The sequence below is a fragment of the Ranitomeya variabilis genome, chromosome 2 (genome assembly GCF_051348905.1).
Source record: "Ranitomeya variabilis isolate aRanVar5 chromosome 2, aRanVar5.hap1, whole genome shotgun sequence".
NCBI lineage: Eukaryota > Metazoa > Chordata > Amphibia > Anura > Dendrobatidae > Ranitomeya > Ranitomeya variabilis.
In genome coordinates this window covers 1,056,224,643-1,056,296,731 of record NC_135233.1, presented here as the reverse complement: position 1 = coordinate 1,056,296,731, position 72,089 = coordinate 1,056,224,643, and the positions used below count along the sequence as shown (strand labels likewise).

The 72,089-nt window shown below is 44.6% G+C and overlaps 1 protein-coding gene and 1 long non-coding RNA gene across 4 annotated transcripts; one reads left to right on the top strand and one right to left on the bottom strand.

Moving 5' to 3' along the window:
* Positions 1 to 39,362: 39,362 nt before the first annotated feature.
* On the bottom strand, positions 39,363 to 49,861 carry LOC143810181 (microtubule-associated serine/threonine-protein kinase 3-like). Of its 3 annotated transcripts, XM_077293058.1 has the most exons (17): positions 49,636 to 49,858; positions 49,085 to 49,178; positions 48,207 to 48,277; positions 45,823 to 45,908; positions 45,284 to 45,492; positions 44,677 to 44,815; positions 44,452 to 44,584; positions 44,147 to 44,312; positions 43,911 to 44,012; positions 43,535 to 43,657; positions 43,272 to 43,381; positions 43,087 to 43,178; positions 42,720 to 42,818; positions 42,304 to 42,402; positions 41,877 to 41,965; positions 41,190 to 41,279; positions 39,363 to 39,687 (listed from the first exon to the last, which is right to left on the bottom strand). In XM_077293058.1, the coding sequence occupies exons 5-17, from the start codon at positions 45,405 to 45,407 to the stop codon at positions 39,548 to 39,550; spliced, it is 1,506 nt and encodes a 501-aa protein (XP_077149173.1). In that variant the 5' UTR covers positions 45,408 to 45,492; positions 45,823 to 45,908; positions 48,207 to 48,277; positions 49,085 to 49,178; positions 49,636 to 49,858; the 3' UTR covers positions 39,363 to 39,547. The 3 variants fall into 3 exon arrangements, with proteins under 3 accessions (XP_077149173.1, XP_077149172.1, XP_077149174.1); XM_077293057.1 differs by lacking the exon at positions 45,823 to 45,908 and having other exon boundaries at positions 49,636 to 49,861; XM_077293059.1 differs by lacking the exons at positions 45,823 to 45,908; positions 48,207 to 48,277; positions 49,085 to 49,178; positions 49,636 to 49,858 and adding an exon at positions 45,683 to 45,812.
* Positions 49,862 to 50,734: 873 nt separating this feature from the next.
* LOC143810180 (uncharacterized) lies at positions 50,735 to 64,419 on the top strand. The gene is made up of 3 exons (XR_013222689.1): positions 50,735 to 50,815; positions 64,121 to 64,227; positions 64,312 to 64,419. It is a non-coding gene; the product is annotated as an uncharacterized LOC143810180 (long non-coding RNA).
* Positions 64,420 to 72,089: the final 7,670 nt, after the last annotated feature.

The window sequence follows — 72,089 nt, the reverse complement described above, 5'->3', positions numbered from 1 at the left end:
GTAAGAGCAAACAGCGTGCTAACGAGACTACAGAGGACAGACACAAGCGCCTGGACACTGTTAATGCTGCTTGCAATAAACGCATTACTAATGAGTCTTTTGAGGACAAAACTAATCGATTAAGTAATAAAGCTGCTGCTGCACGCTCTCAACGTTGCAAACATAATATTTCCACGTCCTCAGTTATAGATTCTGCCCACAATACAGCTTCTTTGTCTCCATTCATAGAATGTGTGCAACCTGAAGCTCCTTTAACCGTTGGTAAATCTGCACGTAAGCGTAAACACTGTCCTACTTACACTCCAAATGATAAACCGTCGCCTGCACACCGTTAAGTCTGCTTATAAGACATACTTCACACCTGACTCTTCTAAGGCAACAAACAAACCATTACCAAATGCAGCTGGTGCACGCCGTGAACGGCGCAAAAAAACCGCTTGCACCTCCATATTAATAAACCCTGACCACGATACACCTTCCAACTCCTCAGTGATTGAATCTGTGGACAGTGAAGATCCTCTACCAGGTCCACGTTTTATATATGTTGGCTTACAGAAACATTCCAATGCTCCGTTACCACAACCTGTACCTCAACATCCTACAGGTTTTACTAATGATGACAGTACCATAGTAGAATACTCCTGTGGTCCTATGAACTATTTATGTGAACATTGTCAAGCATTACATTTTAATGCTGAGATACCAGCAGATAAAAATTTTACTCTGTGTTGTCACAAGAGTAAAGTGCATATACCTATACCCCAATATCCCGAGGTCTTTAAACGATTGCTGACAGGGGAGAGTGAGTTCAGTAAGAATCTCATGGAAAATATTCGTAGTATTAACAGCTCATTTGCTTTCGCCTCCATGGGTGCCAATATATCCCCTCCACCTGGACATGGCCCTTACTGTTTCCGTATACATGGACAAATATATCATCGTACTGGAACCCTACATCCCAGTGATGATCAAGTTCCAGCTTATGCCCAACTGTATATTTTGGATACCGCTACCGCGAATGAACAACGTTTAAACTGTGAACAAAATCAAAAATGTCATCCCACTTTGATGAGTATAATTGCTCTTCAGTTAGACAATGTGAATCCCTTTGTTGCTGCCTACAAAATGTTACGAGATGTGGAACATGAAGAACATCTTAAGCTGAAGCTAATGGCACTCTTATGCCAAATATCATCATGGCCCTTAAACAAGATCGGAATCAAGACCCTCGCCGATATAATAATCCAACTGTCAATGAAGTTGCTGTCGTATTTAAAAATGACAATGGAGAGCCACCATTTAATCGTGATATTTTAATACATTTACAACCGGACCCCAAAAATCCTTTGGCGCCAAGAACACAACAGGTCAGCATTCTACACAGTAATTTAGATGCTTTACTCTATCCTTTATTTTTCCCTTACGGAGACCAGGGCTGGCATGATGGCCTCAAGCAACAAGGGCAAAGTCCACGCAGAGTTACACAACTGCAATATTACTGCTATGTGATGTGTGTCCGTAATCAGTTTAATCCACTCCTGAATGGTGGCAAACTCACTCAGCAGTACTTAGTGGATGCTTATGTGAAAATTGAGGCAAATCGCCTAAATTATATCCGTCAACACCAAAAGGATTTGAAAGTAGAGGATTATTGTGTACTCCAGGAACATCTCCAGAAAAAATCCATTGAGAAGGGCATCCCCATTGGAAAAACGGTCATTTTACCATCTTCGTTTGAAGGCAGTCCCAGGAATATGCAGCAGCGGTACCAGGATGCCATGGCTATTGTGACTAAATATGGTCGTCCTGATCTATTCATCACCATGATCTGTAATCCGAAATGGAATGAGATTACTGAGAATTTGGAACCTTGGCAGCGTGTGGAACATAGACCTGATTTGGTGGCACGTGTTTTCAAAATAAAACTGGAAGCACTCTTAAAAGACATTAACAACGGATTATTTGGGAAAGTTTGCGCTATGGTTCATGTAATTGAATTTCAAAAACGTGGCCTTCCACACGCTCACATTTTGATTATTCAAAATTACTCCAAATTAAGGACTGAGGAGGACATAGACCAGACAGTGTGGGCTGAAATTCCCAATCCTACCCACTACCCTCACCTCCATAAAATTGTTCTCCAACATATGATTCATGGTCCGTGTGGAGAACACAACCCAAATTCTCCCTGTATGGATCTGGGGAAGTGTACAAAAGGTTTCCCTAAAGATTTGCAACCAAGAACCGTCATAGCTAAGGACGCCTATCCTACTTATCGCAGACACTTTGGCCCATCTTTTCAACACCATTCTAACATGATTGACAATTCGTGGCTGGTTCCATATAATCCGTTCCTGCTATTAAAATACAAGTGCCATATAAATGTCGAAGTTTGTGGTTCCATTCAGGCTGTGAAATATTTATTTAAATACGTCTACAAAGGACATGATAAAGCCAATCTTGAAATCTGCCAGACTAACATCCAACATGATGAAACACACCAATTCATGGATTCAAGATATGTCAGTGCACCAGAGGCAGCTTGGCGAATATTCTCATATCCAATGCATAAACAATCTCATAGCATCATTCGCCTTGCTGTACATCTACCGCATTCTCAGCCACTCTATTTTCATGAGGATGACTCTATTGGAAACATCAAACAAAAGCTCCATCAAAATTCTACACTTATGGCCTACTTCAAGCTTAATCAGAACGACCATCATGCTCATATTTATTTATACCGTGAAATTCCCGAAAACTATGTTTGGAAAGAAGGTTCTTGGGAAGTTAGAAAGCGAGCAGGTGGTTCTGTGATTGGACGAATGTATACTGTCAGTGTGAAAGACCAAGAACGCTACTATTTAAGATTGTTATTGTTACATGTCAAAGGTGCAACCAGTTTTGACAGCATAAAAACTGTACACGGAGTCACACATGAAACCTTTAAAGATGCGGCATTAGCTCTTGGCTTACTATTTGATGATCGGCTGTGGAGAAATACATTACTTGATGCCAGTATTCTCAACATGCCAGCACAGCTACGTGACATGTTTGCCTACATTTGTATTTTTGGTCCTCCAGCTAAACCTCGGGACTTATGGGATGAATTTAAGGAACACTTTGTAGAAGACTACTGCCATGCATACCACTCCGACACTCTGGAGTGTGTCAATTGTGAAGGCTATGCTATGACAGATGTCCAACATGTTCTTAAAGCTCATGGCAAAACTTATACTGATTTTAATTTGCCACGTCCAGTCAAGAAACAACACCTCCTCCCACAGTATGATAAAGATTATGAGTTATCAGCAGCTGCTGAAATGAAAGCTACTCTAAATGAGGACCAACTTTTTGCTTTTGATGCTATCACTCAAGCTTTAGAAGACACTAATTCTACAGCAAAGTGTTTTTTCCTTGATGGTCCTGGTTGCAGCGGAAAAACGTACCTATATCATCTACTCCTACATCAGCTAAGAGGACAAGGAGACATTGTGTCACCTGCTGCCACTACTGGAATTGCCGCCAACTTGCTACAAGGTGGACGAACCATTCATTCTCTTTATGGGATTCCAATTCCTGTGAATGAAACATCTGTTTCCAGGATTAAGAATGATACCGATGCAGCAAAAGATTTGCACAGCACTAAACTTTTTATTATTGATGAGTGCACAATGCTATCCAAATATGCATTGCATGTCATTGATAGAGTTTTACGTGATGTCATGACAACAAATGTAGCTCACAAAGAAAAAACACCGTTTGGAGGTAAAGTGATTGTTTTTGGAGGCAACTTTAGACAATGTCTTCCTGTCATCCCTCATGGGACAAGAACTGATGTTGTAGAGAGCTGTATAAAATATTCACAACACTGGCAACATTTTACTCGCCTGCCACTTATTAACAACATGCGCTCCATTGATCCTCACTACAGCAGTTGGTTGCTTCAACTGGGAAATGGTGAACTATCTAATGAACATAACCTTGGAGATGATGTAATTGAAATTCCTCCAGACATGGTATGCGCTGGCTGTTTAATAATTGAAATTTTTGGAGATAATCTTTGTATTGATGTGAATGACACCGAAAGCATAAATACAGCTGCATCTTGTCATGTTATTACGTAATCTGAACACGAACAAAGGTCTCTGCAATGGTACGCGGCTCATTGTCACTGCCTTATATGCCAATATCATACTGGCTAAAGTAATTAGTGGGTCAGCAGCAGGAAATGTGGTATTCATTCCACGAATTGATTTGTGTCCATCAGAGACTGGATTACCTTTTAAATTAAGACGGAGACAATTTCCCATCAAGCCCGCATTTGCAATGACCATAAATAAATCTCAAGGCCAGACCCTCCATCGAGTTGGCATTTATCTACCAGAACCTGCTTTTGCCCATGGTCAATTGTATGTTGCATTTTCCAGGGTGAAGCAATGTTGCAATGTGAGGGTTAAAGTGGTTAATACACCACTTCAAGGACAATTATTGGCTGATAGTACTAAAGTCTTCACACATAATATTGTCTACAAAAATATTTTAGTTTAAAGTTACTTTTCTTTTTTTTCATTATTCAGTTTTTCTAATAACATAGACAGCAATAGGCAAATTCTATGTATAGAGATAAGGAAAAAAAACAAAAACAAAAAAAAATTAGTGTAGCCATAGACATATAGATTTTAAGTACTTATGTAGGAAATACGTATATAACATACGTACTCATTAGCATATAGGGTTAATAACTCTATATCATATCTACATAAATTTAGAAATATGATATATCAATACATATTTTTATAGGTAAGTAGAACACATATTAAGTACAAGATGTAAGATGTGTATCATCCAAATGCCTGTATTTGGTGATAGGAACCTGTATTTGAAGCTCCAGCAGTATAGCTGCTGAGAGATTTCATTTTGTTTTTAAAAAGGGTGAGGTTTTTGTGAACAGGTAAGAGACGGGTGGGATGGCTGTTCACACACATCTCTATCTCCAGGTGTGTTCTGTACATAGAAATAGATATATAGATAGGTACATATTTAGATAGATAGGGAAAGAATAGAGATTTTGCTTTCACATCAACATTTTTCTGCTATTTGGAGAATTTATGGTGGAAAAAAGGCTATTTCTGCACTTCCTGCCTAAGGGCTGAGCCACGCCACTCTTGCTGTAAGTTGCATGCAATGTATATGGAATTTGTACTTCACTTGCGGCAGGTGCGGCACATGTGGTTTCTGCAGTTTTCGCCACAAAATCTCCACTTACCAGTGTTTTTGTTGTGGCTGCATTTAATGCAATTGCCGAAGCCGCGTTTGCCGCATTTACTGCAAGTTAACTCCAAGCTTCATCTACATTGCATGGCACTTGCTGAAAGTGTGTTGTAGGTCAGTTCTTTGGTGCCAAGTGTGGAAGTTGTATTGTTTTTAACATTACTTCTGCAAATATCAGAAACATGCAGATGTGAAAGAGGTCTGAGTATTAAGAAATAGGAATCAGTTAGTTAGGACCCATCAGTTCAAAGGCTACCGTGACGTGGTTGATGGGCATGCTTATATTAGCCCATCGGTGTACTATGAACGTTGATTTCTTAAATTTTACACTTCTGTAAAAATAAACACAAAAAATTTGGGTACACAAAAAGGCTTTTATTTCTGTTGTACCTATTAGAATTATTTAAAATGAAGGCTTAGCTAAGCCCAAGAGATGATTAAAAACGTTTCATACCAACCCATCAGATGTAAAATTACTGTGAAAATACCTCATGGGCACACAAGTGTGCGCCAGTATGGGTACTAAGAGCCCTTCCACATAATAATGAAATATTTTAAAATGTCATAGAACATACCAATATACATAGTTATTGATACATATTATTTATTATTTACATTATTGTTCTTAAGCAAAGAACCGTTGTTGTGGCATTTGCCACAACACACAAAGTTGTCGTCTGATGTCTTTCATCCCTCTCCTCATAAGCATGTTCATGGATCCTGTGTAACTGTACCTTAAATAACAAGAATTGTCAAGAGCTGGTGAGTGCAGCCATTTTTTGTTCTTTCTTACTATTATTTATTAATTGTATTATTCTTACATTTGAATAAATAAAGTATATATGGATTCTAGACTCCCGATTCTTTAGAATCGGGCTGCCATCTAGTTACCACATAAATTGACAGTGGTCTGATTTAAAAAATTTATCCGACAGTGGATCGCATCGATCCGCAACACTGTTAACTGTTAATAACTGTGATGAAGCAGAGAACCATCATCTTTAATATTCTTATAAGGAAGTCCGTTATTATCAGAATTGTTATTTTATTATAATTTTAAGGAGGCCAAAGGGAAAGCAGGGAACAGGGCACAGTGAGGGCATTATTACTGTCTAAGTCAGATGTGGGCAATTAATTTTCCCGAGGTGCGACAGGAGACTGTGACTGTTGCGGAGGCTGAATGAATAGGCTGAAATTAATTCTGCTCACTATTACCATACTAATTATATTACTTTATATTAATATTATAACTTAATATTGAGTAGAATTAAAAATGCTGACATACCGGTATATACTGTATGAGCCCTCACACAGTACCTACATACAGTATGAGCCCCCACTTAGCACCTCTATATACAGTATGAGCCCTCAGATAGCCCCCTTTATACATTATGAGCACTCACATAGCCTCCTTTATACATTATGAGCCCTCACATAGCCGTCTTTATAGATTATGAGCCCTCACATAGCCCCCTTTATACATTATGAACCCTCACATAGTCCCTTTTATAGAGTATGAACCCTCACATAGCCCCATTTATACAGTATGAGCCCTCACATAGTCCGCTTTATACATTATGGGCCCTCACATAGCCCCCTAAAAAACAGTATGATCCCTCACATAGCCCCCTTTATACAGTATGAGCCCTCACATAGCCTTCTTTTTACATTATGAGCCCTCACATAGCCCCCTTTATAGAGTATCAGCCCTCACATAGCCCCCTTTATAGAGTATGAGCCCTCACATAGTCCCCTTTATACATTATGAGCCCTCACATAGTCCTCTTTATACATTATGAGCCCTCACATGTGGCGCCCCAGGGTCCTGGTCGTCACAGTAGCATTGCTTTCCTCACGGGAAGAGTGATGTTACGTTTCGAGGCAAGAAGGGATAACTGTCACCAGGTAAACACAAGCATGCAACACATTCACACTCCAGGCCACCAAGGGGAGCTTTTGATCCTATTTACTACGTGACTCCCCATATATATGGTATTCTGTAAGGAAAGTTGGTCAGTTCTTGCCAGGAAACAGACTAGAGCAGTTTGAGGCAGAAGGGGGTTTACAGAGCTGTGTAGCCACAGTGCTGCAGTTCCTGGAAAGAGATATACAGAACGCCGAATATATTGCAGTGAGTGTGTAGGAGAGCGAAGCACAGGAGAAGATGCCAGTGGGCGACCAGCCACGAGCAGGCTGCCTCCTGCTGAGGCACAGAGACCGGTAGCCAGAACACCGAGGTTGTAAGGGCATCTACGACTTACATCAGAGACGGGCAGGACAGCTGAACTCCAAGTTACCTGTCCGCCTTAATACCCAGGAGACTCGGTGACACCTATAGAGCCCGGGGCGTGCTAGAGTCCCTATAAACAGACTCAAGTCACTAGTCATATGGGTTATGTCCTATCCTATACGGGGGACAGAGAGAGAACATCTGTGAGGACCTTATATGAAGCCATAGGCAGTAAGGGACTACAACACCACGGCGCTAGAGGAAGGCTTTGATCTCCACCTGGATAAGGGGACTCCTAACTTGCCTCCAAGCCGGCCAGACCCTGCCTGCCCTGTGATCTGGTACCCTGGACTGTGGCTGCCTGAAGTCTTCAATAAACAAGGTAAAGAGACTGCAAACCTGCATCCTCGTTCTCTACTGCACCATTCACCATCTTTCATCTACACACGGGAGCTCTGGGGACATACTTCACCTGTGGAAAGGTATACCATCTAGCTTCTGGAGCGCCCCCACTGCCGCAGGGTCAAGGGGTACCCGGTACCGGGCCTCAGGGTCTCTGGTCTGGAGGTTGTCACGGTGGCTAGACCCGGTCCGTAGCCCTGCCGGTCAGTATGGGACGTCCAGTGCAATGAGTAGTGGTGGTGGTGCAGTTGTGGGGTGCAGGTCGCGGTAAATAACGAGGACACCAGGTTGCAGTCTCTTTACCTCTTTACTGAAGATCTCTGGGTCCTCAGTCCGGAATACAGATCCCCAGGCTGCGCAAGTCCGGCCGGTCCAATGGCACCTCCAGAGTTCACTTTCCAGGTGGAAATCAGTGCCTTCCTTCTTAGCGCTATGTGTTGTAGTCCTTCCCTGCTGTGCTTACGGAAAGTACCCCACAACTGTTGTGTCTGTTTCTTAAGTTCCCTCACAACTCGATTAGTTGATGTTCTGCTAATCTTCCGTCCCTCCCGATTTCTGGTTGGAACGGCACCCGTATGACGGGTAGGCTCGGAGCTCTTCCGGGACCCTAGAGTCGCCCCTCTCCACAAGTTGCCCCCCAAGACTGCATAGGTGATTTAGGTGAGACAGCCCGCCTAGAACTGACTGTCCTGCCGCTGTTTAGAGTATTGCTTGAAGCTCAATGATGTAATACTCCCTCGACGTTCCGGCCACCGGTTGTGCGCCTCAGTAGGATGTTGCCTGGCTCTCACAGCACGACTCCTACTGGTATTCTCCTAATGCTTCGATCTCGTTTCTCACTCAGCACAATATATCTCTCTTCTAGTCCTTCCTTAGGGCACCGCCGCTTCTCAGTGCAGGCACGGTCCCGTTACTTTCTTTCCTGTAGCCAGGTCTCCATCAGGGTCCCAAACCTGACAGAGGCCCTACCGAATCCTCTCCCGCAACACCCTCTGCCACAGGGTGTTGCCTGGTTCATATCCAGTCAGCTTTCTCTCTAACTTCCTGCCTGACCCCCAGTTTTACCAGTATGTGAGGAGTGGCCTAATGAATAGCACCCTTAGCTCCCCCTGGTGGCCCAGGTGTGAGATGTATTGGTGACTGTGATACCTGGTCAGATGAACTCCTTCAGTGCCATCAGACGTACCATGGCTCCTGTTGTGATTTTGCTTTTTGCTCCCTCTAGTGGTCATTAGTGATTTGACTCTGGAGCGTCTGTCTTTTCTTATTTCCTCACCTGGGCCGTTAGTTCAGGGGCGGTGCTATTTAAGCTCCGTGGACCTTCAGTTCAATGCCTGGCATCGTTGAAATCAGAGCTAATCTGTTGTGCTCTTGTCCTTTGATCCTGGTTCCTGTATTTCAAGCTAAGTCTGCTTCTTTGCTTTTTGCTTTGGTTTTGTTTTGTATTTTTGTCCAGCTTGTTCCTATCTGTATCCTGACCTTTGCTGGAAGCTCTAGGGGGCTGGTGTTCTCCCCCCGGACCGTTAGACGGTTCGGGGGTTCTTGAATCTCCAGCGTGGATTTTTATAGGGTTTTTGTTGACCAGATAAGTTATCTTGCTTTATTCTGCTATTAGTAAGCTGGCCTCTCTTTGCTGAACCTGGTTCATTTCTGTGTTTGTCATTTCCTCTTACCTCACCGTTATTATTTGTGGGGGGCTTGTATCTTGCTTTGGGGTCCCTTTCTCTGGAGGCAAGAGAGGTCTTTGTTTTCTTCTCCTAGGGGTAGTTAGATTCTCCGGCTGGCGCGAGTCATCTAGCGATCACCGTAGGCATGATCCCCGGCTACTTCTAGTGTTGGCGTTAGGAGTAGCTATTTGGTCAACCCAGTTACCACAGCCCTATGAGCTGGATTTTTGTATCTCGCAGACTTACACGTTCCTCTGAGACCCTGTCCACTGGGGTCATAACAGTATGCCAGGCCAGTATTAAATGTTTAATGCATTGCAGAAGTGGGATTATAAGAAAGAAAATTTTGAGTTTTTTTTTTTTCCCTCTCTCATTTTTTTTTTTTTTTTTTCTTTTCCCTTTTACCTCAGAGTGGCTTAAGCTTGCTGCAGACATGAATGTCCAGACCTTGATTACAAGTGTGGACCAGCTTGCCGCTCGTGTGCAGGGTATACAAGATTATGTTACCAGAAATCCTAGGTCTGAACCCAAGATTCCGATTCCTGAACTGTTTTCAGGAGACCGATTTAAGTTTAGGAATTTCAGGAATAATTGTAAATTGTTTTTGTCCCTGAAACCTTGTTCGTCTGGAGACTCTGCTCAACAAGTAAAAATTGTTATTTCATTCTTACGGGGTGACCCTCAAGATTGGGCCTTTTCGTTGGCGCCAGGAGATCCGGCATTGGCCGATATTGATGCGTTTTTTCTGGCGCTCGGTTTACTTTATGAGGAACCCAATCTTGAGATTCAGGCAGAGAAAGCCTTGCTGGCTATGTCTCAGGGCCAGGACGAGGCAGAGGTGTATTGCCAAAAATTTCGGAAATGGTCCGTGCTGACACATTGGAACGAGTGTGCACTGGCCGCTAATTTTAGAAATGGCCATTCTGAGGCCATTAAGAATGTTATGGTGGGTTTTCCCATTCCCACAGGTCTGAATGATACCATGTCCCTGGCTATTCAAATTGACCGGCGGTTGCGGGAGCGCAAAACCGCAAATTCCCTCATGTTGTTGTCTGAACAGACACCTGATGTGATGCAATGTGATAGAAAAACCGCAAATTCCCTCATGGTGTTGTCTGAACGGACACCTGATTTGATGCAATGTGATAGAATCCTGACTAGAAATGAGAGGAAAATTCATAGACGCCGGAATGGCTTGTGCTACTACTGTGGTGATTCTACACATGTTATCTCAGCATGCTCTAAACGTATATCTAAGGTTGTTAGTCCTGTCACCGTTGGTAATTTGCATCCTAAGTTTTTTCTGTCTGTAACTTTGATTTGCTCATTGTCATCTTATCCTGTCATGGCGTTTGTAGATTCAGGTGCTGCCCTGAGTCTTATGGATCTCTCATTTGCTAAGCGCTGTGGTTTTATTCTTGAACCATTAGAAAATCCTATCCCTCTTAGGGGTATTGATGCTACGCCATTGGCAGAAAATAAGCCACAGTATTGGACACAGGTTACCATGTGCATGACTCCTGAACACCGCGAGGTGATACGTTTTCTCGTTCTACATAAAATGCATGATTTGGTTGTTTTGGGGCTGCCATGGTTACAGACCCATAATCCAGTCCTTGACTGGAAGGCTATGTCAGTGTCTAGTTGGGGCTGTCTTGGTATTCATGAGGATTCCCTGCCTGTGTCTATTGCTTCTTCTACGCCTTCGGAAGTTCCGGAGTATTTGTCTGATTATCAGGATGTCTTCAGCGAGTCTAAGTCCAGTGCACTTCCTCCTCATAGGGAATGTGACTGTGCAATAGATTTGATTCCAGGCAGTAAGTTTCCTAAGGGAAGACTGTTTAATCTGTCGATACCTGAACATACCGCTATGCGCTCATATATCAAGGAGTCTCTGGAGAAAGGACACATCCGTCCGTCTTCTTCCCCTCTTGGTGCGGGATTCTTTTTTGTGGCTAAAAAGGACGGATCTTTGAGGCCTTGTATTGACTATCGGCTTTTAAATAAGATCACTGTCAAATTTCAGTATCCTTTGCCGCTGTTGTCTGACTTGTTTGCCCGGATTAAGGGTGCCAAGTGGTTTACCAAGATAGACCTTCGTGGTGCGTACAACCTTGTGCGCATTAAGCAAGGGGATGAATGGAAAACCGCATTCAATACGCCCGAAGGTCATTTTGAGTACTTGGTGATGCCTTTTGGGCTCTCTAATGCCCCTTCAGTTTTTCAGTCCTTTTTGCATGACATTTTCCGGAACTATCTGGATAAATTTTTGATCGTTTATCTGGATGATATTCTGTTTTTTTCTGATAATTGGGACTCGCATGTGGAGCAGGTCAGGATGGTCTTTAAAATTTTGCGTGAAAATTCTTTGTTTGTCAAGGGCTCAAAGTGTCTTTTTGGTGTACAGAAGGTTCCCTTTTTGGGGTTCATTTTTTCCCCTTCTGCTGTGGAGATGGACCCAGTCAAGGTCCGAGCTATTCTTGATTGGACTCAGCCCTCGTCAGTTAAGAGTCTTCAGAAGTTCTTGGGTTTCGCTAACTTCTACCGTCGTTTTATCGCTAACTTTTCTAGCATTGTGAAACCTTTGACGGATATGACCAAGAAGGGCTCCGATGTGGTTAATTGGGCTCCTGCTGCCGTGGAGGCTTTCCAGGAGTTGAAACGTCGGTTTACTTCGGCGCCTGTTTTGTGCCAGCCTGATGTCTCACTTCCCTTTCAAGTTGAGGTGGATGCTTCAGAGATTGGAGCAGGGGCCGTTTTGTCGCAGAGAGGCCCTGGTTGCTCTGTTATGAGACCTTGCGCCTTTTTCTCTAGGAAGTTTTCGCCTGCGGAGCGAAATTATGATGTGGGCAATCGGGAGTTGTTGGCCATGAAATGGGCATTTGAGGAGTGGCGTCATTGGCTCGAGGGTGCTAAGCATCGTGCGGTGGTCTTGACTGATCACAAAAATCTGATGTATCTCGAGTCTGCTAAACGCCTGAATCCCAGACAGGCCCGCTGGTCATTGTTTTTCTCCCGTTTTGACTTTGTTGTCTCGTATTTACCAGGTTCAAAGAATGTGAAGGCCGATGCTCTTTCCAGGAGCTTTGTGCCTGATGCTCCTGGAGTCGCTGAACCTGTTGGTATTCTTAAGGATGGTATTATCTTGTCAGCTATTTCTCCAGATCTGCGACGTGTGTTGCAGAGATTTCAGACTGATAGGCCTGATTCTTGTCCACCTGACAGACTGTTTGTGCCTGATAAGTGGACCAGCAGAGTCATTTCCGAGGTTCATTCCTCGGTGTTGGCAGGTCACCCAGGAATTTTTGGCACCAGAGATCTGGTGGCCAGATCCTTTTGGTGGCCTTCCTTGTCTAGGGATGTGCGGTCATTTGTACAGTCCTGTGGGACTTGTGCTCGAGCTAAGCCTTGCTGTTCTCGTGCCAGCGGGTTGCTCTTGCCCTTGCCTGTCCCTAAGAGACCTTGGACACATATCTCCATGGATTTCATTTCTGATCTTCCGGTGTCTCAAGGCATGTCTGTTATCTGGGTTATATGTGATCGCTTCTCCAAGATGGTCCATTTGGTTCCTTTGCCTAAGCTGCCTTCCTCTTCCGATCTGGTTCCTGTGTTTTTCCAGAACGTGGTTCGTTTGCACGGCATCCCTGAGAATATTGTGTCAGACAGAGGTTCCCAGTTCGTTTCCAGATTCTGGCGATCCTTTTGTGGTAGGATGGGCATTGACTTGTCGTTTTCGTCTGCTTTCCATCCTCAGACTAATGGACAGACGGAGCGAACTAATCAGACTTTGGAGGCTTATTTGAGGTGTTTTGTCTCTGCTGATCAGGACGATTGGGTGACCTTCTTGCCGTTAGCTGAGTTTGCCCTTAATAATCGGGCTAGTTCTGCCACCTTGGTTTCGCCGTTTTTCTGCAACTCTGGTTTCCACCCTCGTTTTTCTTCGGGTCATGTGGAACCTTCTGACTGCCCTGGGGTGGATTCTGTGGTGGATAGGTTGCAGCGGATCTGGAATCTTGTGGTGGACAACTTGAAGTTGTCACAGGAAAGGGCTCAGCGCTTTGCCAACCGCCGCCGCGGTGTGGGTCCCCGACTACGTGTTGGGGATTTGGTGTGGCTTTCTTCCCGCTTTGTTCCTATGAAGGTTTCCTCTCCCAAATTTAAACCTCGTTTTATTGGTCCTTACAGGATATTGGAAATTCTTAATCCTGTATCCTTTCGCCTGGATCTTCCTGTGTCGTTTGCTATCCACAACGTGTTTCATAGGTCCTTGTTGCGGCGGTACGTTGTGCCTGTGGTTCCTTCTGCTGAGCCTCCTGCTCCGGTGTTGGTTGAGGGCGAGTTGGAGTACGTGGTGGAGAAGATCTTGGATTCTCGTCTCTCCAGGCGGAGGCTTCAGTACCTGGTCAAGTGGAAGGGCTATGGTCAGGAAGATAATTCCTGGGTGGTCGCCTCTGATGTTCATGCGGCCGATTTAGTTCGTGCCTTTCACGCCGCTCATCCTGATCGCCCTGGTGGTCGTGGTGAGGGTTCGGTGACCCCTCACTAAGGGGGGGGTACTGTTGTGATTTTGCTTTTTGCTCCCTCTAGTGGTCATTAGTGATTTGACTCTGGAGCGTCTGTCTTTTCTTATTTCCTCACCTGGGCCGTTAGTTCAGGGGCGTTGCTATTTAAGCTCCGTGGACCTTCAGTTCAATGCCTGGCATCGTTGAAATCAGAGCTAATCTGTTGTGCTCTTGTCCTTTGATCCTGGTTCCTGTATTTCAAGCTAAGTCTGCTTCTTTGCTTTTTGCTTTGGTTTTGTTTTGTATTTTTTTCCAGCTTGTTCCTATCTGTATCCTGACCTTTGCTGGAAGCTCTAGGGGGCTGGTGTTCTCCCCCCGGACCGTTAGACGGTTCGGGGGTTCTTGAATCTCCAGCGTGGATTTTTATAGGGTTTTTGTTGACCAGATAAGTTATCTTGCTTTATTCTGCTATTAGTAAGCTGGCCTCTCTTTGCTGAACCTGGTTCATTTCTGTGTTTGTCATTTCCTCTTACCTCACCGTTATTATTTGTGGGGGGCTTGTATCTTGCTTTGGGGTCCCTTTCTCTGGAGGCAAGAGAGGTCTTTGTTTTCTTCTCCTAGGGGTAGTTAGATTCTCCGGCTGGCGCGAGTCATCTAGCGATCACCGTAGGCATGATCCCCGGCTACTTCTAGTGTTGGCGTTAGGAGTAGCTATTTGGTCAACCCAGTTACCACAGCCCTATGAGCTGGATTTTTGTATCTCGCAGACTTACACGTTCCTCTGAGACCCTGTCCACTGGGGTCATAACAGGCTCCCCTTAGTGGCGGGGCCACAGTACTGCAACGACCAGGACTCTGGGGCGCTGCACTTCCATAACATCACTCCAGAGGACCCCTTAAAGCAGCGTCAGTCCCCACTGACCGAATACCACAGGTGGCATCACGAACATAAACTTTATTACCTTTAAAGACCTTTCCCTTTTACATGGGCGCCAAGGGCCACAGACCGGTATGAGTATGAGCCCTCACATAGTCCCCTTTATACAGTATGAGCCCACACATAGCCTCCTTTTTACATTATGAGCCCTCACATAGTCCCTTTTATACAGTATGAGCCCTCACATAGTCCCCTTTATACAGTATGAGCCCTCACATGGTCCCCTTTATACAGTATGAGCCCTCACATAGCCCCCTTTATACAGTATTATTATTATTTATTATTATTTATTTATATAGCACCATTAATTCCATGGTGCTGTACATGAGAAAGGGGTTACATACAGAGTTATAGATATCATTTACAGTAAACAGGTTTACAGTGACACACTGGTACAGAGCGGAGAGGACCCTGTCCTTGCGGACTTACATTCTATGGGATAGTGGGGAAGAGACAGAAGATAGGGGTGAGGCTGCGGCGGCTCTGGCGGTGGTGAGGCGGCGGCTCGGTTATTGTAGGCTGTAGGCTTTCCTGAAGAGATGGGTTTTCAGGTTCCGTCTGAAGGATCCGAGGGTGGTGGATAATCGGACGTGTTGAGGCATGGAATTCCAGAGGATGGGGGATATTCTGGAGAAATCTTGGAGGTGATTGTGTGAGGAACGAATAAGTGTGGAGGAGAGTAGGAGGTCTTGGGATGAACGAAGATTACGTGAGGGAAGATAGTGGGAGATTAGTTCAGAGATATAGGGAGGGGACAGGTTGTGGATGGCTTTGTAGATCAGTGTTAGTAGTTTGAACTGGATTCGTTGGGGGATTGGGAGCCAGTGGAGGGATTTGCAGAGGGGAGAAGCAGGGGAGTAGCGAGGAGAGAGGTGGATTAGCCGAGCAGCAGAGTTGAGGACAGACTGGAGTGGTGCGAGAGAGTTAGCGGGGAGGCCACAGAGGAGGGTGTTGCAGTAATCGAGGCGGGAGATGATGAGAGAATGCACAAGAGTTTTGGTAGATTGTGGACTGAGGAAGGAACGGATTCTGGCAATATTTTTGAGTTGGAGGCGACAGGAGGTGGCAAGAGCTTGGACGTGAGGTTTGAAGGACAGGGCAGAGTCAAGAGTTACCCCGAGGCAGCGGATTTCAGGAGCGGGAGAGAGCGTGATGCCATTCACCATAATAGATAGATTGGGTAGGGGGAATACGTGAGGTAGGGGAAAGATGATGAATTCGGTTTTGTCTACATTGAGCTTTAGGAAGCGAGAGGTGAAGAAGGAGGATATGGCTGACAGACACTTTTGGATTGTATAAATAACTCAAGGCAAGGGATATGCAAAGCTACACGTGTACATGAATGGTCAGTATTTATATGTGCACATATACCCAAAACAATGGACGTAATACCAGACAACTCGGAAAATTCATATATAAACATAAAGAACAAAAACCGAACTGATGTCCATATGATAATTAATTTTATTAAGAAAAAATAATAAGAAATGACACTACATAAATTGGTAGGGGGCGAGAAAGAAACCAAAAAGAGTATGGCACAAAAAGGAGATACAGCAGCATGAAATACACAGTCTCAAAATATAGCAATACTATATGAATAAATAAATAAATAAATAAATAAATACATATGTATCATATAGTAAGAGACTGGAAAATGTTAATGTTAGTCTGTTTTTTCCAAGCATAAAATACCCCAAAATTATAATAAATATATATGTATGTGGGCAAAGTGCAAAGACTAGTGCAAAAATAAAGTGCACAGGTGCAAAAATTAATTAGGTGAGCTGCTCGGGTAACAACTAACTGCAGGCAACTGCCATCTAGTGTCTAGGCACTGATCCAGGATTAGCTTCAATTACTCCCCATGAATGATTTGAATGTTTACAAGTGTAACAATCATAATAAGAGGAAGAAGAAAGTGAAGCAAAGAAAAAGCGCCCTGGGCAAGTTTATACCTGAAATGCTGCTGTCTCCAGGATGTGCCAGTCCCCGACGCGCGTTTCGGCGCTAGCCTTCGTCAGGGGGTGGCAACATCCAGCAGGGAAGGAGACTATAAAGGAGGAACGTCCAATGGGCGGCGGACACGCATGTGAAGCGACGCACAACACTACTGGATGATATCCAGGCACACACACCGCCGCCGGACCACGTGATCCCCAGGGCCGCGTGCAAAGGACGCAGCGCTGGGGGACATGAGACCGGAAAGCGGGGATGCCGGGAATCCAGCAGAGATGCGCGTACCATACGGTCCGCCGTCATTGGATAGCATGGACCATGTGATCTAAGGTCCTGGAAGGGTAAAGTGAAAAAAAGGAAACATATGACCGAAGGTCCTGGAAGGGTAAAACAAAGGGGAAAAAAAGGATAAAACGATACAACAATAGAGTCCTAGTAATGATATATATAGAAACAAGGAGGAGTTATAATGGACTAGTGGATATAAAGATCTGGCTGAAAAAATATATATATATACAGGTTTAATATATGTATACATATGCGCCAGAAATCTGGACATGGAACAGGAAAAGATTAAAATAAAAGAAAAATATATTTAATATAAAAAATGTATAGAGAAAAAATGTATATTCATAAATACAGATGTATAGATGTGAAAATATATATATATATATCTAAATATATAAAAAAAATATTATAAAATAAAATAAAATAGAATGAAATGCTGCGTGAGAGTAGTAAGTGACATGAAATGTATAAAAACAACGTGAAAGATTAATACTGTGAATGTAAAACCCTAATAGGGGACTGATGATAATGGTACAAACATATGTGCACAAATATAGAGTGAAAAATTACAAACGTATACATGCACCTATATAAACATTAAAAGAAAAAACAAAAAATAAAAAATAAATAAAAAATAACAAATAATAATAGAACAAAAATTAATAAATAATAAATAATGAAAAATAAATAATAAATAAATAAAAATTAAATAAATGGGCAGTAATGAATAGATGTGATAAAAATTGTGCAAATATGCAAATACGTGCAAGAATATATCTAAGGAAGTGAAAAAATATTATTGCACCAGCACACAAAAAATAATAATAAATAAATAATAAATATATATATGAAAAAAATATATATCTATATATAATACATAAACAATTATATATATATATATATATATATATACAAAGAAATATTCAAACATGAATGAAAATAATAAATAAGAAGATAATAATCCATGCAATATGGTAATGTACTAATAAATAATTTCCAAATGTCCATTATTTTTTATTTTTTATGACTCTCTCTCCATATCTCTTCATCACAGGAATCTTCAGCCGGATGTCCATCAATCTGATGCAGTGACCGGGATCAAAGAAATGAATAAATAAACAAATAATAATGTGCCGTCAGTGGCGAAGACACCAGACAAAACGAAACCCTCATCCATGGAACACCAGGTAAGTAACGACTAGAAAAGGAAACTGAAAAAACAAATGAGTGAAAAAAATGCAATAAAAACATGACAATAACAATAACAATAGGACCCAAGGATACACATTACATATAACTATATATATCTCTAGGAACAATCCGGTATGTATACATGTGTAAAAGTGTACACCCTCATACACACCACAAAGAGTCCCCACAACACAATTAAAAACGATTTTTTTAATGAAAAATAATAGCTAAAACCATTAATAAAAACATATACCAGAATTCATTATACAAAACCTCACTACTGGATAACAAGGTGGAACAGGATGCTTAAAAATACTAATAAAAATATATATCTATAAAAATGGAACAAAGCTGATGTTTTCGTTTAGACCACGGGGTTGTATTGTATTAAGTGACCAGATCCATCTAGATTCCATTTGTGCCAATTTCTGGCTGATGTTACCTCCGCGGATCGATGGATTAATTTTATCAATACCTCTGATCTTAAGATATGAGGGGTCACAATTATGGAACAGTCTAAAGTGCTTCGGAATCGTTTTCAGGGTACTCACATCAATTTCATCATTCTGTGCGGCAACTATGCCATTGACATGTTCACGCACACGCACCTTAAACTGGCGGGTAGTGAGGCCAACATAGATTTTAGGGCAAGGGCATGTGGCGTAATAAATAACCGCCTTAGTCTCACAATTAATAAAATGTTTAATAGTGAATTGTTTTGACCCGTTGGAATCACAAAATGTATTAGTACGTTCAATATTAGGGCATGCCTTGCAATGGCCACACTGAAAGGATCCTTTCTTCTGTTGAGTCTGAGACAAAAAAGTTTTAGGACAATTGTCATAATAACTTTTTACCAGCATATCACGAATATTCCTCGATCTACGGAATGTAATGCTAGGTTGTTCATTCAGGTATTTAGAAAGTGTCTCATCTGCAAGTAAAATAGGCCACGCCTTCTCAAGCACATGTCTCATTTTCTGATTTTGGGAATGATAGTCAGTAATGAACCGCACATTCATTGTATTAGATGGTGTAGGAGCTGAGTACAGTAGATCATTCCTTGAGGAATGTCTAGCTCTGTTATATGCCCGTTTCAAACAGCGATGGCTGTATCCACTATTTAGAAATCTAGATTTCAATTCCTGTGCGCGTATTTCAAAATCTTTATCGGTGGAACACAGACGCCTAAGTCTTAAAAATTGGCCCACTGGAATAGATTTGATTAAAGATTTGGGATGCGCAGATGAGGCATGCAACACTGAATTAGTTGCGGTCTTTTTCCGGAATATATCGGTTTGTAAAATGTTGTTACTTTCACGTTTGACAGTGACGTCCAAAAATTCTATTTGAGACTTGTGATGGTGGTGTGTCAGTCGAATATTCAAATTATTATCATTGAGATGGGAAATGAATGAATCCAACAATTCAGTACTGCCTTGCCAAATGAAAAAAATGTCATCAATGTACCGTGTCCAAAATAGGACACGGTACATGTATTGATGACTATCTGACATAAATAGGTCCCTCTCCCACAGCCCCAGCAAAAGGTTAGCATGCGCGGGTGCATATGATGCGCCCATTGCGGTGCCCTGGAGCTGTAGGTAGAGGGCCTCCAAGCCGGCCAGACCCTGCCTGCCCTGTGATCTGGTACCCTGGACTGTGGCTGCCTGAAGTCTTCAATAAACAAGGTAAAGAGACTGCAAACCTGCATCCTCGTTCTCTACTGCACCATTCACCATCTTTCATCTACACACGGGAGCTCTGGGGACATACTTCACCTGTGGAAAGGTATACCATCTAGCTTCTGGAGCGCCCCCACTGCCACAGGGTCAAGGGGTACCCGGTACCGGGCCTCAGGGTCTCTGGTCTGGAGGTTGTCACGGTGGCTAGACCCGGTCCGTAGCCCTGCCGGTCAGTATGGGACGTCCAGTGCAATGAGTAGTGGTGGTGGTGCAGTTGTGGGGTGCAGGTCGCGGTAAATAACGAGGACACCAGGTTGCAGTCTCTTTACCTCTTTACTGAAGATCTCTGGGTCCTCAGTCCGGAATACAGATCCCCAGGCTGCGCAAGTCTGGCCGGTCCAATGGCACCTCCAGAGTTCACTTTCCAGGTGGAAATCAGTGCCTTCCTTCTTAGCGCTATGTGTTGTAGTCCTTCCCTGCTGTGCTTACGGAAAGTACCCCACAACTGTTGTGTCTGTTTCTTAAGTTCCCTCACAACTCGATTAGTTGATGTTCTGCTAATCTTCCGTCCCTCCCGATTTCTGGTTGGAACGGCACCCGTATGACGGGTAGGCTCGGAGCTCTTCCGGGACCCTAGAGTCGCCCCTCTCCACAAGTTGCCCCCCAAGACTGCATAGGTGATTTAGGTGAGACAGCCTGCCTAGAACTGACTGTCCTGCCGCTGTTTAGAGTATTGCTTGAAGCTCAATGATGTAATACTCCCTCGGCGTTCCGGCCACCGGTTGTGCGCCTCAGTAGGATGTTGCCTGGCTCTCACAGCACGACTCCTACTGGTATTCTCCTAATGCTTCGATCTCGTTTCTCACTCAGCACAATATATCTCTCTTCTAGTCCTTCCTTAGGGCACCGCCGCTTCTCAGTGCAGGCACGGTCCCGTTACTTTCTTTCCTGTAGCCAGGTCTCCATCAGGGTCCCAAACCTGACAGAGACCCTACCGAATCCTCTCCCGCAACACCCTCTGCCACAGGGTGTTGCCTGGTTCATATCCAGTCAGCTTTCTCTCTAACTTCCTGCCTGACCCCCAGTTTTACCAGTATGTGAGGAGTGGCCTAATGAATAGCACCCTTAGCTCCCCCTGGTGGCCCGGCTGTGAGATGTATTGGTGACTGTGATACCTGGTCAGATGAACTCCTTCAGTGCCATCAGACGTACCATGGCTCCCCATAGTGGCGGGGCCACAGTACTGCAACGACCAGGACTCTGGGGCGCTGCACTCCCCCCCGGTTAAATCCAGTACTCCGGGACTGGGAAGAAAAACAACAATACAGTTAGCAAAAAGACATACAATTTTTGTGAGCGCAAATGATAATAAGTATACTTGAACAGGCTTCCCTTTATGGGAGGTGAGGACACTTGAACGTTACAAAACAAGGTTAAACAGTATAAATTACAGGTTACAAATAACTCCTGTTACCCAACCGGGTATTCTACTTAGTGCAATTCTTTAAACAATACTTTAACATCGCCCTTAAGAACGTACACTCGGCATCCATTAAAGGCCTTCTTATAATCACATTATAAGGCTCGTTTAACTTTACATTCTCCTTCTTTAATCTGCAGGACCGCCTGTCCTAACGGCGCCAGACCTACTGCCTCTCCTTTCTTACAGGACCGCTCCTTTCAGCCCGAGCCTTCTGTCTTTTCCTCTGCTATACACAGTATAGAACATAACATACTTTCAATTTTAGGAACACTGAACCATCTGCATATGACTCTTAAGAGGACTCACCACCTAACCCCTACGGGTTCACTTTCTATCCTCTGTAACACATCATTAACTCTTCCTTTTACAATGAACTGGCTTTCTACGAAGGACTCAGGGTTTACCTTCTATCCCTATTTTCTATCAACATTATCAACTATTTTCTTAAAGCTTTAACTTCCATCTTAACTTTCTTGCTACCCACTATGCAGGACACTCTGTCTACCCCCACGGGCCTACTGCACCTTTCTTCTAGTTTTCACACCTTCTCTCAATAAACATTATCAGGATTTCCTTCACAATTAACTTAGTTAAATACATATAACTTTACCTGTAAACACCATCATCATTTTTCACTTTCTTAGGACATTATTGCTTTCTTTTTGGTCTTAAAGCAATACAACTCTCTCAAGTACAACACATGAACATCCCCTTTAAGAGGGGACCAAGGCTCTATGAGGTAGCATATCTTCTCAAGCTACCAGTCTTTACTCAACAAAAGTTCCAGTGTGGTATCTTCACAAAGAGTCCTTTTTGAAGTAAAACCAGTAGGAAACACCCTTAAAAAGGTGTAACTATATACAAGAGTTTGTATCATGCACTGTTCATGATTACGGCAGTTCTGTAAACTTTGTGCAAACTTGAGGAAAAATAAACAAAACAATAGGGATCCCGGGTCAACAAAGGGATCCCTGAAGAATTACCCTGGACGGGTTTAGCAGCAGACAGTAAAAGGTGAACAGTTAAAAGAAACTATGTACATTAATAAAGCATTCATGCTTACTCATTTGACGCAGCCGGTGGTTTCCTCCCGGGCCTCACCAGGCCAACGGGCCGTGCTGCCGATCCAGGAAGTGGCTCTGGTCCCAGCAACGACAGGATCCCTCGCCGTGATGCTCTCCTCACCGAGGATCCTGCACGCCCCCAAGGCACATGATGGGTCTGGGGTCTCTGCTGTTCTGCCGGGTCAGGTTCCTTTGCCTTTTCGGCGGGCGGCTCATCTTCAGATGTTTCAGCGGTGGCCTGGAGCGCAACGCATCGCTGGACGCCCCGCGCCATCCAGCCAGCTTCGCCCGTTGCTCTCCTCCACCTGGTATAGGTTACGGCATCACCGGACTCCAGGTCGCAAGCAAACCTTCCTCCGCAGTGCTCGACCTCCTTCCTTTCCACGTGTACTTGTAGCGGCTCCCCGATCTCCTGTATAACCCCTCTCCCATATCGGGGGTTGAAGGAGACCACTACACCCCAGTGGGACGATGGGACTTCCGCGACGGTGGTCAAATCAACCTGGGCTGCCGGTTGTGGTGGGTTTCGCCATGCAGTCATCAAGCGCCGCAGGTGCTCAGCCTCCGGCAGGATCTTCATGCCCTGCGCCCGCAGCGGACCTTCAGTTGCGGCCGGGTGGCAAGGAACAGGAGACACCGGAGATAGGTGGACTTCAGTGGGCTGACCTAGCCGAGCAAGCACGCAGGCATCAGCCTCCAATCGGCGTGCTATCTGGCGGGCCTCAGCTGCGGCTACACACTCCTCCGACGGTGGCAAGGGGGGTCGGCCCATCGGTAGCTCCGCGAGGGTCAGTCCCCACAACGCTGGCGCATCTGGGGCTGTGTTGGGCGGTGCAGCCTCAGGCTGGATCGGGTCAGTCCCACGCGGTGTTCTCGATGTCGCCATCTTTTCTCCTTCTTCGGTGTCCTCTTCCCACGGTCTCTTTCGTGGGCGGCCCCGTCTCCATGGTCTCCACCCTCCAAACAGGATCAGGAGGCGGACCTCGGCTGCTGACGGACACGTCCTCAGGACACAGAAATACTTAGACTGGGCGACCATTGTCCTTCGCGCTCTCCAGCTTGTCTACGCCTACTCCACGCCCCTCTTCTTCTCCTGCGCCTCTCCTCAGCGCTGCAATGGCGGCGGTTTTGGCGGTTAATGGCACAGCACAGTCCTTTCAATAAAGTACAGTCCAAGCGCAATAATTCACAGTTCCAAGGCACACATGACCTGATTCTTCAGGCTTAAGTAGATCCTGTTCGTGACGCCAAGTTGGAGCGCCCCCACTGCCGCAGGGTCAAGGGGTACCCGGTACCGGGCCTCAGGGTCTCTGGTCTGGAGGTTGTCACGGTGGCTAGACCCGGTCCGTAGCCCTGCCGGTCAGTATGGGACGTCCAGTGCAATGAGTAGTGGTGGTGGTGCAGTTGTGGGGTGCAGGTCGCGGTAAATAACGAGGACACCAGGTTGCAGTCTCTTTACCTCTTTACTGAAGATCTCTGGGTCCTCAGTCCGGAATACAGATCCCCAGGCTGCGCAAGTCCGGCCGGTCCAATGGCACCTCCAGAGTTCACTTTCCAGGTGGAAATCAGTGCCTTCCTTCTTAGCGCTATGTGTTGTAGTCCTTCCCTGCTGTGCTTACGGAAAGTACCCCACAACTGTTGTGTCTGTTTCTTAAGTTCCCTCACAACTCGATTAGTTGATGTTCTGCTAATCTTCCGTCCCTCCCGATTTCTGGTTGGAACGGCACCCGTTTGACGGGTAGGCTCGGAGCTCTTCCGGGACCCTAGAGTCGCCCCTCTCCACAAGTTGCCCCCCAAGACTGCATAGGTGATTTAGGTGAGACAGCCCACCTGAGACTGACTGTCCTGCCGTAGGTTCGAAGTATTGCCTGAAGCTCGATATAGAAATACTTCCTTCGGCGTTCCGGCCACCGGTTGTTTGCGCCTCAGTAGGATGTTGCCTCGGTCTTACAGCACGACCCCTACTGGTATTCTCCTTCTGCTTTGATCTCGTTTCTCACTCAGCACAATCTATCTCGCTTCCAATCCTTCCTTGGGCACCGCCGCTATGCTGAGCAGGCACGGTCCCGTTACGTTCGCTCAAGTTGCCAAGCCTCTGTCAGGATCCCACCCCTGACAGAGACCCTACCGAATCTTCTCCCGCAACACCCTCTGCCACAGGGTGTTGCCTGGTTCCAACCCAGTCAGCTTTCTGCCTAACTTCCTGCCTGACCCCCAGTTTTACCAATGTGTGGAGAGTGGCCTAGTAAATAGAACCCTTAGCTCCCCCTGGAGGCCCGGCGGTGAAATGTATTGGTGTCTGTGATACCTGATCAGATGAACTCCTTCAGTGCCATCAGACGTACCATAGCTCCCCTTAGTGGCGGAGCCACAGTACTGCAACGACCAGGACTCTGGGGCGCTGCACTCCCCCCCGGTTAAATCCAGTACTCCGGGACTGGGAAGAAAACAACAATACAGGTTAGCAAAAAGACATACAATTTGTTGAGTGTAATAACAATAAGCATATTTGAACAAAGCTTCCCTTTATGGGAGGTGATGACACTTGAACGTTACAAACATGGTTAAACATATAGCAACATGCTATAAATTACTTTTCTTACCCAACCGGGTATTCTACTTAGTACAAATTCTTGAACATTAATTTAACATTGCCTTTAAAGGACGTACACTCTGAATCCGCTAAAGTCCTTCTTATAATCACATTATAAGGCAATTTAACTTTTACATTCTCCTTCTTTAAATCTGCAGGACCGCCTGTCCTAACGGCGCCAGACCTACTGCCTCTCCTTTCTTACAGGACCGCTCCTTTCAGCCCGAGCCTTCTGTCTTTTCAACTGCTATACACAGTATAGAACATAACATTCTTTCAGTTTAAGAGCACTGAGCCATCTCTATATGGCTCTAAAAAGGACTCAGGGTTCACCTTCTATCCTTATTTTCTATCAAAATTATTAAACATTTTCTTAAAGCATTAACTTCCATCATTACGTCCTTCTAGCAATTATGCAGGACACTATGTCTACCCTTACGGGGCTGCTGCATCTTTCTTCTAGCTTTCCTTCAGAGAACACTATCTGCATTTCTTTACAATTAACTAGTTAGATACATATAACTTTTACATGTAAACATCATTATCATTTTCGCTTGTCATGACATTATTGCTTTCTATCAGTCTTAAAGCAATACCGTTCTTAGGTGTAACATGTGAATGTCCCCCTTAAGAGGGGACCAAGTTTTTTATGAGGTAGCATATCTTCTCAGGCTACCAGTCCGTACTCAGCAAAGGCTCTGGTGTGGTATCTTCGCAAAGAGTCTCTCTTTAAGTAAAACCAGTAGGGAGCACCTTTAAGAAGGTGCAAACTATTTACAAAAAGTTTGTATCATGCACTGTTCATGATCCAGCAGTTCTTTCAGTGATGAATGAACAGGAAACAAAACAAAAAGCAGAAGGGATCCCGGGTAAACAAAGGGATCCCTTTAAGAATAACCCAGGTCGGGTTTAAAGTAGCAAAAAGCAGGGAAACAAACAGTTAACTATGTACAGTTTCAGGTTTCCGAGGTTTAGTTGGACGGCTTCCAGGGCTGCACCAGGCACTTAACCCCTCTTGGCCTGGGCAAAGTGAGGTCCAGGGTTACACCCAGTGCTGGACAAACGCTGTTAATCCGTCTTGCATGTACGGTTAAATCATGCGCAGCGATGGAGGTCTGCGCAGCTTGAGTATGGGCATCTGCTGCAGCAGAGGTAGCGGCTGCTGCAAGGTCAGTCACTGGAACGGGGTCAGTAGCGGTGGCACTAGCAGTCACTGGAGTGGTGTCAATCATCAGGGCAGGGTCGTTCTTCCTACCTGATTCAGATGCGGTTCCTCCGGTGCCGGTCTGCTCTGCCTCCGCTGGGGTCTGGAATGCTGGTTGCGGGGCCTTGCGCTGCGGCGTTGTCATCTCCGTTTGCAGCATCTCGCTTTCCGGCAGGGCCTTGCTTCCCAGCTTCGGAGCGCCGGAACTTCTTTCTTGCTCCGGACCAGACGAGGCTGCCGACAGACGTCTGGTGAGGCTCCCGATGAAGGTCTTCTTCCACCCGGCCTCAGTGCTCAGCTGCGTCCGCCGGGGTCGGTCGCTGAGCTCGTCCACTCCGGCCTGCAGGAATTCAGTATCAGCGGTGGAGGCCTGGTTATGGTGCACCTCCGGATAGCTGGGGGAGTCCTCTGCTCCGACCCCACGCTCCGGCTTCAGGCGGCTCACCATGGCGTCCTCCATGTCGCTGACTTCTTCTTCCTGGTCCTTTTCCCGCTCTCTTCTTCGTGTGCGGTTTCATTTTCGTTGTCTCTGCCCACCATTAAGGATCAGGAGGCGGATCTCGGCTGCTGACGGACACGTCCTCAAGGGGCCGAGATATTTAGACTGGGCGGCCATTGTCCTTCGCGCTCTTCAGCTTGTTCACGCCCACTTCCACGCCCTTCTTCTTCTCCTGCGCTCTCCTTAGCGCTGTAATGGCGGCGGTTTTGGCGGGAACTTCTGGCGGCAAGTGGCAACACACAGTCTCTCAATAAAGAACAGTCCAAGCACAGTAAATCACAGTTCCAAGGCACACATGACCTGATTCTTCAGGCTTAAGTAGATCCTGTTCATGACGCCAAGTTGCGGCGCCCCCACACTGCCGCAGGGCCGAGGGGTACCCGGTACCGGGCCTCAGAGTCTCTGTTCTGGGGGGTTGCGCGGTCACGGTGGCTAAGCCCGATCCGTGGCCCTGTCGGTCAGTGGGAGGCGGCCGGTGAAAGGGTGGTGATGAAAGATGGTGAGGTGTAATGGTACAGTTGTGGGGTGCAGGGCGCAGTGAATAACGAGGACACCAGGTTGCAGTCTCTTTACCTCTTTACTGAAGGTCTCAGGGTCCTCAGTCCGGAGTCCGGGTAACGAGGCTGCGCAAGTCCGGCCGGTCCAATGGCACCTCCAGAGTTCTCTTAACAGGTGGAAATCTGTGCCTTCCTTCTAGCGCTGTGTGTTGCGGTCCTTCCCTGCTGTGCTTACGGAAAGTCCCCACAACTGTTGTGTCCGTTTCTTAAGTTCCCTCACAACTCGATTAGATGATGTTCTGCTAATTCTCCGTCCCTCCCTGATGTTACGGTTAGGACGGCACCCGTTTGACGGGTAGGCTCGGAGCTCTTCTGGGACCCTAGAGTCGCCCCTCTCCACAAGTTGCCCCCCAAGACTGCACAGGTGATTTAGGTGAGACAGCCCGCCTGAGACTGACTGTCCTGCCGTAGGTTCGAAGTATTGCCTGAAGCTCGATATAGAAATACTTCCTTCGGCGTTCCGGCCACCGGTTGTTTGCACCTCAGTAGGATGTTGCCTTGGTCTTATAGCACGACCCCTACTGGTATTCTCCTTCTGCTTTGATCTCGTTTCTCACTCAGCACAATCTATCTCGCTTCCAATCCCTCCTTGGGCACTGCCGCTATGCTGAGCAGGCACGGTCCCGTTACGTTCGCTCAAGTTGCCAAGCCTCTGTCAGGATCCCACCCCTGACAGAGACCCTACCGAATCTTCTCCCGCAACACCCTCTGCCACAGGGTGTTGCCTGGTTCCAACCCAGTCAGCTTTCTGCCTAACTTCCTGCCTGACCCCCAGTTTTACCAATGTGTGGAGAGTGGCCTAGTAAATAGAACCCTTAGCTCCCCCTGGAGGCCCGGTGGTGAAATGTATTGGTGTCTGTGATACCTGATCAGATGAACTCCTTCAGTGCCATCAGACGTACCATAGCTCCCCTTAGTGGCGGAGCCACAGTACTGCAACGACCAGGACTCTGGGGCGCTGCAGTTAAATCTAACAAGGGCTGCACCAAATGTAAGACGTATCCTCGATCCAGTGACATAACCGGGCAGCCTCACTTATGTTACAGCATATTCTGTTCCCCATATATGTTTCCCAGTTGCTGTAAAATGATTTGGACATTAAGAAGAGCAGTTAAGCACTGACCCTCTGAGGCAATGAGAACTGCCCTGTATGACTTATGTGTTACAGTATCAAGCAAAAAGATTCACCCTCCTTTGCAAACTAATTTTATTACCAAAATTTACAAACTTTTTGCAGATTGCAATAAACCATCCAATGAAGAATAGCTGAATACATCGAATATATCAAGTAGCATCTCCAAAATCAGCACAAAATACTACAATTTACTACTTTAATAAAGCCCCTCTGGCTGTTCCAGTTTTATTTCATTGCTCCACATAACAGAATCCCCAATCTTCTTTGGCTTATTGATTTGACCTTGAATATATTAGAGCTGAATTTCCTTGTGCTTTTGGGTCCGTAGAGGTGATATCTTGGAGTTTGGGCAGAAAGACCTTCAGCGTTCAGTATGTGCCTTACTCTGCAAACTAAAACCTCAGTGCCTGCTGCCACCATATCTCGCTGCAGGTCTATTGCAGCCACTTGAGGCTTATTGACCACCTGCCTCCTCTGAAATCTAGTGGCAGCCGGTGACAGCTTCCTCTTTCTGCCATGCCCAGTGTTTTGAACTTATCTTTGCTTCCAGCTTCATGTCCAGGAACATTTATTGCCTTTGTATCTTTTTGTGTCCTTGTCCTTGTTTTTGAAGGACATTGATCATTTCTCTTAACTTTTTGGGCCAATCTCTTGTCAACCTAAGAATATTAGTGAACTGGAGGCCATTGTCCATGAGGAATTGTAGAGTTTGGAGTGGACATTCTAAGTTTTCATTCAAACATCTGTGATTTTAAACATAAGAATACGAACCATCGATTATCAGTGTCTTGGATCTGAGTTTTACAGTTATATGAAAAAGTTTGGCACCCCTATTAATCTTAAGCTTAATGTTTTATAAAAATTGTTTTTTTTTGGCAACAGCTATTTCAGTTTCATATATCTAATAACTGTTGGACACAGTAACAGAAAATGTGCAATCTGCATTCAAACAAAATTTGACAGGTGCATAAGTATGGGCACCCTTATCATTTTCTTGTTTTGAATACTCCTACCTACTTTTTACTGACTTACTAAAGCACTTTTTTTGGTTTTGTAACCTCATTGAGCTTTGAACTTCATAGCTAGGTGTATGCAATAATTAGAAAAGCTACTTAAAGTGGCCACTTGCAAGTTTTTCTCCTGTTTGAATCTCCTCTGAAGAGTGGCATCATGGGCTCCTCAAAACAACTGTCAAATGATCTGAAAACAAAGATTATTCAACATAGTTGTTCAGGGGAAGGATACAAAAAGATGTCTCAGAGATTTAACCTGTCAATTTCCACTGTGAGGAACATAGTAAGGATATGGAAGAACACAGGTACAGTTCTTGTTAAGGCCAGAAGTGGCAGGCCAAGAAAAACATCAGAAAGGCAGAGAAGAAGAATGGTGAGATCAGTCAAGGACAATCCTCAGACCACCTCCAGAGAGCTGCAGCATCAACTTGCTGCCGATGGAGTCACTGTGCATCGGTCAACTATACAACGCACTTTGCACAAGGAGAAGCTGTATGGGAGAGTGATGCGAAAGAAGCCGTTTCTGCAAGCACGCCACAAACAGAGTCGGCTGAGGTATGCAAAAGCACATTTGGAGAAGCCAATTTCTTTTTGGAAGAAGGTCCTGTGGACTGATGAAACCAAGATTGAGTTGTTTGGTCATACAAAAAGGCGTTATGCTTGGCGGCCAAAAAACACAGCATTCCAAAAAAACACTTGCTACCCACAGTAAAATTTGGTGGAGGTTCCATCATGCTTTAGGGCTGTGTGGCCAATGTCGACTCCGGGAATCTTGTTAAAGTTGAGGGACGCATGGATTCCTCTCAGTATCAGCAGATTCTTGACAATAATGTTCATGAATCAGTGACAAAGTTGAAGTTACGCAGGGGATGGATCTTTCAGCAAGACAATAATCCAAAACACCGCTCCAAATCTACTCAGTCATTCATGCAGAGGAACAATTACACTGTTCTGGAATGGCCATCCCAGTCCCCAGACCTGAATATCATTGAACATCTGTGGGATCATTTGAAGAGGGCTGTCCATGCTCGGCGACCATCAAACTTAACTGAACTGGAATTGTTTTGTAAAGAGGAATGGTCAAAAATACCTTCATCCAGGATCCAGGAACTCATTAAAAGCTACAGGAAGTGACTAGAGGCTGTTATTTTTGCAAAAGGAGGATCTACTAAATATTAATGTCACTTTTCTGGTAAGGTGCCCATACTTATGCACCTGTCAAATTTTGTTTGAATGCAGATTGCACATTTTCTGTTAGTACAATTTCAAGGCAGAAACATTACTGTGTCCAACAGTTATTAGATATATGAAACTGAAATAGCTGTTGCTAAAAAAACTATTTTTATAAAACATTAAACTTAAGTTTAATAGGGGTGCCCAAACTTTTTCATATAACTGTATCAGTGTCTGGTCAGAGTGTCCGTTTTTACCATCAGTGATACATAAATTATAAAGATTCTCCTTTTCATTAGACTGCTAATCACGGACAGTGTATGGATTATACACTGATGGCCTCTGTGTGCTGTCTATGATATTCATGGACCCATAGACTTGTATGGCTAATTTTCATCCATGATAAGGATCAAAAGTGGACATGTCCACGTGATTTTTTGCAGACCACTCAAACCACACAAAAAAACACAGACATGTGAACACCTCCATAGAATATAATGGATGCATGTTCTATCCGAGAAAACCATAAATAGAACACGTACGTGAAAAACAGAGGCCTAAAGTCCACTAGAGCAAAGGATTCTGAACGCCAGCCCCATCTATATAGAACATGTGACTCTTTTAAATGGATTGTTATCATAATAGACAGATCATCAATAAGAACTAGATGGGTATTTCCTGAAGGAACTACAGATAGTGCTTTGGAATGGTGCCCGGGCTGCCCCTGCAAGACTTTCACACTTGGGTGCCCCTCAGGTGGTCCGATTTGGTGGGTTGGGTCAATCTGGGTCTGATTTTGTGGGCGGGGTAAATCTAGGTCCGATTCGGTGGGCGGGGTCACTTTTGGTCCGATTCTGTGGGCGCGGTCACTCTGGGTCCGATTCGGTGGGCGGGGTCACTCGGTCCGATTCGGTGGGTGGGGTGAATCTGGGTCTTTAGCCTTATTAGGGGCTGTTTGTGTATAGGGTTGTCACGTACTCCCTTTTTTAAATGGTTTTAAATGTTTGTGCTTTGCCTCATGTTTGTTTATTCTAAAATAAAGCTGTGTTCAATTTTGCTACATTCATGTGTGTGGTGATCCCCGTTTTTAAGACCTACTCTGCTTCACTGCACTTTAGTATTGATCCTTCCATAGGTCTTGGTGTGAATCCCACTGACCGTGGTGCCCCAAATATCTATATAAGTAAATCAGAATACTTTATAACACCAGCATGAAAAATAATTTTAACATCCGAAATGTTGGCCTTCTGAAATGTATGTTCAGTAAATGCACTCAATACTTGCTCAGGGATACTTTTGCATCAATTACTGCATCATTGCGGCGTGACATGGAGGGGATCAGCCTGTGGCACTGCTGAGGGGTTATGGAAGCCCAGGTTGCTTTGATAGCAGCCTTCAGCTCGTCTGCATTGTTGGGTCTGGTGTCTCTCATCTTCCTCTTGACAGGAAGGTCAGACGAGTTTGCTGCCAATCACACACAGTGATAGTGTTGTTTGTAAACCAGGTATTGGCACTTTTAGCAGTGTGGGCAGGTGCCAGGTCCTGCTGGAGAATGACATTTCCATCTCCAAAAAGCTTGTCAGCAGAGGGAAGCATGAAGTGCTCTAAGATTTTCTGGTAGTCGGCTGCGCTGACTTTGGTCTTGATAAAGCACAGTGGACCTACACCAGCAGATGACATGGCTCCCCAAACCATCACTGATTGTGGAAACTTCACACTAGACGTCCAGCAGCTTGGATTGTGGCCTCCACTCTTCCTCCAGACTCTGGGACCTTGATTTCCAAATGAAAAACAAAATTTACTTTAATCTGAAAACAACACCTTGGACCACTGACAACAGTCCAGTTCTATTTCTCCTTGGCCCTGGTAATACGTTTCTGGCGTTGTCTATTGTTCGAGTGGCTGACTGTTGTGAATTTACCTTTTTGGCTCCCTCTAGTGGTTACTAGTGATTTGACTCTGGGAATGTCTGCCATCCCTTGTATGCTCACCTGGATCGTTAGGTCAGGGGTGTTGCTATATAAGCTCCCTGGACCTTCAGTTCTATGCCTGGCAACGTTGTAATCAGAGCTAATCTGTTGTGCTCTGGTCTTCTGATCCTGGTTCCTGCTAAATTAAGCTAAGTCTGCTTTCTTGCTTTTTGCTATTTGTTTTTGTTTGCATTTTTGTCCAGCTTGTACATAATCTGTATCCTAACCTTGCTGGAAGCTCTAGGGAGGCTGGAGTTCTCCCCCCGGGCCGTTAGACGGTTCGGGGGTTCTTGAATTTCCAGTGTGGATTTTTGATAGGGTTTTTGTTGACCATATAAGTTATCTTACTACATTCTGCTATTAGTAAGCGGGCCTCTCTTTGCTAAACCTAGATCATCTCTGTGTTTGTCATTTCCCCTTACCTCACCGTTATTATTTGTGGGAGGTTCTCTGGAGGCAAGAGAGGTCTTTGTTTTCCTCTTCTAGGGGTAGTTAGTTCTCCGGCTGGCGCGAGACATCTAGTGACCAACGTAGGCATGTTCCCCGGCTACTTCTAGTGTTGGCGTTAGGAGTAGATATATGGTCAACCCAGTTACCACTGCCCTATGAGCTGGATTTTTGTATTTCGCAGACTTACTGATTCCTCTGAGACCCTCACCATTGGGGTCATAACAGTTTGCCAGGCCCGTATTAAATGTTAAATGCATTGCAGAAGCGGGATTATAAGAAAGAAAATTCTGAGTTTTTTTTTTTTCCTCTCTCTCATTTTTTTTTTCTTTTCCCCTTTACCTCTGAGTGGCTTGTGTTTGCTGCAGACATGAATGTCCAGACCTTGATTACAAGTGTGGACCAGCTTGCTGCTCGTGTGCAGGGCATACAAGATTATGTTACCAGAAATCCTATGTCAGAACCTAAAATACCGATTCCTGAACTGTTTTCCGGAGACCGATTTAAATTTAGAAATTTCAGGAATAATTGTAAATTGTTTTTGTCTCTGAGACCCTGTTCATCTGGAGACTCCGCTCAGCAAGTAAAAATTGTTATTTCTTTTTTACGGGGCGACCCTCAGGATTGGGCCTTCTCGCTGGCGCCAGGAGACCCGGCATTGGCTGACATTGATGCGTTTTTTCTGGCGCTCGGTTTGCTTTATGAGGAACCCAATCTTGAGATTCAGGCAGAAAAAGCCTTGCTGGCTATGTCTCAGGGCCAGGACGAGGCTGAAGTGTATTGCCAAAAATTTCGGAAATGGTCCGTGCTGACCCAGTGGAACGAGTGTGCATTGGCTGCAAATTTTAGAAATGGCCTTTCTGAAGCCATTAAGAATGTGATGGTGGGTTTTCCCATTCCCACAGGTCTGAATGATTCTATGGCCCTGGCTATTCAAATCGACCGGCGGTTGCGGGAGCGCAAAACCGCAAATTCCCTCATGGTGTTGTCTGAACAGGCACCTGATTTAATGCAATGTGATAGAATCCTGACTAGAAATGAGCGGAGAATTCATAGACGCCAGAATGGCTTGTGTTACTACTGTGGTGATTCTACACATGTTATCTCAGCATGCTCTAAACGTCTTACTAAGGTTGTTAGTCCGGTCGCCATTGGTAATTTGCAACCTAAATTTATTCTATCTGTAACTTTGATTTGCTCACTGTCATCGTATCCTGTCATGGCGTTTGTGGACTCAGGTGCTGCCCTGAGCCTTATGGATCTGTCATTTGCCAAGCGCTGCGGATTTGTTCTTGAGCCATTGGAAAATCCTATCCCTCTTAGGGGTATTGATTCTACGCCATTGGCAAAAAATAAACCGCAGTTTTGGACACAGGTTACCATGTGCATGACTCCCGAACATCGGGAGGTAATACGTTTTCTTGTTCTGCATAAAATGCATGATTTGGTTGTTTTGGGTTTGCCATGGTTACAGACCCATAATCCAGTCTTGGACTGGAAGGCTATGTCAGTGTCAAGTTGGGGCTGCCATGGAATTCATGGAGATTCCCTGCCCTTGTCTATTGCTTCTTCTACGCCTTCGGAAGTTCCGGCGTATTTGTCTGATTATCAGGATGTCTTCAGTGAGTCTAAGTCCAGTGCACTGCCTCCTCATAGGGAATGTGACTGTGCAATAGATTTGATTCCTGGCAGTAAGTTTCCTAAGGGGAGACTGTTTAATCTGTCGGTACCTGAACATACCGCGATGCGTTCATATATCAAGGAGTCTCTTGAGAAGGGGCATATCCGTTCTTCTTCTTCCCCTCTTGGTGCGGGATTCTTTTTTGTGGCCAAAAAGGATGGATCTTTGAGGCCTTGTATTGACTATCGGCTTTTAAATAAGATCACTGTCAAATTTCAGTATCCTTTGCCGCTGTTGTCAGATTTGTTTGCCCGGATTAAAGGTGCCAAGTGGTTCACCAAGATAGACCTTCGTGGTGCGTACAACCTTGTGCGCATTAGGCAGGGCGATGAATGGAAGACCGCATTCAATACGCCCGAAGGTCATTTTGAGTACTTGGTGATGCCATTTGGGCTCTCTAATGCACCTTCAGTTTTTCAGTCCTTCATGCATGACATTTTCCGGAAGTATCTGGATAAATTTTTGATTGTTTATCTGGATGATATTCTGGTTTTTTCTGATGATTGGGACTCGCATGTGGAGCAGGTCAGGATGGTTTTTGAGATTTTGCGTGAAAATTCTTTGTTTGTAAAAGGCTCAAAGTGTCTCTTTGGTGTACAGAAGGTTCCCTTTTTGGGGTTCATTTTTTCCCCTTCTGCTGTGGAGATGGATCCAGTCAAGGTCCGAGCTATTCATGATTGGACTCAACCCTCGTCAGTTAAGAGTCTTCAGAAGTTCTTGGGTTTTGCTAACTTCTACCGTCGTTTTATCGCAAATTTCTCTAGCGTTGTTAAACCGCTGACGGATATGACCAAGAAAGGCTCTGATGTAGCTAACTGGGCTCCTGCTGCCGTGGAGGCTTTCCAGGAGTTGAAACGCCGGTTTACTTCGGCGCCCATTTTGTGCCAGCCTGACGTCTCACTTCCCTTTCAGGTTGAGGTGGATGCTTCGGAGATTGGGGCAGGGGCCGTTTTGTCGCAGAGAGGCCCTGGTTGCTCTACTATGAGACCTTGTGCCTTTTTCTCTAGGAAGTTTTCGCCGGCAGAGCGAAATTATGATGTGGGCAATTGGGAGTTGTTGGCCATGAAGTGGGCATTTGAGGAGTGGCGTCATTGGCTCGAGGGTGCTAAGCATCGTGTGGTGGTCTTGACTGATCACAAAAATCTGATGTATCTCGAGTCTGCTAAACGCCTGAATCCTAGACAGGCCCGCTGGTCATTGTTTTTCTCCCGTTTTGACTTTGTGGTCTCGTATTTACCAGGTTCTAAGAATGTGAAGGCCGATGCTCTGTCTAGGAGCTTTGTGCCTGATGCTCCTGGAGTAGCTGAACCTGTGGGTATTCTTAAGGAAGGAGTTATCGTGTCAGCTATTTCTCCAGATCTGCGACGTGTGTTGCAGAGATTTCAGGCTGGTAGGCCTGACTCTTGTCCACCTGACAGATTGTTTGTGCCTGCTAGATGGACCAGCAGAGTCATTTCCGAGGTTCATTCCTCGGTGTTGGCAGGGCACCCGGGAATTTTTGGCACCAGAGATCTGGTGGCCAGGTCCTTTTGGTGGCCTTCCTTGTCAAGGGATGTGCGGTTATTTGTGCAGTCCTGTGGTACTTGTGCTCGAGCTAAGCCTTGCTGTTCTCGTGCCAGCGGGTTGCTCTTGCCCTTGCCTGTCCCGAAGAGACCTTGGACACACATCTCTATGGATTTCATTTCTGATCTTCCGGTGTCTCAGGGCATGTCTGTCATCTGGGTGATATGTGATCGTTTCTCCAAGATGGTCCATTTGGTTCCTTTGCCTAAGCTGCCCTCCTCTTCTGATCTGGTTCCTGTGTTCTTCCAGAATGTGGTTCGTTTGCACGGCATTCCTGAGAATATTGTGTCGGACAGAGGATCCCAGTTTGTTTCCAGGTTCTGGCGATCCTTTTGTGGTAGGATGGGCATTGAGTTGTCGTTTTCATCCGCTTTCCATCCCCAGACTAATGGACAAACGGAGCGAACTAATCAGACTCTGGAGGCTTATTTGAGGTGTTTTGTCTCTTCTAATCAGGATGATTGGGTGACCTTCTTGCCGTTGGCTGAATTTGCCCTTAATAATCGGGCTAGTTCCGCCACCTTGGTTTCGCCATTTTTCTGCAACTCTGGTTTCCATCCTCGTTTTTCCTCGGGACATGTGGAGCCTTCTGACTGTCCGGGGGTGGATTACGTGGTGGATAGGTTGCAGCGGATCTGGAGTCATGTGGTGGACAACTTGAAGTTGTCACAGGAGAAGGCTCAGCGTTTTGCCAACCGCCGCCGCGGTGTGGGTCCCCGACTTCGCGTTGGGGATTTGGTATGGCTGTCTTCTCGATTTGTTCCTATGAAGGTCTCCTCTCCCAAATTTAAGCCTCGCTTCATTGGTCCTTACAAGATATTGGAAATCCTTAATCCGGTATCCTTTCGCCTGGATCTTCCGGTGTCGTTTGCCATTCACAACGTATTTCATAGGTCCTTGTTGCGGCGGTACGTTGTGCCTGTGGTTCCTTCTGCTGAGCCTCCTGCTCCGGTGTTGGTTGAGGGCGAGTTGGAGTACGTGGTGGAGAAGATCTTAGATTCTCGTCTCTCCAGGCGGAGGCTTCAGTACTTGGTCAAGTGGAAGGGCTATGGTCAGGAGGATAATTCCTGGGTGGTCGCCTCTGATGTGCATGCGGCCGATTTGGTTCGTGCCTTTCACACCACTCATCCTGATCGCCCTGGTGGTCTTGGTGAGGGTTCGGTGACCCCTCACTAAGGGGGGGGTACTGTTGTGAATTTACCTTTTTGGCTCCCTCTAGTGGTTACTAGTGATTTGACTCTGGGAATGTCTGCCATCCCTTGTATGCTCACCTGGATCGTTAGGTCAGGGGTGTTGCTATATAAGCTCCCTGGACCTTCAGTTCTATGCCTGGCAACGTTGTAATCAGAGCTAATCTGTTGTGCTCTTGTCTACTGATCCTGGTTCCTGCTAAATTAAGCTAAGTCTGCTTTCTTGCTTTTTGCTATTTGTTTTTGTTTGCATTTTTGTCCAGCTTGTACATAATCTGTATCCTAACCTTGCTGGAAGCTCTAGGGAGGCTGGAGTTCTCCCCCCGGGCCGTTAGACGGTTCGGGGGTTCTTGAATTTCCAGTGTGGATTTTTGATAGGGTTTTTGTTGACCATATAAGTTATCTTACTACATTCTGCTATTAGTAAGCGGGCCTCTCTTTGCTAAACCTAGATCATCTCTGTGTTTGTCATTTCCCCTTACCTCACCGTTATTATTTGTGGGGGGCTTGTATCCTACTTTTGGGGTCTTTTCTCTGGAGGCAAGAGAGGTCTTTGTTTTCCTCTTCTAGGGGTAGTTAGTTCTCTGGCTGGCGCGAGACATCTAGTGACCAACGTAGGCATGTTCCCCGGCTACTTCTAGTGTTGGCGTTAGGAGTAGATATATGGTCAACCCAGTTACCACTGCCCTATGAGCTGGATTTTTGTATTTCGCAGACTTACTGATTCCTCTGAGACCCTCGCCATTGGGGTCATAACAGCTGACACAAGGAATGTGACACTTGTAGCCCATGGCCTGGATACGTCTGTGAGTGGTGGCTCTTGAAGCAATGGCTCCAGCAGCAATCCACTCCTGAATCACTCCCAAATCTTTGAATGGCCTTTTCTTAACAATCCTTGCAAGGCTGCGGTTATCCCGGTTGCTTGTGCGCCTTTTTCTACCACAGTTTTTCATTCCACTCCACTTTCCATTAATTTGCTTGGATACAGCACTCTGTGAACAGCCGGCTTCATTAGCAATGATCTTTTGTGGTTTACCCTCCTTGTGGAGTGTGTCAGTGACTGCCTTCTGGACATCTGTCAGGTCAGCAGTCTTCCCCATGATTGTGGAGCCTACTGAAACAGACTAAGGGACCTTTATAAACGCTTAGGAAACCTTTGTAGGTGTTTTTGTTAATTCTAATTTACCGTACTGAGATAATGACTTTTGGGTTTTCATTGGCGGTAAGCAATAATCATCAATATTAACAGAAGTAAACACGTGAAATAGATCACTCTGTTGGAAATGACTCTATATAATATATGAGTTTCACTTTTTGTATTGACGAACTGAAATAAATTAACTATTTGATGATATTCTAATTTTCTGATTGGCACTTATAAGTGTTAGGGGCTTTATTTTCACTCTCTATAATGTGTCCTGCTGTCACTCTGTGTATTGTCTGTTATACTCCCTGCTCTCTTGGATAGCAGCTACCTTGTCACTATTTCTCATATCATGTAGTCATTATTATTATTTGTACTTCTGGTTTAAAATAAAAAGCGTTTTTATAATCATACTCATAGGGGTTTCCTTGCTCCTTCTGTGTGCTATGCTGAACATGATGTAAAGTATCGATATACCATAAATGTCAGTAATAATTAGGAAAGATATTAATCGGTTTTAAATGTTTATTTATTTAGATTAATTAAAAATAGCATGGAAGGATGAAGACATGTTCCTGGAGGAGCCTTCAACTTTTGCAGGTGTAGTTGCTGGTCAGGAGGCCACAGGTAGATGGTACATGTCCTTCCACACAGGTACAGCATTGATGGTGGACGTGCTGTAGTGTCTTCAGGGCGCTAGATGTGGGGGATTTCTGTCGTAGAGAGGTTATAGCTGCCATGCTGACAAGGTGCAAAAATGCAGCTTTCTCTGACAGCACGAGCAGCCCTGGATAATCCACGTCGGCAGGATGATATCATCCGGCGGAAGATAGAACCTATGAGAAAAGATGTAAAAGTAATGTAAAGAATGGGGCTCCATATTAGAGGGTACTACTGTGGTGTCACTGAGACAGAATGGTAGAGGAATCTTCTTCATAAAGAGGTGCAGGATCATTATCAGTCATCACACGTGTGACAATCATTGACGTCAGTCATCATACATGTGACAATCCCACCACTGACATCATTCATCACACATGTGACAATCCCACCACTGACGTCAGTCATCATACATGTGACAATCCTACCACTGACGTCAGTCATCATACATGTGACAATCCCACCACTGATGTCAGTCATCACACATGTGACAATCCCACCACTGACGTCAGTCATCATACATGTGACAATCCTACCACTGACGTCAGTCATCATACATGTGACAATCATTGACGTCAGTCATCACACATGTGACAATCCCACCACTGACATCAGTCATCATACATGTGACAATCCCACCACTGATGTCAGTCATCATACATGTGACAATCCTACCACTGACGTCAGTCATCATACATGTGACAGTCCCACCACTGACATCAGTCATCACACATGTGACAATCCCACCACTGACATCAGTCATCATACATGTGACAATCCCACCACTGACGTCAGTTATCATACATGTGACAATCCCACCACTGACGTCAGTCATCATACATGTGACAATCCCACCACTGACATCAGTTATCATACATGTGACAATCCCACCACTGACATCAGTCATCACACATGTGACAATCCCACCACTGACATCAGTCATCATACATGTGACAATCCCACCACTGACGTCAGTTATCATACATGTGACAATCCCACCACTGACATCAGTCATCACACATGTGACAATCCCACCACTGACGTCAGTCATCATACATGTGACAATCCTACCACTGACGTCAGTCATCATACATGTGACAATCCCACCACTGACGTCAGTCATCACACATGTGACAATCCCACCACTGACGTCAGTCATCATACATGTGACAATCCTACCACTGACGTCAGTCATCATACATGTGACAATCATTGACGTCAGTCATCACACATGTGACAATCCCACCACTGACATCAGTCATCATACATGTTACAATCCTACCACTGACGTCAGTCATCATACATGTGACAATCCTACCACTGACGTCAGTCATCATACATGTGACAATCATTGACGTCAGTCATCACACATGTGACAATCCCACCACTGACGTCAGTCATCATACATGTGACAATCCTACCACTGACGTCAGTCATCATACATGTGACAGTCCCACCACTGACATCAGTCATCACACATGTGACAATCCCACCACTGACATCAGTCATCATACATGTGACAATCCCACCACTGACGTCAGTTATCATACATGTGACAATCCCACCACTGACGTCAGTCATCATACATGTGACAATCCCATCACTGACAGATAACATCTGCTCCACATGAATTCTTCCCACTGATATCATACAACATGGGCCTTATTGCCACACTTACCTCGTCTTCTTTCCCCTTCTTCTACTTTGTCTGTTTTTTGTTGTTTTCTCAGTTTTAAAAATGATTTTCTATTTCTCTGAACTGGAGATTCTAATGAAAAGGCAGAAAAAATATTGATTATGAAGTCATAGAAGATTAGCTTTGTATCTTTATAGCGTTATGCAAACTGATTAATATGCAGCTTTTCTGTGTGCCGCCATGTGGTGTCTCCCAAAGGAACCATGTCCCCTTATTATCATTATCATTAGCAAGCCTCAGTGTTATTATATAATAAGTAGGATAAAACTAAAATGTAACTTTAGAGTGGACTCATCACCAGATCAAAGGTGTCTCAGATTCACTCTTACTTTTTGTCAGCGCTTCCCTGAGTATTCTGATATTTTTCTTGTTAAAATCCGCCACACGGGTGTAGAGATATGGGCCTTTTTATTTAGTGCTAACTTTTATGGTCTTTACAATGGGGGCGTGGCTCACAGCTTAATATTGCAGAGCAACCTGAAGACACGCCCCAGAGGATCCTGAGAGCACCGCCCTCTAGGTAAAGACCATAAAAAAGTCCATAACTCAAAACCAGAATACTCAGAGGAGCAACAGGAATAAAATAAGTATTGGAGCCTTCATGTGCTGATTCTCCTTATAATTTTGGATAATAGGCTATGATTGGACGGCCTATAAATCTGTACATACCTGACAATGAGGGCGAGGAGGACTCGCTGGTTTTAGCACTGAAACACTGATTGTCTCCATTAGTATTGGAAGAAGACAATTCTTTCTGCCTGTTTGGTAGAAGAAAGACAAGTAAATTACAAGTATAAACAATAAAAAAAATGGAAGAACAACTGTCTGAAAACCAATTGGGACAACATGGAGGGGATACCCTGCTCACACCGCCTTCTACCAGCAAGAATGGAGTCTAACTAGCAATATTGGCCTGTAATGAGCTGGAAATGAATCGCTGGTCATAATGATCAGCTGTTACTGCAGAGTTACCAAAAGTCAGACCCACAAACATCAGCAATCACGGGGTGGTGGATGCTGGATTTAGATTTTTGTCTTGTATTTGGTTCTGAACATATATCAGAACTAAATCTCATAATAAAAATATTCTACTCACATGTCTGAGTGTTTCTTGCTGTTCTCTGGGGAAAGCCCTGGAGCTGACATTGGCTCTTTATTGTCTCCAATAGTTTTGGAAGGAGAAGATTCCTTCTGCCTTTTGGTAGAAGAAAGACAAGTAAATTGCAAATAAAATCAATACAAAAGGGAAGAACACCTGTCTGTAAGGTGAATTAGAACAACATGGAGGAGATACCCTTCTCAGGACCCCAACTAGTAATATTGGCCTGTAATGAGCTGAAATCGAATGGCTGGTTGAAATGATCAGCTCTTATTGCAGAGTTTACACAAGCTAGACCTATAGAGGTCAGCAATGAAGTTGTGGTGGATTCTGAATTTAGATTTGTTACTCGTGTCTTGTATTTGACTGTGTACATATGTCAGAACTAAATCTCATATTAATAATCTACTCACATGTCTGAGTGTTTCTTGCTGTTCTCTGAGGAAAGCCCTTGAGCTGACATAGGCTCTTCATTGTCTCCAATAGTTTTGGAAGGGGAAGATTCCTTCTGCCTTTTTGATAGAAGAAAGACAAGTAAATTACAAATAAAATCAATACAAAAGGGAAGAACACCTGTCTGTAAGGCCAATTTGGAGAACATGGAGGAGATACCCTTCTCAGGACCCCAACTAGTAATATTGGCCTGTAAATATTGTGAGCTGACGAAATGACCAGCTCTTATTGCAGAGTTTTCACAAGCCAGATATTTGTGTTACTTGTGTCTTGTATTTAGTTGTGTACATATATCAGAACTAAATCTCACAATAATAATCTACTCACATGTCTGAGTGGTTTTCATGGTTCTCTTTGGAACACTGTGGAGGTGAAGAAGGCTCTACATTGGTCATGATCCCGGTATTGGTGATATGTAGCTAAAACACACAGAGAAATATAAAATTGATATATTTTTTAGCTTTTCTCTGATTATATTTATTTGTTAGATATTTTATTGGCTACATACTTACTTTAGAAAACCTTTGATAAGATGATACAAAGTTTTTCATTTCTGGCCAGTCATTGTCCTCAGTTGTGTCCCCCTCATCTGAATTCATATGTTTTTGTCTGCTACGACCAACTACAAAGTACAAGTGTTATCAGAAACTATTAGCATAAGACCTAGTCAGACTGTCATCATGTTATCACTAATATTGATGTGAACTGACTTTCACATAAAATAAAAGACAGGACACACAGCAGTTTTTTGTAGATGACGTCTCATTTTACTTACTGATAAAGTAGCATGTGTCCTCATCTGACTTTAGATCAGGCACAAACATGGGTTTCTGACTTAGAAGTTTGTTGAAGTCCAAAACACGTAGAAATGGATGAACTTTGATCTCATTTGCTCCTTCTGGAAAAGCAAGACAAGAAAGAAATTGATACAGTCACTGTCAGAGAAACTGCTCCGTATCTGTACAGTTTATGTTAGCATGAACTGAAGAGGTAACAGAGCCAACATGAAGGAAATGTACTGAAAGTCATAGCATGAAGAATGGAGATTGGACATGTAGGTAGAATACAGAACCTCAGTGCTGAACCTCATGGACACGACCATTTGTCTGGTTACAGAAGTGTAATAAGTCATAATACTATTATAATATTACCTGTCCCAAGTCTATATGCTGGATTCTTCCGAAGTAGCTCAGTGATCAGGCGACGAGCATAGGGTGGAGCAGAGTAGTAATGATGTTTCCAAATTATGTCATCTGTTATATAAAAAGCAAAGATTACAGGAAATAAAATTTCTTCATTTATTTTCATTTAAAAAATTCCTTATTAAAGCTAGAAACTAAACCACAGAACCAATGAAGCCAAATAACACTCAGATTATTTTACTTACCCTCAAGGACACTGCGTACTATCTCTCTTTTGGAAGCCCCTTGAAATGGTGTAATTGCAAAGAAAAAATTATACAGGATGATCCCTACTGACCACCAGTCAACAGGCCTTCCATAGCCTTTCCCTAGGATAACTTCTGGGGCCATGTATTTAGGGGTGCCAAAAGCCTGGAAACCAACAGAAGAATGAGATGATGATCAATAAACATTATTGCGACAAATAACATGAATGTTAACGTTTTATAGAGAAATTATCAGAGAAAGAGATGAGATCTGTAAAGTACAAGATCTTGTCAGTAAAGCCGACCTCGCCATCAAGGAACTCGTGGGTGATGTCCTTAGTTGGGGCCTTGTAGATGTCTGATGTCGGTCTCATGAGGCCGAGTTTTGAAAGCCCAAAATCGGTGACCTTAATATGTCCTGTTGATGTTATCAGGATACTGTGAAAGAAAAGATGGTGTCAGCCCCAAGTAATAACCCATAGACTGTATAACAAACTCTTCCCCTTTATTTTACTACAGGGGGCACTTACTTGTCAGGCTTCAGGTCTCTGTGCACCACACCAAAGCTGTGCAGATATTCCACAGCAAGAATGGTTTCAGCAATGTACAGTCGTGCCAAGGGGAGGGGTAAAGGACCCCAGTGATTTATAAGACTGCCACAGTCTCCTCCTGTGGGAGAAAGCAAATATGACAGGTTAGGGTTTGTTACAGTGTAAATTACACATGATGAGGGTGAATGGGAGATAAGCGGAGACATTGGGACAGGATGGCCTACATAGAGATATACTGTGTGATGTAGAGCATATGCTGTATACTACACAGTGACCCTATACAAAGAGACCGCGCCGGGTCTCATCTACAAGCCTCTCATTTACTTCTCTGTGAAGTTCTCATCTATAAAAACTGTTTGAGACAGATCTTCCTTTTCTCCATAGTGGAAGCTGCTGCCGTGCTCAGTGATGACATACAGGGAGACTTCCAGAGAGATCAATGGTTTTTCAGGCTTCTTAGTAACAAATAACGTGTAGTAAATGCAGAGTGGACATGTAGCCATCCATGTGGGCACATTATGGGCATATATAGATGCTAGGATTCAGCAGACGTGGGCTGGATATAGATACTATGGAAGTTTCATACCTGGTACATACTCCATGACCATACACAGATGAAGTTTGGTAGGAAAGGAGCAGAACATGGAGGCCACAAAGGGACAATCCGCGAATGTTGAGATGTCCCTCTCCAGAAAGACCAATTCAAGCATCTTTATATTTTTCAGGTTCTCCTTGTCAATTTTCTTCACAGCACATATCTGGTCTGTGTCTTTATGGCGAACTAAGTGGACGGCCCTGGAAAGGAAGAAAATCCATGATTTATTATGAATTCTTACTAACTGTCTGTAGACCTCATTAAGTGATCTCCTGTACTAATGATTAATACTAGATGTTCAGCCATCACTAGAAATCCAGAAATACATAAAATAATACTCCATAAATGATCACTTATGGGGGTCCTCATCCACACAGCATCCTAACTGACCTGGATAGTGACAGACAGATGTGGACAGTGATGTGGACTCATCATTTCTCTATGGGAACATTGCACGGGCAGGACGCAGAGACAGAGGCATTGTTATAAGGAGCCCTGAGAAATAAATATTATACCAAAGTAAAGCTCACCCAAAGGCTCCACTGCTGATCAGTTTGATGGGTTTATAGTCGCTCTTACAAGGATTTCTCTCCGGGTTCAATGATCCGATCAAGTCCTAAAAAGGAATAAAAAATTACTTTAGGACATAGAAACTGCAGGAAGATATAAGCACCACTGGTCACCCCAAAGGGGTAACTAACATGAAGAGATCCAAACTAACGTTAAATTAAGGCTTTTATTGGAAAACTTTCATAAAATGCATAGAATGCCCGAGCACCCTAACATAAGGTGGAGGCTAAGTGCAATACATCATAAGATTATATCAATTGCAAGGTAGTGGTATCACAATAACAAATTCCTTTCAGTACATCTTAGCTGCCCAAGCATGCTCCTAATACACAAACTGTGTCAATGTACATAATCAGATACTATAATAATATCTACCTGCAAAGATAGCACAGCGGTCCACCTCACCCCAACGCACGTTTCGCACTAGGCTTCTTCCGGGGGCGCCTTGCAATTGATATAATCTTATGATGTATTGCACTTAGCCTCCACCTTATGTTAGGGTGCTTGGGCATTCTATGCATTTTATGAAAGTTTTCCAATAAAAGCCTTAATTTAATGTTAGTTTGGATCTCTTCATGTTAGTTACCCCTTTGGGGTGACCAGTGGTTCTTACATTGTATTTGGAAGTGCCAGCTTTATCTGTTTTGGACGTTGGTAATCAAGGAAGATATAAGCTCAAGATGCAGGAATGTCTCCTTCTATATCAAGTCCCCGCTGATTACACTGCAGCAGAAGTAGGGACGTGATACAAGCCGGACCCTCCACAGACCCTATTATAGGAGATACCCCCTATACACATGAATCATTACTGCCGGGGGGGGATAAGCAGGGCCGGCGTCAGCACCCGGGCAAGTGCCGGGGCCCTGAACAGGCAGGGGGCCCAATCGCCGTCAGGACACTGGTGCGCTAGTGCCGGCCCCCGCGAGTGGACCCCCGCCTGCTTCAGGCCACGGCACTAAGTTGCGATACTTACCTCCCCCATTTCCAGTGCTGCAGCGTCTTCCATCCTCTGACTGTGACGTTCAGGTCAGAGGGCGCGATGACATCACCAGTGCGCGCCCTCTGCCTGAGCAGTCGCAGTACAGAGAGCAGGAAGACATCGATGGTGAGGAGTCCAGAGCAGAGCAGCGTCAAGCAACGAGAGGTGAGTATTTCATTATTTTTTATTTTTTTTTATATTTGGAGTAATATATGGGGACCATCAGAAGGGGCTCATATATGGAGCATTATATGGGGCTAATTCTATATGGAGTATCTTATGGGGCCAATAATATAGGGAGCATATTATGAAGCCAATTCTATAGGGAGCATTATATGGGGCCAATTTAATATGGAGCAGTATGTGGGGCCAATATATGAAGCATCTTATAGGACTAATTATATATGGAGCATTTTATATGGCCAATTATATATGGAGCATTATATGGAGCCCATTATACATGGAGCATCTTATGGGGACAATTATTTTTGGAGCATTATATGGGACCCATTCTGTAAGGAGTATTATATGGGGCCCATTCTGTATTGAGCAATATATGGGACTCAGTATACTGTATGGGGTCGATCATATACTGTATGGAGCATTATATGAGGCCCATTATATATGGAGCAATAGATGGGGCCCATCATATACTGTATGGAGAATTATATGTGGCTCACTATACTGTATGGAGCATTATATGGGGTCAATTCCGTATGGAGCAACATATGCGGCTCATTCTGTATGGAGCACTCTGTGGTGCCCATTATACTGTATGGAGCATTCTATGAGGCTCATTATTCTGTATGGAGCATAATATTGGGCTCATTATTCTGTTTGGAGCAATATATGGGGCTCATTATTCTGTATAGAGGACTATGTGGTGACAATTATACTGTATGGAGCACTATATGGGGCCATTATACTGTATGGGGCAATATATGGGGCTCATTATTCTGTTTGGAGCAATATATGGGGCTCATTATTCTGTATAGAGGATTATACTGTCTGGTTTCTGAGCTAATGTAGAATGTACAATAGATATCACTCATGTAATGTAAGAAGTACAGTATGTGAAATCTTTGGCATTGTACTATTCCTATATTTCTCTGCCGTATCCGTGCATTCTGAATTGTGGTATGTGTTAAAGGGGCCCACTGGGACTCTTTCGCCAGAGCCCATGAAAACCTGGAGCCGGCACTGGGGATAAGGGGCATCACACAGGGAAGGCAGGAATAATACATCACACATAATAGGTCCGATCTACATGGCGAACAGAGATATCCCATTATCATATGAGGTATAATATGGGATGTGAAATTCACACCCCGTCCTCTGATGATACAGACGTCCCATGATACTTACACTGGCAGATTCGTGGCTGATCTCTGGTGTCTCACATATTCCACTATCAGCATTTGCCAGCAGAGTTATTTCTAAAGTAATGATAAAATAATGAAGAGACGTCATCATGTATTAGTCTATATCAGAACTTAATAACCAAAAGAAAAGAAAGCAAAAAAACAAATATAAAAATGTAACAAGTTTTATTTGATTAGTTAGAATAATTCATAATAAAAGTATAAAAACAGAATGTAAGACGTAGAGAACGCTTCCCCACCTTTTCATACCAAGAACGGGTCATCAAAATCACATCAAAACATATTCATAATCGTATTTATACAAGTTTGTGTCTTTCTAGAATTTAGAAGACACAGGAACAATCTATAGGCCTCAAAATAAACGAGACAAATAAGAGAAATGTGTTCTGTCTGGGAGGAAGGAGAGCAAGACTCCGACACGTGTTTCGCATAGGCTTCTTCCAAGGACTATTGAAGAAGTTTTGTGTAGGCTTCTTCCAGGGGATATTGAAGAAGGTCCACTTTGTCGTCATTAAGTGGATGTGGAAGACTCCTACAGGAAATGCGAGTCTTGATCCTCACACTTCCAGACAATGCTGGTTTCTCTTATTTATTTGTGTATTTTGAGGCACACAGATTGATATTGCTTAGGATCTAATTGAATCCCGAACGATGACATGATTGGGGACCTATGAGCCTCTTTGTACATTTGGGAGCTGAGAAGACCACAGAGGAGAGAAGCAGAATTATGTGAGCCCCCTCGTTGTCTATGAGGGGTTCAGGAGCCGTCACCGGCCTCATACAGAGGATGAAGAATAAATCCACATATTCTCTGCTCTTCTCTATAACTTAATATTTGTATGTAAAATATGATCGGCTTACCTTCTGTCAGATCAGAGTTTAGCCCCGACTCACTGGTATCGGGGTCAGCAATATTTAGGTGTTGCCCCTCTTTGGAGTCACCGTCTGATGTTTCCTGATGGATGAAATATATACAATTAATATAATATTTCTCAAACACTAAATTACCGTATAAATAAAGCAGGAAGGACTAAACCTGGATTTATTTGATAATTTCAGTATAGGACGGACTATTCACGGCCGCTCCCCCCAGTAAATCCACATTAATATAACGGATTTGTATCTACAACTGTTCTCTAATAACTTCTATCAGAACTGCAGCATTTACCAGGAGGAAGATTGTGATGATCGAGCGAGAAAGAGGAAGAAATACAAACTCTGCACCGCTGAGTACAGGCTGTCATCACAGAGGATGGAGCCGCAGAGACAGGCTGCCATAAAGTATCCTGTGTCTGCCCGGTGCGGACAAGGAGGCCTCTACCATCATAAATCTGAGCTCCTGCTATATGACTGGTGATCTGGAGAAGATCAGACAACAAGGACATGAGATGTAGAAGGTGATGGATCCTTACCAGGCGCTCCAGTGAGTGGGCCAGATACTCCAGTACAAGCAGGACATTTTGGGCCAGTTGTTTAAAAAAGGCCAATTCTCCACTTTGGGATTTTTCTTCAGCCTATAGAGATGGGAAAAAACAAGAAATGAAAATCATGAGAAAAAGTTCAGAATGGAGGAGGCCATTTATGTCACCATGTTTCTCTACAAGTGCTACATGACAGCTGCCGAGGGAACCGGTCGCCTGTAAACCTTTACATCTCCACGTCCTCCCGCCATACTCAACGTATGGAAATAAGACACATGGCTGGAATTTTTTCCCCCTTGTTTCAATACAATGTATGGTAAATAGGATGGAGCCATTGAAAGCTGCAATTCAGCCCGCAATAAACAAGTCCTTGTCAATGGAGAGATAATAAAGTTATGGCTATTGAAAGAAAGTGAGCGAAATAATTCTGTGGTCCATAAAGGATTAACCCATCCAATTCCCCCTCCCCCAGCGTCCACAACCTTCCCAACTCTAATTCGATGAACCCTTTAGACCCCCCTATGCCTTGTCCTGTAGCCTGTGCGCCCTATTTACGCTCCTCGGATATTCTATCTGAGTATTTGGTGCAGGATAAACTTATATTCCATTATTATTATGAAATGAATTGTGCAGATTGTCTGCTACTTGCCTGTTGTACTAATGTCCAGATGTTTTGTTGTAAATGCTCAAGATATTCTTGGCTTATTCGACCTTGTTGGTATTTGGTCAGGCAGTCTCTCACTAGCTTCATAACCAGCCGGTAAGTGAAGCTGAGGACGCCATCGGGCAGTGGTAGCACAATGTCAGGGGCATAGGTGGTAAGGATGCCCAGGAGTAGTGCTAACACCTGAAGTCTGTCTGGAGGAATCCCAGACATTTCAAGCAAATCAAAGCGCAGTTAGTAAATGACTAGCTAAGTAGCTTATCACACCAACAGCAATGACACCGGAATGTCAAAGTGACAACAGCAGTGAAAATACCGGGATAAGAAGTGGTGGTTAATTGTGATGTCATAACGGAATCTCGTGTTCTTTTCTTAAAGCGGCATCTTCCCATCTTACCTTATAAGGAAGTTGTTTGCAACCCTTAAGGGGGCAACAATCTAAGCGGAGCATCAGTACCAGAAGCGGGCATGGAGGAAAGCGCTATGGGGGCTCTACTCTTCTGATCAGTGAGGGGATTTTTATATTGGAAGATAAATTATTTTATATCTGTTATACACAGTAAAAATTATAGCATTTTGTATCAATAAGAAAGTCAGATTCCGGTGATAAAAGAAGTATCTTTACTGTGGTAACACCTTCATCCAGCCCTGGCATATAAAGCACACAGGCCCATGTTTCTCTCCCTCACCCACTTCCACTCTATTACAAATATGACCCTGCAGACCATTGGAGAAAATCAAAAGGTACTACTAACAAGAATATCAATATATGAGGGTGGCCATAAAGGTCTCTTTAAAATATTAATAATGCCCCCTTGGGCCTCCTTATAATATTAATAGTGCCCCTTGGGGTTTCCTTATCTCCTTATATTAACCCCTGGACGACCGCCGATACGCCTCTTAACGGCTGTGGCTAAGGGGGCCTTATTTCTCAGCACTGCTTTTTAACGGTCTGCAGAAATAAGGGTATAGCGCCGCCAGACGGCTGCAATTCCTGCGGGTGTCATCTGTATATGGCATCTGACACCCTGCAGTATTGGACCCTATGATAATAATAATCTTTATTTTTATATAGCGCTAACATATTTCGAAGCGCTATACAGTTTTGCACACATTATCATCGTTGTCCCCGATGGGGCTCACAATCTAAATTGCCTACCACTATGGCTTTGGAATGTGGGAGGGAACTTGAATACCCGGAGGAAACCCACGCAAACACGGGGAGAACATGCAAACTTCTTACAAATGTTGTCCTTGGTGGGATTTGAACTCAGGACTCCAGCACTGCAAGGCTTCAGTGCTAACCACTGAGCCACCATGCTGCCCACCACCAGTTTTGCAACCGATTGGGGCCCATTAACCCCTTAAATACCACTCTAAATCGTGACAGCGGTATTTAAGTTGTTGCAATCAGGTCTCCAGACCCCCCTAGTAACCATCGGACCTCTGCGATCAGAATCGCGGGTCCCGAAGGTTAACATGGAACCCCAAGGTCATGTGATGACCCCAAGGTAAGGTGGCCTGTGAGATCCAGCCATAATGACTCACTGACTGCTCTCTTGCACTCAGGTATGGACTGGGGCTGAAATTCAGTCCTGGCATTTGAAATCACTCAGGCCCATGTTGTCCCCGTCCCCATGAACCAGACGGGATATATTACTAATATTACCCTGGATGGAGGAAAGGAAGATTTACTACAAGACCAATATTTCTAATGATACCCGTGGCTGCTGGGGTAAGTGATGGAGTCAGCGACTTTGTGCTCCATCACAACTCTTAACAGTATGGGTATCTTGAGAACCCCAATTCTGTTAGCAACGTAGCAGACAAGGCGGCCCATGACTAGACAGGCCCTTCTGGCATTTGCCAGATGGCCAGTCCGGCCCTGCCTGCATTGCTGTATATGAGTACAGCAGTATATGAGACCAGTGATCAAAATAAAAATTATACATGTTCCACAGTGAAAAAGTGTAAAAACGTGAAAAAAAAATGCAGCATAAAACAAAAAAAATACACATAATTTGTATCGCCGCGTCAGGTAAATCCCGCTCTATAAAACTGGCACATTATTTATTCAGTTTGGCGAAAGATGTAAAAAAAATAAAATAAAAACCACCCCAAAAATGTCAGTTTCATCATAGCGACTCACACAAAAGTGAATAAAAAGTGTTCAAAAAGTCATATGTAAAATAAATTGTATGAATGAAAACTGCAAATGGTCCTGCAAAATACAAGCCCTCATATGGCTCATTCTGCAGAAAAAATAGAAAAGTTACAGCTCTAAGAATATGACAATGCAAAAAGAAATTCATTTTGCTAAAATATTGTTTTCAGTCTGTAAAATAGAAAGCATAAAAACCCAATACAAATCTGGTATCTCTGTAATTGTACTGATCCGACGAACAAATTGTTTTTATCATTTTTATGGCACGGTGAACGGTGCAATAAATAAGAATTAAAGCAATAACTGAATTGCTGGTTTTTGTTCATTCTCTGTTTGAAAAGTCTGAATAAGAAGTGATAAAAAAATATTATGTACCCCAAAATGGAACCAAAAAAATCTCCAACTCATCTTGCAAAAAAAAAACCCCTCATACAGCTCTGTTCACCAAAAAACAAAAACATTACATCTCTCAGAATATGGCAACAAAAGAAACTACCGTATTTTCCGGCGTATAAGACGACTGGGCGTATAAGACGACCCCCCAACTTTACCAGTTAAAAAATAAAATCTTCTTAAAAGTCGGGGGTCTTCTTATACACCCTATGTCGTCTTATAGGGCCGGTGAATATGTGCCTTTTGGGGGGGGGGGGAGTGATCCTGATGAGGACGAGGGGGCGTCTCACAGGAAAGTGAGTATCCCCCATTACCTTATCATAGCGCTGCAGCGTGGGGTCTCTGTGCTGGGAGCGGCGGCTGCTGTGCTGTGCTGTGCTGTGCTGTGCTGTGCTGTGCTGTGGCGGCTCCTCTTCTGCAGTGTGGGGCCTCTGGTGCTGTGGGGCGGTGGCGGCGGCGTATCTTCATACAGTCGGGGCTCCTCCGGCATCTCAAAGACTGGAAGCCCCGCCGGCAACTCCATGGGTACAATGCGGTCAGGTGGCCTCCGGGAAAATGGCCGCTGCTCAGATTCAGATCTCGTCCCGAGATCTCGGGAGACGAGATCTGAATCTGAGCAGCGGCCATTTTCCCGGAGGCAGCTCAATAGGTGCGATGCGGTGGCCCGGCCGCTGGGGGCTGCGCATGCTCAGATTCAGATCTCAACGAGATCTGAATCTAAGCAGCGGCCATTTTCCCGGAGGCCAGCGCATTGTACCGATGGAGTTGCCGGCGGGGCTTCCAGGCTGAGATGCCGGAGGAGCCCCGACTGCATGAAGATACGCCGCCGCCGCCACCGCCCCACAGGCCCCACACTGCAGAAGAGGAGCCGCCACAGCACAGCAGCCGCCGCCGCTCCCAGCACAGAGACCCCACGCTGCAGCGCTATGATAAGGTAATGGGGGATACTCACTTTCCTGTGAGACGCCCCCTCGTCGTCATCAGGATCACTCCCCCCCCCACCCACCATATACACCCGGCGTACAAGGCGATTCCCGGCGTACAAGACGACCCCCGACTTTTAAGAAGATTTTCAGGGGTTAAAAAGTCGTCTTGTACGCCGGAAAATACGGTACTTTTTATATTTTTACTGTGTGATAGCAGCAAAACCTAAAAAAATAAATAAATCTGTAATCGCAGCAACCCAAAGAATAAATCACTTATTCCGTATGCTGAGCCGCGCAAACATAAAAATAAGGACTATTCTTGTAATACTATTTATTCATTCTACCTCCCAAAAATCGGAATAAAGCTCAGCTCACATTTATCCTGCGCTCTCCGCTGAACGCTTACTTCGGGATTACTGTGTAAATTCCCCAAAACTGCAATTCAGACGAAACCCCAGACGTAACTACTCAATTATGAGGCAGACGGAATGACTTTGGACTAGTCTCTGTTCTGGTGGTGTCCCATCATTTTAGGAGTCTTTTTAGCATACAAGTGTGGGCGACCACAGATCTGTGCACAGCTGAAAAGATGGATACCATTAGCGCAGACGCCAAACAGAGTAGAAAGTGTCTCCATCTGCCACATTATGGTGGGTGTTTCCGATGGGGGTTTCGTTTGAGTCACATTTTTGTGAGATTTCCACGGTAACCCCTAAGGTAGGTTGTAGTGCACAGTGTAGGAAAGACTAAGAGCAACATGAAGGGATGAGGGGAATGGAGCCCAACACTAAGGAAGGGGGGAGTGGAGACCCCTAGACAAATCTAAAGTCACCGTCTGCCCTAAACGTCCCTATATAGGTTCTGCACCTATTGCCGAGCAGGAAGGACGGGGTGTTCAATGGTTAGCCCCACTTCTACTAAAGACAGCTGAGAAAGACGAACAAGGGGAATACTTACCTTGAGTAGACTCAGAGATGTAACGCAGACATCCTCCAAACACCAAGTAGGTCTGTCACTGGAACTGTAGGGGGTTCTGACGTTACTGGTAGAACAATGTCTCTGGAAAAGTGACATGGTTCCCGTCCCCTCAAATAAAATCCAGTGAATTCTGCGCTCCCAAATGAGAATGCCCCTTCTGATCCCAACTGTGCCTAAACTAGAGTAAGAGGCCAGATGTTTGACATTATCGTGTGGGGAGAGAGCACCTAATAATTTACGTAGTGTGTGTCACCAGAAGCACAAGGTGGGCACAATGTATGGGGGCGCTACACTGTATGGGAACACAATGTATAGGTACTAGACTGTCAGATTTGCAATTCTCGAGAAAAAAAGCATAGCGTGGATGTTACAAAATAGTCACTGCAGTCCTAGATGAATTCATTGAGAGATGCAGTTTCTATAATGGGGTCATTTTGGGGGGCTTCCTGCTGTTTTGGCACTTTAGGGGCATCTAACCGTTGTCTACCTGACAAATTTGCAGCAAATACAAAAATTACCCTAAAATGTCACATTTCCACCTCAATGTTCTAAAATTCTGTGTGCTTTGGCATGTCAGGGGCTCTTCAAATCCGACATGGCATTCACAACCTATCCCAGGCAAATAGCGCTCTTTACTTTCCTAGCCCTGACATGTGCCCAAGCGGAAGTTTTTGACAAGATATGGCTTACAAATTGTGGAGTCCGTTTTCTCCTATTATCCATTGTGAAAATTGCAAATTTGGGGCTAAAACTAAATTTTTGTGAAAAAAATGAAAATTTTTAATATGACGACCTAATGTTATAAATTTCATCAAAGTCTGCATTCCAAAACGTCACTCCTTCCTTTCCAAGCCCTGCTGTGCACCCAAACTGTGGATTTCCACCACATATGAGGTATCGACGTACTCAGAAGAAATTGAAGAACAAATTTTGGGGTCCATTTTATCCTGTTACCCTTGTGTAAATAAAAAATTGGAGCTAAAAGTACATTTTTGTGGGTAAAATGTGATTTTTTTATTTTCAAAGCTCTACGTTATAAACTTCTGTGAAGCACATCCGTTAATGGGGTCATTTGTGGGGGTTTCCACTGTTTCGGCACAGCATGAGCTCTCAAAAACACGCTGTGATATCCGTTCCCGATTCCAGCCATTTTTGTGTTCCTAAAGTCAAAAGCGCTCCTTCCCTTCTGAAACCTGCCGTGCGCCCAAACAGTAGAATTCTCCCACAAATGAGGCATCAACTACTCAGGAGAAATTACACAACACATTTTAGGGTCCATTTTCTTCTGTTACCTTTTTGAAAATAACACGTCTGGGGCTAAATAATATTTTTGTGACAAAAAGTTAAATGTTCATTTTTTCCTTCCACATTGCTTTAGTTCCTGTGAAGCACCTCAAGTTGATAAACTTCTTGAATGTGATTTTGAGCACTCTAAGAGTGAAGATTTAAGAATGGTGTCACTTCGGGGTATTTTCTGTTATATAGGCCCCCAAAACCATTTCAAATGTGAGGTGGTTCCTAAAAAAAAAATGGTTTTGTAAATTGTGTTAGAAAAATGAGAACTCGCTGGCGTCCTAACAAAAAAATGATGTTTCCAAAATTGTGCTGATGTAAAGTAGCATGCGGTAAATGTTATTTATTAACTATTTTGTGTAACATAACTTTCTGATTTAAGGGCATAGAAATGTAAAGCTTGAAACTTGAGAAATTGTCGCCAAGTTTCCGATATTTTCCCAAATAAACAGTCATTTTGAACAAATTTTGCCACTATCGTGAAGTACAATGTCACGAGAAAGCAATCTCAGAATCGGTGGGATCCGTTGAAGGGTTCCAGAGTTATTACCACATAAATTGACAGTGGTCTGATTTAAAAAAATTTGGCCTGGTCAGTAAGGTCAAAATTGATTCAGTTACTAAGGGGTTAAAAGTAATCTGACAGGTGAATCCACTCTCCTAAACCATCTATATGGGCATGTAGGATCTTGGAATGTTGAATAAACTGATACTCTGACATCTGTGATTCAATGTGTTAATCCAGAGAAATACACATTTTTCTTAATATGTAAATGAGCCGTCAAGATCTATGGGCCGGACATAGATCTCCCTGAGAAATCTGTCTTCAGAGCTTATTTTCAATGAAAGAGTTACCAGTGTAAGACTGATTAGAGAGAGCAGACTGTCAGTCATTACATGTCTCACACTGATACTCTCTGGATGCAGATTGTCAGGGAGATCTATGTCCGGCCCATAGATCTTAACATCTCATTTACATATTTAGAAAAAAAAGTGGATTTCTCTGGATTAACACATTGAATCACGGATATCAGGGTATCAGTTTATTCAACTTTCTATGACCTGCATTTTTATGTAGACACCTTAGAAGAGATGATCCTACTGACAGATTCCCTTTAACCCCTTCCCGACATGCGCCTTACATGTACAGTGCATGTAGCGTCTCCCCCTTTGATGCGGGCTCCGGCGCTGAGCCCACATCTTTTCCTGCACATGTCATTTATTTCAGCAGCTGACATGTGCCCCTAACAGCCGCGGGTGGAATCGCCATCCCCCCACAGCTGTTAACCTGTTAAATGCCACTGTCAATCTCTGACAGGGTATTTAGTATGATCTGGTCTGAAGCGAGTAACTAATCCCGCCCATTGGGGCCCGTGTCACGGGTCTGCTGGTCGCTGATGGGTTGGCATGACAACCCAGGTTCTGCAGGAACTCAGGTTGTCATAGCCAGATAGCTATGAGCAGCGGACTGCGCTCGTAGGAAGTGCAGCCCTTTCTCTGTGCCACAAGTGATCAGATGATCGCAGCTTCTTCTATTAATGGAAGTGTAAAGTAAAAAAAAAAAATTTTTTTAAATATTAAAAAATAATTTAAAAAAAGTTTAAATCACCCTTTATTCGCCCCATTCAAAATAAAACAATAATAAAAAAATACACATATTTGGTATTGGTGAGTACAGAATCGCCCGATCTATCAATATATAAAAATAATTAATGAATTAATTAATTAATTAATTTTGTATTTTTATTTTCACCACTTATATAAAAAAGAACCTATACATGTTTGGTATGTACAAACTTGTAATGACCTGGGGAATCATAATGGCAGGTACATTTTAGCATTTGATGAACATGGTAAAAAAAAAAAAAAACAATTGTGGAATTGTACTTTTTTTTCATGGCACTTGGACATTTTTTCCCGTTTTCCAGTACATGATATGGTAAAGCCAATAGTGTCGTTCAAAAGTCCAACTCGTCCCGCAAAAAACAAGCCCTCATATGGCTATATTGACGGAAAAATAAAAAACGTATGGCTCTGAGAAAAAGGGGAGTGAAAAAACAGGAATGTAGAAATGAAAAATGGCCCTGAGGTGAAGGGGATAATAGTGTGTCTAGGTCCTCCTTATAATAATAGTGCCCATTGTGGGCTCCTGATGATAGTGATAATAATAGTGACTGCCTGTTCTTTTTTATTTAATTAGAAATAATAATGCCTCTCTGACCCTTTTATAATACTAACAGCAATAATAATAATATAAATGACATTATTAGTTGACAAAACACTGTTTAAGTAAAGTGTCAGTGAACGCAGCAGTCAGGTCTAAGCTCCTAATTCCCACTACCCTCCATCTGCCCCGCTGGGTTATTACAGGCCCTGCTCCTCTTCAGGCCTAAACAGCAGAAGGCCTGTTCCTCCTCTTACCGCTCCCTTTCCCCCCTGCTGGGCTCTGTATTAAAGCCTCACGTTAACCGCCTCCCCCAATTATCTAATGCTAGACCCCATATTAATATAAGCCCCTTGCACTCCTTCAGCTGCCCCTCCCCGGCTGGCCTCTCTGGAGCTGACCCCAGCAGGCATGGCTGACAAGAGGCTGCAGCTGGAGGCCTTGTGCTTCAAGCAGCTTTGTGGGGAGGACGGATAGCTGTCCTGCCTTCTGGCTGAGCTCAGCTCATCTCCTTCTGGGCCGGACTGGGCATCTGGCAATTCTGGCAAATTCCGGCTAGGCCGGTCCGGCAGTGGATCGCATCGATCCGCAACACTGTTAACAACTGTGACGAAGCAGAGAGCCATCATCATTAATATTCTTATAAGGAAGTCCATTATTATCAGAATTTTATTATTTTATGGAGGCCCAATGGAAAGCAAGGAACTTTTCCTGTGCAGGCAACAGTGAGAGCATTATTACAGTCTAAGGCAGGGGTGGGCAATTAATTTTCCTGAGGTGCGACATGAGACTGTGATTGTTGTAGAGGCTGAACGAATAGGCTGAAATTAATTCTGCTCAATATTACCATATCTATATATATAATTGTCTAAGGGTTTTTCCGTCTGTCTGTCTGTCTGTCTGTCTGTCTGTCTTTCTGTCTGTCTGTCTGTCTGTCTTTCTGTCTGTCTGTCTGTCCTGGAAATCCCACAGGCACAGCATGGCGACGATGATGTCATAATGGAAATCCCACGTCTCTGAGGCGGCCTCGACCAATCAGCGAAGGGCACAGTATCGACGTAGATGTCATAATGGTTGCCATGGCGATGATGATGTCATAAAGGTTGCCTCGACCAATCAGCGACGGGCACAGTCTGCCGCGAATTCTGGAATCATCATTGTCCATATACTACGGGGACATGCATATTCTAGAATACCCGATGCGTTAGAATCGGGCCACAGTCTAGTTAATTATAATTATTATTTTATATTAATATTAATATCACATATCCCCTTTATACAGCATGAGCCCTGAAATAGTCCCCTTTATACATTATGAGCCCTCACATAGCCCCCTTTATACAGTGTGAACCCTCACATAGCCCTCTTTATAAATTATGAGCCCTCACATATCCCCTTTATACAGCATGAGCCCTGAAATAGTCCCCTTTATACATTATGAGCCCTCACATAGCCCCCTTTATACAGTGTGAACCCTCACATAGCCCTCTTTATAAATTATGAGCCCTCACATATCCCCTTTATACAGCATGAGCCCTGAAATAGTCCCCTTTATACATTATGAGCCCTCACATAGCCCCCTTTATACAGTGTGAACCCTCACATAGCCCTCTTTATACATTATGAGCCCTCACATAGCCCCCTTTATACAGTTTGAGCCCTCACATAGCCCCATTTATACATTATGAGCCCTCACATAGCCCCCTTTATACAGTGTGAACCCTCACATAGCCCTCTTTATACATTATGAGCCCTCACATAGCCCCCTTTATACAGTTTGAGCCCTCACATAGCCCCATTTATACATTATGAGCCCTACATAGCTTCTATATACAGTGTGCAATTCATCCATGACTCTTCCTTGAATACAGGCTCCTTGGTCAGAGTGAATTGTTGTTGGACACCCATATACTCAGATGAAGTCATGACAGATGGCACAGGCCGCTTACTCAGCCGTTTGATCTCTGGTGGGAGTCATGACTTCAATCTTCGTAAAATAATCCATCATCACCAAACAGTACTGACAGCTATTTTTGGATGGGTCGATCATGAGATATTGCAGAATCAACTCTTCCAAATGCTCAGAAGTCCTTATCACCTATATAGGTGCTCTATTTTCAGGGGGTTTAGTCAGCTCACACTGATGGGATTTCCGGCAAACTTCTTCCACCACTTGATTTAGTTGTGGCCGATACAGAATTCGTTGTAGCCATTGGAAAGTTCTCTCTGTTCCGAAGTGGGTATCGCTCTCATGTGGTTCCTTCGCCACTTTGGGTGCCATGCCTTGTGGAATCATAGGCGGATTATAATGAAGCCAATCTGGGCAACTGCCTGGGCCTAAGGTATCCCATGGCCAGATTGCCCTCGTTACAATGTACCACTGTCGATGGTGCCCATCTCCGGGCAGAGAACTTTAGTAAAGATCCGTTGGAGCTCCTGTTGCCTTTTCAGTAACGTGCTGGTGCCATGAAGTCATTGCGTCAGCATGTCCGTGCCGGCCACCAAAAGAAGAGAAGCCACCGGAGATCACATGGAGAGGTAAGTATTAAAAACTCTTTTTTTTTCGGAAAATGAAAGTGATGGGACATGTAATTATTATGAACTAGGGGAGCAGGAATAGCACAGTGGTGGAGCATTGAGGACACAGGAGAGTGACCGGTAATGAACTTGGAGACCAGTACAGTGGCTAACTAATATATATATATATATATATATATTTAGCAGAGAAAAGGTGGATAATTATAGTTAGGGGGCAGTCAATTTACATTTCTATATATATAATTGTCTAAGGTCCACTTCCGTCTGTTTGTCTGTTTGTCACAGAAATCCCGCGTTGCTGATTGGTCGCGGCCGGCTGGGCGACAGGCACAGTTTGGCCAAGAATTGGCCCCTTTCTACTCCCCTCCAGTCAGCGCCCACATAGCATTTTAGCAGTCCATTAAATGGACTGCGTTACACCACGGCATAACACGGTGTAACGCAGTCCATTAACGCTGCCATTAACCCTGTAAGTGTGACCAACTTTTTACTATTGATGCTGCCTATGCAGCATCAATAGTAAAAACATATAATCTTAAAAATAATAATAAAAAAAAATCATTATATTCTCACATTCTGGCATCCGCGGCAGCCTTTCCCGCTCCTCGCGACTCTCCGGTCCCAAAAATGTATTGCGGCAATGACCCCAGATGACGTAGCAGTCTCGCGAGACCGCTACATCATCACGGGTTATTGCCACAAGGCATTACTGGGATCGGGAGCATCGTGAGGAGCATCCCTAAAGGCCTGGGCTGGATCCGGGGGCCGCCGGAAGGTGAGTATATAACTATTTTTTATTTTAATTCTTTTTTTAACAGGGATATGGTGCCCACATTGCTATATACTACATGGGCTGTGTTATATACTAAGTGGGCTGTGTGCTATATATTATGTGGCTGTGCAATATACTACGTAGCTGTGCTACATACTACGTGGCTGTGTTATATACTATGTGGGCTGTGTTATATACTGCGTGGGCTGTGCTATATACTACGTGGGCTGTGCTATATACTACGTGGGCTGCGTTATATACTGTGTGTGCTGCGCTATATAATACGTGGGCTGTGCTATATACTACGTGGGCTGTGTTATATACTGCTGGGCTGTGTTATATACTGCGTGGGCTGTGCTATATACTATGTGGCTGTGTAATATAATACGTGGCTGTGCAATATACTACATGGCTGTGCTATATACTACGTGGCTGTGCAATATACTACGTGGCTGTGCAATATTCCACGTGGGCTGTGCTATATACTACGTGGCCGTGCTATATACTACATGGCTGTGCAATATACTACATGGGCTGTGCTATATACTACGTGGCTGTACTGTATACTACGTGGCTGTGCTATATACTACGTGGCTGTGTTATATACTACGTAGCTGTGCTATATACTACGTGGCTGTTCAATATACTATGTGGGCTGTGTTATATACTGCGTGGGCTGTGCTATATACTATGTGGCTGTGCTATACACTACGTGGCTGTGTTATATACTACGTAGCTGTGCTATATACTACGTGGGCTGTGTTATATACTATGTGGCTGTGCAATATACTACGTGGGCTGTGCTATATACTACGTGGCTGTGCTATATACTACGTGGCTGTGTTATATACTACGTAGCTGTGCTATATACTACGTGGGCTGTGTTATATACTATGTGGCTGTGCAATATACTACGTGGGCTGTGCTATATACTATGTGGCTGTACTATATACTACGTGGCTGTGTTATATACTACGTAGCTGTGCTATATACTACATTGCTGTGCTATATACTACGTGGCTGTGCAATACACTACGTGGGCTGTGTTATATGCTATGTTGGCTGTGAGACTCTTTCTACCGGGGCCCTCAAAAGCCTGGATTTGTCCCTGGCTTCACTGATTGGTCGTGCCTGGCCGGCCGCGAACAATCAGCGACAGACACAGTCCGGCCCCGAATTGGCGTGGGATTTGAGCCACGCTTCGTTAATTGGTCACACCCGGCCGGCCGAATCCTGTGTATTCATTGCATTATTCTGAAATCTTCATAAATAAACTACATACATATTCTAGAATACCGGATGCGTTAGAATCGGGCCACCATCTAGTGTTCTTATAATCCTTTTGCAATGAGCTCCCCTTACAGGACGTTGCATGGAACTTCAATTTTATTTTGCCACCTATCAAGTTGCAAATTCTCCCTTATACAGATACTTTATTTCATTAATCAGCACAAAACTTTGAAATTAAAACTTTTGCTATGTAGTCATATGATTTCCAAGCAGACTCCATTCTCTAAAGGCTGAAAGTGGAAATCCTGTTCCTCGCCTGGCCCGGGACTTTGTACCCCCGGTCAGCAGTTCTGGGTTCTGAGTGAGCGCTCCATGTTCCCACACTTTGTGACCTAACTTATGATTAGCGCAGAGCTCTAATGTCTCATGTCCTTTATGACTGTGCTCGCTCTGGACTTTTACTGCACAGAAATCCCTTTTGTCAGCAGTTTGTATACCATATAATGTCAGCTGATGTAAAATATGCAACTCCATGACCTCGGTGACGTAAGCCTCGCATCGGAAGGAACAAATATTCAGCAGATGTAATGCGCATAGAAGGGGTGATCGTGGCCGCTGACACCTTCCCTTCCCGTATCCGGACAGCAGATTGCACACGGATGCCACAGACTGACCCATAAACGTGTATGAGCGATACTGATCCATAAATGGGATGTCTCCGTTTTTTGTTTTTTTTGCGGGCACACGGTCTGCCAAAAAAGCAAGGACATGTGAACATCTCTATAGACTATAATGGTCACGTGTTCTATGTGTAAAAAACATGGATAGGACTAATACGTGAAAAATTTAAAAATTAGGTACTTGGGGTCTAAGTGGTTAAATCTAACAAGGGCTGCACCGAATGTAAGACGTATCCTCGATCCAGTGACATAACCGGGCAGCCTGATTTATGTTACAGCATATTCTCTTCATGCTTCCCAGTTGCTGTAAAATGATTTGGACATTAAGAAGAGCAGTTATGCACTGACCCTCTGAGGAAATGAGAATATTAAGCAAAAAGATTCACCCTCCTTTGTAAACTAATTTTATTACCAAAATTTACAAACTTTTTGCATATTGCAATAAACCATCCAATGAAGAATAGCTGAATACATCGAATATATCAAGTATCATCTCCAAAATCAGCACAAAATACTACTCTTTACTAGTTTAATAAAGCCCCTCTGGCTGTTATGACCTGCTGCAAATGTGATGCATATCCAGACACTGACTTCTGTCAACGTTCCTCAGGAATCTTAGCCGGTTCCTCATGGACAATGACCTTCACGTCACTAATATTCCATTTATGTTGCAGCTGCCTTCAAATCCTACCCAAGATTCTATATGTGGTTGAAGTCAGGCGACTGTTACAGCCACTGCAGAATCTTCCACGACTTCTGAAACCAAGCCATGGACTGAGAGGTATGCTGGAATCATTGTCCTGCTGTAAAGTCCAATGACACCCAAGCTCAGCTTCCTCACTGAAGGCATTATGTTTTCTCCTAGGATTTCCTGCCATGCTTTATTGAAGGCATCACCAAGCCTCTGCCATGCTTCACTGTAGGCATCACTGAACAACCACCATGCTTCACTGTATACATCATTGAACCCCCACCACGCTTCATAGTAGGTATTGCCAAGTCTCTGCCATGCTTCACGGTAGGCATCACTGAACGACCACCATGCTTCATTGTATACATCATTGAACCCCCACCATGCTTCATAGTAGGTATTGCCAAGCCTCCACCATGCTTCACTGTAGGCATCACTGAGTCACCGCCATGCTGCATTGTAGATATCACTGAACCCCCGGCATGCTTCATAGTAAATATCACTAAGCCTTCACTGTAGGCATCTCTGAGCCACTACCACGCTTAATTATAGAAATCACTGAATCCCTGCCATGCTTTACATGTTTTAATGAGCTACTGACGTTCTTCATTTTAGGCGGGGTGTTTTTTTCACCATATGTTTCATTCTTCCCCCTCCAGACATATTGCTGATAATGTTCCAGTTTTATTTCATTGCTCCACATAACAGAATCCCTAATCTCCTTTGGCTTATTGATATGACCTTGAAAATATTAGAGCTGAATTTTCTTGTGCTTTTGGGTCCGTAGAGGTGATATCTTGGAGTTTGGGCAGGGAGACCTTTAGCGTTCAGTATGTGCCTTACTCTGCAAACTAAAAGCTCAGTGCCTGCTGCCACCATATCTCGCTGCAGGTCTATTGCAGCCACTTGAGTCTTATTGACCACCTGCCTCCTCTGAAATCTAGTGGCAGCCGGTGACAGCTTCCTCTTTCTGCCATGTCCAGTGTTTTGAACTTATCTTTGCTTCCAGCTTCATCTCCAGGAACATTTATTGGCTTTGTATCTTTTTGTGTCCTTGTCCTTGTTTTTGACAGACATTGATCATTTCTCTTAATTTTTTGGACCAATCTCTTGTCAACCTAAGATTATTAGTGAACAGGAGGCCATTGTCCATGAGGAATTGCAGAGTTTGGAGTGGACATTCTAAGTCTTCATTCAAACATCTGTGATTTTAAGCATAAGAATACGAACCATCGATCATCAGTGTCTTGGATCTGAGTTTTATCAGTGTCTGGTCAGTGTGTCCATTTTTACCATCAGTGATACATAAATTATAAAGATTCTCCTTTTCATTAGAATGCTAATCACGGACAGCGTATGGATTATACACTGATGGCCTCTGTGTGCTGTCTATGATATACATGGATCCATAGACTTGTATGGCTAATTTTCATCCATGATGAGGATCAAAATTGGACATGTCCCCGTGATTTTTTGGAGACCACTCGAAACACAAAAAAAAAACCACAGACATGTGAACAGCTCCATAGAATATAATGGATGCATGTTCTATCAGAGAAAACCATAGATAGAACACGTTCGTGAAAAACAGATGTCTGAATGAGGCCTAAAGTCCACTAGAGCAAAGGATTCTGAACGCCAGCCCCATCTATGTAGAAAATGTGACACTTTTAATTGGATTGTTATCATAATAGACAGATCATCAATAAGAACTAATTGGTTACTATTTGTGAATCCTCCCATAAGAAATAGATCACAGTGATGAGTGAATGGTTCTACATCGTCTTCGACCAGACCTTTGGGGCCCATTATTTTGTCAGATCATGGGCTCACCATAGCATCTTCTGCTACACTGTTGGGTCAGTGTAACCCTGAGGAATAAAGTATTTATGCATGGAGGAAGATGCCCATTGTTTTTAATATGCTACTACAAGTCTCATGGCAATGTGAGAACCTTGTACTGTGACTAGTAGAAGAAGATTGTTGGGTCGTGCACACAATATAATAATGGTTGCATGCTGTGGTAATATACCAGGTCGCACACAGTTGCTTTCTTCCTGAGAACTGGTTTTGAGAACTAAGCTGGTTTTTGAAGGCCCACACAGGGCATGATGTGGGCATAGTAAGGGGAGAGCAGTAAGTCTGGGCCACAAGGGCAATGTGTCAGATGCATAACGCCTTTGTATTATCTGAGGGATCTCATACAGGAAAGGACTGTTCATGTGTGCGAGCAATGAGAGGAGGCTTTGTGCTCCATAGATCTGCATATAGAGCATGGAGGCTTATCGTCCTGGGAATATGGGACATGTAAATCAGCATTACAGTTCTCCCTTCAACCATACTGCATTTAGTGTGACCGGGTGGGCTCTCAATGAGTAGTGTGATTCCCAGAACAAAGGGACATACATACATAAAGGAAATAGGAAAAAAACACTTTTTTGGAAAGGGTGAAAGATATGTAAAGTGTCCTTCAAGATTTGGGAGTTGGGGTTCACTAACTATGTATACCAAACTGATTGGTTATTTGGAATATGGAAAAGATGAAAACATGTATGTGGTTTACTTTACTTTTATATATATTTATGGATTAGATAAATACAAAACCAATATGCCTGAGCACCTACAGTAGCTGCATCCCCTCAGTGATGATTAAATTAGCAAGGAGTCAGCCAAGTAGCAAAGAAGTGCTAATATGTATGAAAGGAAGATATTTGCCTCTAAGGTAAATGGAACGTCTCTAGTCCACACCAGGGACATCACATGGTACAATGGAAATGCAATATTTCCATGCAAACTTGCTAAAAATCTGTTGTCAACACAATCCGCAGAAATATCTGTGATCGGTGGACATAATCACTTATGTGGTTCAAAGTGCCAAGATTTTCAGCCTTGGGAAATTACAGAAATGTAATATCAACCTGAATTATGGATATATCATAGTCATGTTTGGTCTATCTAGGATAGTCAAAGTGTGCTCGGAAATAGCAGGGGACTAGAGGTCTCCTCTGCCTCTGAGAACTGTCACGATTCCACCACTCTGTGAGTGACAGCTCAGCCGCTCTTTTGTATATGGGCGTGCTGAGCTGTCAGTATTGTGATTGACAGTCCTGCTGCCCAATCTAGCCGGGCCCGCAAGGCCTTCCAGGTGTCAGCCGTTCTGGGTGATTACCTGGCTATTTAACTGGTCTTTGGTGACCGAGCTTGGCCCTTGGCTAGCCCCTTTGTCTTGATCCGCTTCTTTTTTGGAATTCTGACCCCAGACTGTGACTTGACTACACCTTTCCTTTGTCTCACCCTTCTGTTTATGACAAGCTCTCTTGGTATCTGACCCTGGACCTCTAGACTACTCTGCCTCACTGCTTGTCTGTGAGTAGTTACTCAGCATCCAAAGAACTGCTGTTCTCCTCTGCTCCTCCAGGCACGCTGGTCTCCTCTACAACTGAGCACAGCTGGTCTCCTCTGTTACAGAGGACTGCTGGTCTCCTGTGTACCTGTCAGGGAAATCAGCAGTCCCTAGTATCGCAGATAGATCAGCAGTCCTCAGTAACAGAGGAGTCCAGCTTTCCTCAGTAACATAGGAGTCCAGCTTTCCTCAGTAACATAGGAGTCCAGCTTTCCTCATTAACAGAGGAGTCCAGCTTTCCTCAGAAACAGAGGAATCCAGTTTTCCTTAGTAGCAGGGGAGAACTGCGTCCCATAGTAGCAGGGGAAACCTGAAGTCCTCAATAGAAGGGGAAAAAGCAGTCCTCATGAACAGAGGTGACAAGCAGTTCTCTTTACTAGTAGAAACAAGCAGTCCTCAGTAGCAGAGGAGACCAGCAGTCCTCAATAGCAGAGGATACCAGCAGTCCTCAGTAGCAGAGGAGACCAGCAGTCCTCAGTAGCAGGACAAACCAGCAGTCCTCAGTAGCAGGACAAACCAGCAGTACTCCATAGCAGGGGAGACTATTAGTCCTTTGTAGCAGAGAAGACCAGCAGTTCTCAGTAGCAGAGGAGACCAGCAGTCCTCAGAAGCAGAGGAGACCAGCTGTCCTCAGTAGCAGGACAAACCAGCAGTACTCCATAGCAGGGGAGACCATTAGTCCTTGGTAACAGAGGAGACCAGCAGTTCTCAGTAGCAGAGGAGACCAGCAGTCCTCAGTAGCAGAGGAGACCAGCAGTCCTCAGTAGCAGGACAAACCAGCAGTACTCCATAGCAGGGGAGACCATTAGTCCTTGGTAACAGAGGAGACCAGCAGTCCTCAGTAGCAGAGGAGACCAGCAGTTCTCAGTAGCAGGACAAACCAGCAGTACTCCATAGCAGGGGAGACCATTAGTCCTTGGTAACAGAGGAGACCAGCAGTCCTCAGTAGCAGAGGAGACCAGCAGTCCTCAGTAGCAGGACAAACCAGCAGTACTCCATAGCAGGGGAGACCATTAGTCCTTGGTAACAGAGGAGACCAGTAGTCCTCAGTAGCAGAGGAGACCAGCAGTCCTCAGTAGCAGGACAAACCAGCAGTACTCCATAGCAGGGGAGACCATTAGTCCTTGGTAACAGAGGAGACCAGCAGTCCTCAGTAGCAGAGGAGACCAGCAGTCCTCAGTAGCAGAGGAGACCAGCAGTCCTCAGTAGCAGGACAAACCAGCAGTACTCCATAGCAGGGGAGACCATTAGTCCTTGGTAACAGAGGAGACCAGTAGTCCTCAGTAGCAGAGGAGACCAGCAGTCCTCAGTAGCAGGACAAACCAGCAGTACTCCATAGCAGGGGAGACCATTAGTCCTTGGTAACAGAGGAGACCAGCAGTCCTCAGTAGCAGAGGAGACCAGCAGTCCTCAGTAGCAGAGGAGACCAGCAGTCCTCAGTAGCAGGACAAACCAGCAGTACTCCATAGCAGGGGAGACCATTAGTCCTTGGTAACAGAGGAGACCAGCAGTCCTCAGTAGCAGAGGAGACCAGCAGTCCTCAGTAGCAGGACAAACCAGCAGTACTCCATAGCAGGGGAGACCATTAGTCCTTGGTAACAGAGGAGACCAGCAGTCCTCAGTAGCAGAGGAGACCAGCAGTTCTCAGTAGCAGGACAAACCAGCAGTACTCCATAGCAGGGGAAACCATTAGTCCTTGGTAACAGAGGAGACCAGCAGTCCTCAGTAGCAGAGGAGACCAGCAGTCCTCAGTAGCAGAGGAGACCAGCAGTCCTCAGTAGCAGGACAAACCAGCAGTACTCCATAGCAGGGGAGACCATTAGTCCTTGGTAACAGAGGAGACCAGCAGTCCTCAGTAGCAGAGGAGACCAGCAGTCCTCAGTAGCAGAGGAGACCAGCAGTCCTCAGTAGCAGGACAAACCAGCAGTACTCCATAGCAGGGGAGACCATTAGTCCTTGGTAACAGAGGAGACCAGCAGTCCTCAGTAGCAGAGGAGACCAGCAGTCCTCAGTAGCAGGACAAACCAGCAGTACTCCATAGCAGGGGAGACCATTAGTCCTTGGTAACAGAGGAGACCAGCAGTCCTCAGCAGAGGAGACCAGCAGTTCTCAGTAGCAGGACAAACCAGCAGTACTCCATAGCAGGGGAGACCATTAGTGCTTGGTAACAGAGGAGACCAGCAGTCCTCAGTAGCAGAGGAGACCAGCAGTCCTCAGTAGCAGAGGAGACCAGCAGTCCTCAGTAGCAGGACAAACCAGCAGTACTCCATAGCAGGGGAGACCATTAGTCCTTGGTAACAGAGGAGACCAGCAGTCCTCAGTAGCAGAGGAGACCAGCAGTCCTCAGTAGCAGGACAAACCAGCAGTACTCCATAGCAGGGGAAACCATTAGTCCTTGGTAACAGAGGAGACCAGCAGTTCTCAGTAGCAGAGGAGACCAGCAGTCCTCAGTAGCAGAGGAGACCAGCAGTCCTCAGTAGCAGGACAAACCAGCAGTACTCCATAGCAGGGGAGACCATTAGTCCTTGGTAACAGAGGAGACCAGTAGTCCTCAGTAGCAGAGGAGACCAGCAGTCCTCAGTAGCAGGACAAACCAGCAGTACTCCATAGCAGGGGAGACCATTAGTCCTTGGTAACAGAGGAGACAAGCAGTCCTCAGTAGCAGAGGAGACCAGCAGTCCTCAGTAGCAGAGGAGACCAGCAGTCCTCAGTAGCAGGACAAACCAGCAGTACTCCATAGCAGGGGAGACCATTAGTCCTTGGTAACAGAGGAGACCAGCAGTCCTCAGCAGAGGAGACCAGCAGTTCTCAGTAGCAGGACAAACCAGCAGTACTCCATAGCAGGGGAGACCATTAGTGCTTGGTAACAGAGGAGACCAACAGTCCTCAGTAGCAGAGGAGACCAGCAGTCCTCAGTAGCAGAGGAGACCAGCAGTCCTCAGTAGCAGGACAAACCAGCAGTACTCCATAGCAGGGGAGACCATTAGTCCTTGGTAACAGAGGAGACCAGCAGTCCTCAGTAGCAGAGGAGACCAGCAGTCCTCAGTAGCAGGACAAACCAGCAGTACTCCATAGCAGGGGAAACCATTAGTCCTTGGTAACAGAGGAGACCAGCAGTTCTCAGTAGCAGAGGAGACCAGCAGTCCTCAGTAGCAGAGGAGACCAGCAGTCCTCAGTAGCAGGACAAACCAGCAGTACTCCATAGCAGGGGAGACCATTAGTCCTTGGTAACAGAGGAGACCAGTAGTCCTCAGTAGCAGAGGAGACCAGCAGTCCTCAGTAGCAGGACAAACCAGCAGTACTCCATAGCAGGGGAGACCATTAGTCCTTGGTAACAGAGGAGACAAGCAGTCCTCAGTAGCAGAGGAGACCAGCAGTCCTCAGTAGCAGAGGAGACCAGCAGTCCTCAGTAGCAGGACAAACCAGCAGTACTCCATAGCAGGGGAGACCATTAGTCCTTGGTAACAGAGGAGACCAGCAGTCCTCAGTAGCAGAGGAGACCAGCAGTCCTCAGTAGCAGGACAAACCAACAGTACTCCATAGCAGGGGAGACCATTAGTCCTTGGTAACAGAGGAGACCAGCAGTCCTCAGTAGCAGAGGAGACCAGCAGTCCTCAGTAGCAGGGGAGACCAGCAGTCCTCAGTAGCAGGACAAACCAGCAGTACTCCATAGCAGGGGAGACCATTAGTCCTTGGTAGCAGAGAGGACCAGCAGTCCTCAGTAGCAGAGGAGACCAGCAGTCCTCAGTAGCAGGGGAGACCATTAGTCCTTGGTAACAGAGGAGACCAGCAGTTCTCAGTAGCAGAGGAGACCAGCAGTCCTCAGTAGCAGGACAAACCAGCAGTACTCATTAGCATAGGAGACCAACAGTCCTCAGTAGCAGGGGAAACTAGCAGTCCTCAGTTTTAGTGGCCTTCTCTAACTGGACCTAAATGTGATTAGTTCACGGGTCTGATAATCCTGTCAGTGTCCTCCTGGTACATCCCATATTCCAATGAAAACCTCATTCCATAAAAGGTTTTCATATAAAGCTGTGCCATATGATGTAGCAAAAGAGCCATCTGTATAAAGTCACCACCTGGCCGCCTGTGATCTCCTGATATCTATGCAACCTGTCAGTACCAAGCGCCTCTCTACTCCTAATCAAGTAAACTAAAACTAAACAATTCCAAAATAAAGCATGAAACATTTCCCGATGAAGTACAAGGATTAGAGATGTTCTCATGACCTGTACACAGTGTTCTTTTCCCTTTTTACGATTGTTTTATTTCCAGATAAACTGACATGTGCAGAAGTGAGAAGATCGGTGTGACATGGTCAGACACTTAAGTCTTGGCAGGAAGAATGTGACATTAGGACATTAAAAATGCTTATGTGTAGTAAATACTATTTCTAAATCATCAATGGGCGCTATTGCATCTTTGATCAGAGTCCCCCTCCAGCTTCTAATTAAAAATGTGTATCATTAGTAAGAGGCTCCGTGTAGTCATGACTGTGTCAGCACCTAAAGGTAGTTTCCAGGAATTTGCATTGATGACTAGGGTTGAG

Excerpts from the sequence above, each read along its gene's own strand:
- LOC143810181 (XM_077293057.1), bottom strand. The coding sequence starts at position 48,259 with ATGCTGATAGTGGAATATGTGAGACACCAGAGATCAGCCACGAATCTG. Across the intron at positions 44,313-44,451 it reads ACGAGTTCCTTGATGGCGAG|GCTTTTGGCACCCCTAAATA; the intron begins GTCGGCTTTACT and ends GTTGGTTTCCAG. Across the intron at positions 43,382-43,534 it reads GGACACATGCTACTTTATCA|TTGGTCGTAGCAGACAAAAA; the intron begins GTAAGTAAAATG and ends TGTACTTTGTAG.